Here is a 72,089-nt window from a genome sequence, read left to right on the forward strand (position 1 = left end):
GACCATGAACTCAGGTCCCAGATAGAAGAAAGGAAAATAAGAAGTGATGCGGCTTATGAAGGGGCCAAAAGAAAAGAGAAAGCTCTCCTGGAAGAAAAACTCCGCCAAGAAAAAGCCAAAGCAGAAGCTGAGGTTTGTTGACTTTGCCCAGATTATTCATTTCTTTTGGTAGATGTCTAAAGATGGTTGTCACAGTCCTCTATTATTCTCACATATTCTTCTGATATAATCTTAATGCGCTTTGGTATATTATCTTGGTTTTATGTTGTTGTTAGTAATAAAAGTATTTTCTGATGCAGGCAAAACTCAGAGCTGAAGAAGCAAATAGGGCTGCAATGGAAGCTCAGAGAAGAGAAGCAAAAGAGGCTGCTGAAAGGGAGGCCAATGAAGCGTCAAGCCAGGCTGTTGTTCAGAAGGAAGCTTTAGGATTGCAAGCTAAAGCCAAAACCAAGGAATCTGAATTTGAAAAACCAATAAATTCAGCATCAGCAGGTAATTTGGCTACCAGGCAAATATAGCAACCTTGTACTGATCTATAAATATAATCATTTGCCCTTTTATCTAAAAATCTAGTTTAGCACTAGTTTTCACAAAGATCAGCTAGGTTTTGGCAATAGTTCATTTTTGACACTCCACTGTATTCCCCTCTGTTTTTTTTCAGTTTATTCATGTTCTCTGTACTCCTTTAAGAATTTTTCTGTTATCTGATGCGTGAAAGGGGCTATTGGTGGTAGGTGACATTACTAAAGCTGCACTAAAGTTGGAGCGTGAAAGATTAAAAAAGTTAGAAGACTTGGATGAAGGAAACAAGGCATTAGGATTGAATGTAAATAAGGTTTGCTCTCTATATTGTAATTCATATTTATTTGAAAATTGTTAATCTGTATTTGGTAACTAGAAATAATTATTTTTGTTTGGGATTTTCTTGCAGCATTCTTATAGAGTTTAATTGTTTAAGTATATTAAGCTTTAGTTTATCTTGACAGGAGGTTTCTACTGGTGTGAAAAAGTTATTGAGGGAATCGTCTGGCCAGTACAGCGACTTCAGTATTCTTTCCTCTTTAAATTCTCAGGTAAATCATGTAACTTACTGTTTGTTTAGTAGGATATATGTTTTTATATATATCTATAATATTTTCGGTGAAAATTTATGATCTTTAAGAAAGTGTTAGATGGCACTAGATGCATTAGATCAATCCATATGTGTTGCTTTAGGTTCAGATCACTTCCAGGACTTGTCAACCAAACCCAAAGGGGTATCATAGAATGTAATGTCTGCTTTTATTAGCCTTTTCATTCTTCCTTTTTATACACATTACTGAATTGAAGTCATAGGTTGTCTATGATTTTTCATGCTTACGTTTGACACTTCTATCAGATAATAGTACATATTCTTTGATTGCTTGATTGATGCTTTTGAAAGTATAATACATATATATTTAATAAGAGCTAATAATTTCATTAATGCAACATGGATGACTATAGCTGCCACTTTAATAAGTTCTAATCTTCCAGTTTTATCAGATACTATATTGTGCAGTGACATAATATATCAAGTGACCGATTACACACATGCATAGGCACACACTGACACCCATACTTGGATTGACTGATAAAATCTTATAATTTCATTACTTCCAACATAGAAACCTAGAATTACAACTTTCATGCATTTTTAATTAATACAAGGCAATTTGGTTATGTTTTTTTTTATAAAAGCCCTAGAATTACCCCTTTAAGTAATTGATGGTGTGATTCCATTATTACACTCGAATATTACAGGTGTGTAGATGTGACTGGAGCTTACAGTGCTCTAAAGACAGAGCTTAACATAAGCTTGAGAGCAATAGGCCTTTTGTGGACTACAACTGGCTTTATTGCAAAGAGGATTACACATGGACCTGTGGAAGAAAGGGAAACAGGTATATGACAAGTGCACAACAAATGGACTCACAACAAAGACAAGTGCACAAAGGATGATGAATTGAAGGATGGAGCAAGTTTCATGCATGGTTTACTTTTGTGTATCTTGTAATTTTTTGTTTTTCATTTTTGAAGTAAAAAATGTTCAAGATTATAAAACTTTATTATGTTATGCTTTCAAACTTAAGTTAGATCTAAGATCTCATGAAATAGACACATTCAGAGTTTGAATTAGTTATTGTTTAATGTAATACTTATGGTTTATCAATCTATTGAGAATTATATTTTATGATTAATTTTGATTTTTTTTTTATCAAAATACAATAATGAAAATCTTTTAATTAAAAAAAAAACTTATAAGTACCATTATCACAATTAAAAACCTTAATATGTTATGATTTAGAAACATATTATAAGCGTAAAAAATTGTTATGGTTTATATAATATAACAAACTAAAAATGTTATCAAAATAATCAAATGTAACAGTTGAAAAGTGTTATGAAAAAAGTACAAGATTAAACTTCAAATTTATAACCAAAAACTCTATCTAAATGTTATTATTTCAATATTATAGCACCTAAAAATGTGTTATTGAATAGTTTAAGATAACACCGAACATAACATTCAAAAACTGTTATAGAAAAGACTGGACTTTTAATAACAGGGGCTATGTTAGCATTTTCAGAAGTGCAATCAATAGTCCCGGTTAGCAGTTTTTAAGTGTTATGAATACTTTTTTTTCTTGTAGTGTTTGGTTGGTAACCCTTTGGTGAGAATGTCTGGAATCTGATATGTAGTGGGAACATAAGGCATACAGATGTGTCCATCCTCCAATTTCTCTTTTATAAAATTTTTGTTGATTTCCACATGTTTGGTTCGATCATGGAGAACTAGATTGTGGGCTATTAATATAGTTGATCTGGCATCATAGTACACCTTCATTGGTAGTTCAATTTCCATATTTATTTCTTGAATAAGTTTTTTAATCCATAATATTTTATAAATGCGAAGTGCAACTGCTCTAAACTCAACTTCAGTGCTACTCCGTGCCACCATGCTCTGTTTCTTACTCCTCCAAGTTACTAAGTTTCCTCCTACAAAGGTGCAGTAGCCTGAGATTAATCTTCTATCAGTGACATTTCCTGCCCAATTAGCAACCGTATACACTTCTACTCCAAGAGTGTCATTCTTTCTAAACAACAACCCCTTTCCTGGAGTTCCTTTTATGTACCTTAGTACCCTTTGATTGCATCAAAGTTTTCTACTCCAAGTGAATGTATGAAGTGGCTAACAACACTTATTGTAAAGGCAATATCTAGCTGGGTGTGGGACATGTATACATTGGTTTCTGTGTTCGATTTTCTTCCCGAACAAACACAGCATTGATCGTGTTTTTCGTTACGGCTAGGTATAAGTACAACATTCCCCAGCAACTAGTTTTGATAACATGGGGGGTTCAGCCAAAAGAGTCTCCAGATCCTGAAATGTCTATTCACATTCTTTTGTCCATTCAAACCGTCCATTTCCCCTAAGCAAGTTGTAGAAGGGAAGGTATTTGTCCGTGGACTTCGATACGAATTGGTTTCAGGCCGCAACCTTTCCAGTTAGGCCCTGTACTTCTTATCAGAATCTTGGTGAACGCATTTCTAGTAGCGACCTAATCTTCTTTGGGTTGCTTTGATCCTCCACGCGTTGACAATGAAGCCTAAGAACTTCCCTGACAAAACCCCAAAGGTACATTTATGGGGGTTTAGCTTCATATCGTACTTTCTCACCATGCCAAAACATTATTCCAGATCAGATACATGGCTATTCACAGTCTTTGACTTGACGAGCATGTCGTCAACATACACCTCCATGTTCTTCTCAATTTTTTTGACAAACATTTTATTGACCAACCTTTGATATGTTGCACCAATGTTCTTTAACCCAAATGGCATGACCTTGTAGCATTATACGTTGTGTTCAGTCATGAACCTGGTGTGCTCTTGGTCTACAAGGTGCATCGTGATCTGGTTATATCCAGAATATACGTCCATGAAGGACATGAGCTCGTGGCCGGCTGTGGCCTCAACTAGATGATCTATTCTCGGTAGTGGGAAACAGTCTTTAGGGCATTCTTTGTTGAGGTCAGCGAAATTGATGCAGGTCCTCCACTTTGCGTTTGGCTTTGGGACCAAAACTGGGTTGGCAATCTAGGTCACCTATTTAGACTCCCTAATGAACTCGCATTTAATAAGCGAGCTACCTCTTTCTCCAGAGCTTCTCCTCGCTCTTATCCCAACAACCTACATTTCTGCACCTTCGTAGACACATTTTTGTCCAAGTTTAAGGTATGCATCATTACACTTTGACTGATGCCTTAAAGACTCTGGCTTCTTCCATGGAAGGCGAGTAGAATTAGCCAAATCTAATTTTTATGTGTATTTCAATTATAAAACACACAAATTACTAATCCAAATGAAAACATTATTTAGTTCTAATAATTTAGAAGGATACAACACAAATTCATCTAAATTAGAAGCATATATGTAATTGGATGATTATTGGATCGGTTCAGTTAGTTCTTATTGGATGTTGGACCCCCATCAAACAACCGATCGATCAAATTTGGATTTTTAAAAATTACATCTGATCCAATCCAATAGTAATTGGATATCCAATTTTTGGCGGTCGGTTGTAATTGGATTTGATATATTATGTACACCCCTAAATACGATAGACTTAACCTAATCTTAATTTTAGTCCGCAAATTCTAACTCTAAAACCAAAAGACCAATTTGCCCCTAATTTTAACCCTCTCATAATTAGGATCAAGTATTGTACGCCCTAAATATCCACGAGTTATTAGCAAGCTGGAAAAGGGCAAAATTCAATCCGCCGTGTGGAAACCGTCTACCCAGAGCTGCTGTTACGAGTCTCCACCTCTTTAGCCCAAGGTGATCAAAGAGCTAGCAAGTATACTCGAAGGCAACGGGTCAGCAGTATGGATAGCATAGCTGTTCCATCTTCCTGAAGCTCCTGGGTGAGGGTGGCTTGGTCCTCTCATAGCTGTTCATTCAGCTTGGACAACTCCTTGTTTTCCTCGAGCAGCTTTTTCTTCTCATCCTCGAGTACTTGCTTAGCCTGAGTAAGTTTGGAGTCAAAGTTCTGTCCGTGAGAAACCAATGCCCCGGTACGGCGCCAGCCAGCAGTCAAAGACAGCAGTCCCTGAAAACAAAAAACGAAAAAGTAAGGAATAGAAGTCAGAATAAATGATGAAACAACAGAAAGTGACTTACGCTGACTATCTCATTCAGCTCTCTGTTAATGATTTGGTTGGCCTCCATTGAGGCAATTTCGTTGATGGCGGCCTGGCTGCGTCTGTGCTTCGAGAGCTTATAGATTCTCTCCCTGGCCGACCCGACCATGAGGCTGGACAGGGAGCCTTCGGACAAGTTGTCCAGAGTCTCTCTACCAGCAGCCTTGGAAGAAAGCTGTGGATTCTCAGGCGCGGGCGTCGACTGTTTGGTGGGAGGCGGAGGTGTCATATTTTCCTTAGAGGGGCCGGCGCCGGGAATATCCTCCGTTCGAGCCTTCTTTGAAGGGGTCTTGCTGCTTTCCCCCCGAGCCCTTTTGCTGTCCTTCGGGACAGAAGTAGCAGCAACAGTTTGATAATGCTCGAAGAAGTCCTCAGAGTCCATACCTGCACAAAGCAAAACAATTCGAACAATTAGATTAAAGGATCACGAGGAGCAGAGACCAAAGTAAAAGGATTACAAGTAAAATACCCGAGCTACACCTACTGGTCGTAACATTATCTACTGAACTACCTAGTTCTTGGAAGAAATCTGAATTTAAAGAAGGAGCGTTCATAAAGTTGCCATCCCCATCAAATAGATGGGAAGGAATTGGCAGATTATTCAAAAACGAGAATGATGTACCGTTTACATCCGACGAGTCGTCAGATAGTTTGGTAGGCTCAGTAGCCTTTTGTTTCCCCTTGCCCTTGGGGACCGATGATTCCGCTGCTCGATGGGGAGCAGCAGGTTCCCTGATTGTAACCCCAGTTGGCCTCCTCCTCCGAGGGGGTGCCTGAGGTTGCTGCTCGGGTTGCTGCTCGAGTCCTGCATCAGCGCGGACACCACTTGCCGCGGGTTCGTTAGTCACAGGTTGGGAGCCCCGAAGGCCGGCCAGCCTGAGGTTAGCCTCGTTAATCAAGTTCTTCACACTCTTAGCAGCACTTGGCATGCTGGCTAAGAGTTCTGCCCTCGACTCCATTCCTGGAGTGGGGGTCGGGCGTAACCATGGGCCTGGAATACAATGGAACAGCGAAGTATTATGACAAGAAAGGATTAAAGTACATAAACTGCTGGTTCAAGGATTAAAGTACTCTTGGTGGTATTTCCCCACGTTGGAGATGTGAGTGGTGTTGGACAGAAAGGTGCGACCGGTCTCCTGGTGGCAGAAATGAAAGAACCCCGTACCATCTTGGTTGGGGTTGGACTTGAGGTCGAACAGAAAATTGACCTCATGAGGAGAAGGAGCTGGCCCTTTTCTTGAGCTTGTAGAGGATATAGAGCGCGACTAGCATCCTATACCCATTCGGGGTAATTTGATAAGGGGCTACCCCAAAGTAGTTTGCCACCCCTTGAAAGAACGAATGAAGAGGCAAAGTGGCACCTGCCTCGATATGGTATCTCGACCAGGCGCTATAAGCCCCCCCTGGCAGGTTGGCTCGCTGGTCGATGGAAAGTCTGACCAGGGTCACCCCCATCAGATTGTATTTGTTTAAATAGTTGGCGATCATACGAATGGTCACCGAACTTGGGGAAACGACGTGCCACTCGACAGCCGGCTGGTCAACATGACGAAGACGGGCACGCCTCTGAACTTCGGTTTCAGGAGGGAATTCACCTCGACCACTGGTCGAGGGGGCATCAGCAGAAGGCTGACCTGGAGAGTCAGGGTTGCATCTTTTTCTAGCTTTGGCTTTTGTTCTGGCCATTTTCTGAGTGGGAATTGTTGGAGGATTTGGGCTAGGACATGAAAAGGGGATTTCTGGGATCAACGTAGAGGGATTCTCTTCACCTTCGAGCAGTTGGGCCACGAGTTCGTCTTCGATGGGTCTTTCTCCTCCCCAAGGGTCTTGCATATGAACTGCAAACAGACAATGGAGGAGATGAAACACAGTCCGCGAAGTAGTGTAGGAGATTGGGATAACGTTACTCGTGCCTAAAAAACCAGCAACATCCTAATCCTACACTAAGTTCAACGTGGGTAGTTTGAAAGACGGATGAAAACAAAAAGGAAAGTAAACCGTTTTCTGAAAAGGGAACTTTTTCGACTCCTGAAGGGCGGGAAAAAATTTCAGTTTTTTCACCTAGCTTAAAGGTTGAATCTTTCGTCAACCTAACGTCCCAAACCAGAGATCCTCACTATCAAACTATAGTCTTGATCTATGCAAAGCATAAAAACACACTTTTACCTAGCAATAGATGGCTTATACCAAGAAACCCTTAAAGCCCTATTCAAGAACACAGAAGTCGCAGAGCACAAAAACGGCATGCATGGCATAATAGAAAGCTTAAAGAATGAAGTTCTTACCTGGGCGAAGATGGAGATTCGGAAGAAGATGGAAACTTGAACCGGAAGACTTGCGACTAGACGCGGACCAATTTTTGAAGCTCTGAACTCTGGTGCAAATTCTTGAAAATATTGGCAAAGGTGATGAGTAAAATTTTCTTAAAGAAGACAAAAAGCCTATTTATAGGGATCGATGGGATAGCCAAAGGGCAGTAATCATTACTTCCCATTTTCGAAATGTGGGGAAGTGCATAAGCCGTCCAAATTGCCTTTTTGGAAACCGAAAAGGCTTGATTAGACATAATTATATCACGGTTTTCGAAAATGCACGGGGATTCTGACAGACATCATGGGAATATGAACGGTTGTTCCCTTAAGTTTCTTTATTGTTGGTCGCACTAAACAAACTTGGGGGGCAAATGTTATCCCAAAAATCAGAAGTGAATGACTTGGCAGGCATTAATTACACATGGTTGACATCTGGCAGAATCTGTGCTCGACTATCGACCAAGAAGATATTCAGTATCATGCGATCGGTTTCTTTATACGACTAGCCTGGTCATATGCACATAATACGCGGAGGAAATCTTAGGCAGTTATGATGGAATTCGAAATTATCTCTCATGATTTCCTGAGTATCCAATTATTTAGGAAATAATATCTGTAACAAATCAATGTAAATCTTCCCTGAGCTTATAAATAGAAGAAGAGGGCTCAGGGAAGGGGGCCCTTTTTTCTTTTCCGACTTCTAGATCACTTGAGATTAGAGTTATCAAATTAGTCATATTGTATTGTTCTTCAGAGGTTGGTGAAACTCATTGAACCCTAGTTCTTTGATCACTCCTTTGGATTTTACATCAATAACAAGCTAAGTGGACGTAGGTTATTACCAGATCCTGGGGCCGAACAACTATAAAATCTTGTGTTCTTATTATTTTCGCCATCATGTTCTTTTCAACGCATTCATCCACGTCAAGCGTATTTAGACTCCGCGTCAGTTGCCCAAAATCAGGGTCAACAATTATAATTAAAATCTTAGATACACCGACTAGTTATAATATATATATATATATACACCATTATCTGTATATTATATTATATAATATTTTTTTGTTGATAATCATTTTATTAGTGTCTAATAAAAAATATATTTTAATATCAACATGCTCAAATATATAAAATATTTATATTGGAATATACTTAGTATATTTAGTGTTACATTATTTTAAATAATATAATGTTAGATTAAATAATGTGACATAATGTGATTTGTCACACAAATGTGATTTGTCACACCTTGTAACATATTATTGAGAGTCACAAAAGTGGACACATGTATGTGCCCAAATGTGACATATTTTGGAGTTACAAAAACAGTTACAAATTTGTAACTCCCAAATATTACTCAATAATGTGTAGATTTGATATTACACATTTTGATTTAAATTTCGCAAAGCCATAAGAGATATGGCTCTTAGATATGTGATTTTAACTCTCATAATGTGTATGAAAATTACAAAATCAAGTGAGAATGAATTTGGAACATTTTGGCAAATTTAGAAAATTGGTTGCTGAAAAAAAGTCATGGGCTACGCGGCCTGAGTTTTTTAGGTTGCAGCCCAAGAGGCAGAAAACATCGTGGGCTGCGGCCTAAGCGGCTGGCAGCATTTTCCAAACTTCAGTTTTATCCAATTTTGAACGTTTCCAACAGCCAAGTAACTCCCAAATCCCTATTTTAATTTCATAAACATCCAATTAATCATTGGTAACAGCCATGGGGTTTGGTGGAATTTGAAATTCAAAGGGTGTCTCAAAACTCTATAAATAGGAGCCTAATGCTCACTTGTAAGACACACTATTTTCCATCCACAAAGCACTTGACTGGAAAATACACCATAGAGGCTTGATAATTCCAGAGAGTTATTTTCTATAAAGACCCCTTAGTGCATAGAGAATAGAGGGAAATAAGATTTTGGATAAAGGTTTTGAACCTTGTTCAAGTTGGTGATCCCCACTACTTTACACTTTGGTTGTGTGAGAGTTTGCTCTTTTTATTGGTTTTATTTTCATTCTTTTGATATTGTTGATCTTATTTACTTGTATTATTATTGTTTTGAATTTTTAATCTTCTTCTTCTACATCTTTCTATTTACTTGTATTTTGAGCAATTGAGTTGTAATATTTTTTTAATCAATATTATCTTGTCTATTGTATTTTTGCATAGAGTTGTATTTTGTTTTTTCCATATTTCCATTGAGTGTAAAAAAATATATTCTCTAACATTTAGTATGTGTGAAATTGTTTTAATAAAATAAAATACTATAAATATGATATATATATTGGTCTTTTAATATTTAACAATATTTTAATCATATAGTTTACCAAACACTCTCATACAACTTTTCCAACTCACAACACTTTAAAATCTATAATTTACCAAACACTCACCAGTTTTTACCCACAGTACAGCTGTAACAACTTTTCCTCACATCATTGCTGCAACAACTTTTCCCCAGAACATAACTCTACCAAACTGGCCCTAAGTATTCTTATTGGGATATTCAAGTATTAATGTTACATATATCAACGAAAGAGAGAAAATTACCAGTTTGAATGTCATTTTTGCTTAACTACGAAAATATTTTATTAGTGTTATTTAATTTCTTTACCCTAATTTTGTTTTTTTTTTAATTTATATGTTTTTTATTAATTAATTTTTTATTTTAAAATTAATTGTAATGATTTTTAAAAATATTTATGAGATGGACTAACGAGGAGATGAGACATGTGTCATCCCAATCAACTACTTAACAAACCTCACGAATGAGTAGTTACAAAATTATAGTTTTCATGATATTGGGTATATAGCAACAAACTCTAAATATTAGGTATTTATGCTATAATTATCTTAAAATAATATGATTGAAAATTGAAGTTTTTTTTTTTTTTTTTTATAAAAATGAAATTAATCATTATCTTATCAATATTATAAGCAGCCAAATAATTGCTTTTGATAAACCTTAGAAAACAGAAAAATCCGAGCTACGAGATTGGTGGCACTTTATTCGTGCTTAGCTATCAATATTTACTTTTACCGGTTCAACCTTCCAGGTAATATTTTTAAATTCTAATACATTTAATATGTCATTATATATTTGTAAATAAAATTTCTTAAATTCTTTTTTTTAATTAAATATATTTATATATAGGCTAAAAGTTCAAAGAAGAACACAATTGTGTAGAAAAGCAAGCTGTGAGTTCTTATTATCTCGATAGAATGAGATAGTAGCAAAAACAATTAGCACTCTAATAAGGAATAAAAAATATTAATTAAAATGGGGATAACTTGAAAAGTACTCAGATTTAGGATTAGTTAACCAAAAATAGCTACTAATAACATTTAGTTGAATATTACCCATTTTTTTAATCACATTCCTCATATTACCCTTAAAACACTACTAGAAGTCTAATGTAAAAATCTCAATCTTTTACTCTGTCGTACTATTTACTTCCATCTTTAAATAATCTTCTACCAACTCTACTAGTTCAATATGAAATGAGAGGGATATAATAGGTATGTTAATGAAATATTGGGTATTAAAGTCAAAATCTAAAATAATGGGTGAAAATAAAAGATGTTCTTTTAAATTGGGTACCACATCTAATTTCTACAATTAAAATGTAGTCATTTTCTCTAAGTTTTAGCTAAATAATGGAAACAATTATGTATTTTTGAAATTTTTTATTTTAAATAATAATTAAAGGGAGTTTCTTTTGCATTAATCAAACTTTTGTACATTTTATTGCTATAAATACCCGCATCAATTTTACAAACCAATATTTGGTGGTTCGACTATCTCTATATTCATTTGACTATTTAGGTTGATTCCAATCATCAAGGATATTTTCTTGTATTTTTTTTTTTCGCTTTTTTTTTAGGATTTATACATTTTTGAATCTTGTGTTTTTTCTCATTACATATATATGAATTTTGTATTTTGATAAATTACTTTTTGGACTATAAATTTTGTAAAATACACTACACCCAAAATGTGAATTAGTGACATTTTAATTAATGTCATTTATATAAAAAAAATGTCACAAATTTTAGTGGCATTTGGCCAAAAGTGTTAGTTTAGTTAGAATAAATGACTTTTAATTAGTGACATTTTTGTAAAAATGTTATTATAGATATATTTTAGTGACATTTGATAAATTATACCACTAATTTGTAAATATTTAATTTTAGTGGCATTTATAAAAATGCCACTAGATCAATAGTGGCATTATTATAATGTCACAAATTATTAGATTTAGGGATATTTTTAAAATGCCACTTAAATATAAAAATTTTAGTGATGTCACCTGATTCGCGGATCGTTTAACAAAAAGGACAGAGACATTCTGAAAACTGGAGATGAAACTACAATAGTCAGAAATAATCAATCCAAGAGGAGAAGACATCTGAATCTAATGCTGAATAGCTTGCACTACCACTAAACAATCAGACTCAATTGTAACATTAGCCCAACCTTTCCTCTGGATCCAGCTAAGAGCTTCCTTGATACTAAGAGCCTCACCCAACATCGCCAAAACCTTACCTCTTCTGCGACCACACAGAGCTTCAATAAACAGGCCATTGCTATTCCTAGCCACACAACCAAAACCAAATCTATTCTCTGATTCAGGAACAGACACATCAACATTAATCTTCATCATTCCATCGTGAGGTTTAGTCCAATGCTCCTGGAAAGCAACACCCTTCTGCGACATCTGAACTGAAGTGTGATGCTTCTGAGCTACTAACCACTGATGAATACAGGACTGGCTCAATGACAACACTCGATCAACTGAAGGTTGCAGCTGCTTCCAAACCAAATCATTCCTAGCTTTCCAAATAGCCCAACAAGTCATAATAAGAATAGCCATATCTAAACTTGAGTTAAGGGAGAAAGATGAGCTCAGCCAACTAGCAAAACTAACCGAACAGTCTGCAGGATATTGCAAAAACACCTGAGCCCAACAAGATTTAACAAAACTACAATCAACTAAAGCATGAAGAATGGTTTCAGGGGCCACCATACAGACAGGGCACTCAACTCCCACAACAATATGCTTCAAACTAAGATCTACTCTCGTTGGGAGACACTTACTAACAGCCCGCCAAATGAAGTTTCGAACTTTAGGAGGGATCTTTAACTGCCATAACTTTCGCCAGAAACCAGAGCTAGGCTCTGTACACCAGTGACCATTCAGACTTCTAAGACAGTTATAAACACTCTTGACAGTAAACTGACCATTAGACTCGTTGGCCCAATGCCAACTATCCTGCTCAAAGTTCACACTCAAAGGAGTGTTGATAATAAGCTCCCGGTCCCTGTCATTAAACAGATCAGATGAGAAACTACAGGAGCCCCCCGCGCCATATGACACCCATGAAGCCAACCACAAGAGCCAAAATGATTAATAAGCTTCGAAAGGCCCTCAGCACAAATTAGAAAAAGATAAGGTGAAATGGGGTCTCCTTGCCGAAGACCCCGAGACGAAAAGATAGATACATGTAATTTATTAAATACAAATAATTAAATGATAATAAATAATAAATATTATTATTGCATGGTATACATGAATGATATATATATTATTTATAAAATATTAAATTATCAATTTTAATTTGGAATCAAATGCACATGATCCTAAAAAATTATTAAAAACTATTTGTAAATAATAATTTAAAAATCTCATTAATATTAATTTATATAATAAAAAATAACCTCAAGTATGCTCCTTCTTATCCCCTGATTTTCTCTCCTACATCTCACAACTACCCACCACTACTCACCACTATGATCACTCATCACTTATATTTCTCATCACACTCATTCAATTTCCCTCAAAATTTTCATTAAATTAAAACCTTTCCCATGCATCATTTTCTCGTTGTTTTTTGTTTTCTTCCCACGCAACAATATTTCTGTATAGAAATCAAATCTATTCATTTTTATATGTTTGCAGGCGGTGTAGTTTTTTATTAGATAATGTTATGATGAAAGAAAACAATGTATATATCTTAATTTGTCTTGTAATAAGTTTCATCCTATTTAATTGTTAATTATTCACAAATAGTTGACTAATTCATATTACCAAGTACAAGGGGAGTTGATGAGATTTTGATTTAGAGCTCACGAGTGCAAATGAAGAACCGAGACCAAGAAGTAATATTGACGACAAATTAATTAAAAAAACATTATAATTAATAATCATTCATTATAAAAAATATTTAAAATAAATGTGAAAAATCAATCCATAAAAATAATCACAAATAATTTAATACAAAACCTATAATTAGTAATCATTCATTATAAAAATAATATTTAAAAAATTTGTGAAAAAATTAATCCATAAAAATTATTTCACTATTGTAACTTTTTACTAGCATTTTTTAAATATCACTAAAATTATTCTTGAATCTAAAAATAAAAAAAATAATTTAGTGACATTTAAAAGTGTTACTAATTAGTGTTAAATGACATTTTAAAATGCCTCTAAAAATTAATTTAGTAATACTTGAATTTTTAGTGACACCAGAATAACTTACATTTGCCACAAATGTCACTAAATATTAATAATAACGACATTTAAAAATGTCACTAATTCATATTTTTGTTGTAGTGATGATTCAAATAGATTCTTAAACACGATTTTGATCAAAGTTTTTTTAACTAAAATTATAAATAATTTACCAAACTAACAACTTAGATTTCAGAACAAAACCACAACCATTATGCATAACTACTGTGTTATTATATTTAATTTTTTATTCATCAAAATTGTATTTAGGGCCTATTTGAACCATTTCACAGTATATAAGGTCTAAAAAATAAGATTCAAATAGATAATGGAACAAAAGATATGAAAAAAAATATAAACTCTTTTTTATAATGGATTTTGTTCTTGAGAGAGGTTTTAATACGGCCAAATTTTCTAAATAAAAAATTACAAATCAATCAAATCATTTTATTCCGAGTATTACTTTCTTTCTCCTTTATTTTCACCCTTATGATCACCTTAAGTGTATTAGGAAATCCTACACTCTCACAAGTTAAAAAAAAAACATTATCTAATATAACTAAAACCAGACACCACAGTAAACACAAATGCAATTGGAGACTATGTCAGTAAACACTAACAACAAAATTGTCTATCAATTAATGAGAGGAGCGAGATCAGAGATTAATTTGTTTCAAAATGTGTTATCTTTTTTAGGGTATTTGTATAAATCAATTGGAAGAGGACCAAATTTTTATTTAAATTAGAGCACTCACACTAGCTCCTTTAAATGAGCTACTTCTCTACAAATTTGAAGAAAGATGATTAACATCCCTACTAGCTCTTTTAAATCTATTATTCATTTTGGAGCTCCTTTATATATATATATATATATATATATTTTTTTTTTCTTTCTATATTTATAGATGTTTTAGAGCTCTTTTAAATATATATTTTTTATTTTCTATTCACTTTTTTTTTTATTTCTACAAATTTATAATTTTTTTGATTTTTTTATTATTTTAATTAAATAAAAATATTTAAAATTATAATATTTAAAAGATATAAAAAATTATAGAGAAGTTAATATATATTATAATGTAAAAAATGAAAGTAAAATAAAAAAAATTAAGTTTTAGTAATAATACATTTTTGGAGTATGAAATAGAGTAGCTGACGTAGTGCTCTTATATATTTAGATTAATGATTCCGTCCGTCATGTTATTGTGAAGTGTGAACCGCTGAAGAGTACAATAGGACACACACTTGTGATGCATCATATATTGTGATTCATGTGGCCTATTGTCGCGACAGCACATAAATTAAACGATACTTGTCAAAAGAGGTAGCTCAGCCTCTTTTTCAGTAGCCACGCCACGTCTTTTATTCTTTTGTTCTCGATTTTCCTTTTTAATAATTAAACTTCTTACGTTGAGTCATACATCACAACTAATAATGTAATCGTTAGTACAGTATATATGAGATCTGATCACCATAGTTAACTTCTATGTTATATATATGTCAAGGAAAAATTGATTTTTTGAAAGGTGTAAATTGACAAAAAATAATAAATACATAATGGAATTTGACAATGACAAAAAAAAAAGTACACATATCACTAAAAGTTAACAAAAATTTACATTTATTTGTATCAGTGTGTTTTTTTTCTTTTTTATGGATCAAAATTTTTTTATTTACGTTTATACGAGGTCTTCATCTTGCACAATAAAACTTCATCTTCTCTGATGAGGCAACGATAGAGAGCCCAAGGAGGCATTGAACTATGCTAACTAGGAAGGAACCTCCGACTTATATCAAGCCAATTAATTAAGCAGCTCCGATATAGATAAACTCTGGCAAAGGGTATCATCCAAAGAGATAATTCAATTCACATATCTCCAAAGTCAAAGCTCCATTTATCTTCTTTTGTTCTTACGCATGCTTACATGATCGATTGCATTCTCAAAGCTACAAAAGGAGATGAAAGTATAAAGAAAGTTATTAGCGTTCATAGCTGATTACCAGAATAGTTTGGCACCTCCGGTGTCAGAAACTTACTTCGAAAACTGCGTGGGAGGCAAGGCGAGTTACGACATGAGGGAGCAGTTGCTTGGTAGAGAAGAAGATTCGTTGACTATTTTAGCAGTGAAGATTAGTGGTCTGGTCCCAAGCCAATAATTAAAAGATATCTTAATACTTGTAAAGGAAGAAGAGGATAACATGACCAAAAAAAGAAAAGAAGATGATTACAGTGAGGAAAGGGCTTATATAAATATAAAACAAGTTATTATTCAATAAATATATATATATATATATAACAAGCTGGTGTCATATTTCAACATGTGGTAATACCTAGAGTGGTGATATGTTCAAGCATGTGGTTATGTGTCATATTTCTAATATATGTGGGCTTGATTTGATTAAAAATAGGTACCACATATATATTTATATATAATGGTTTATCTTTATTTATATTTATATAGCTCACATGCTGATTTGATTTTAGTTTTTAGTATATTTATAATGGTCTCTGTTTGTTTTTGTGTTTTTCAGATTTACATATAGTTGTTTTCATGTGTTGTTTTTAGTTGTTTAAGTTTATATATAGTTGTTATGTTGTTGTCTTGATGTCTAATTTTTGTTTAGTTGTTTTTAATGCTGTTTTTTTTTTTAAATATAATGGGTTGCACAGGGTTATTGTAGAAGGGAAATTTGACTTTTAATGCATTAAGTGACACTGTATTTAAAAAATACCCTATCACTATATGACTCTCATTTTGGTCCTACTAATTACCTTACTACCCAAAATACTCTTGACATTTTTTCCCACAGACTCTCCGTATTCTCTCGATCTCTCCCAAAATACCTTAGTCCCGAAGGAAAAAAACACTCAAACCCAATTGAATCTGTTAGAACCTAAGCATTGTCTTCCACGACCACGAACAAGGGCTCAAATATTGTTGGATTTTTTGATTGGAGAAGGCGAAGGAGAAAACGACGAGCAAATAGACCAAACTTTGAGGAAACAACCCCAAAGAAAGCCAAGGTGAGGGATTTCGTTTTTAATCTGCAATATGTGTATGTGTTTGGTTTTTTTGTTGATTTTTGTTTATAGGATAGATCAGGGCTGGGGAATAAAGAAATCTGGGTTTTTTTCGAGATTTTTTATGCACCTCGATAGAAATTGATAGGACTCGATAGTGTATGTTAGGGTCTGGATTTGACTGTACCTCGATAGGCCTCGTTAGGACTCGATGATATTTTAGGCATATACCTCGATAGGACTCGATGCTATTGGCCAAATGGCTGATTTAGTCTTTGCCTCGATAGGACTCGATGATATGGGTACATGGATGACTGGAGCACCTGCCTCAATAGGACTCGATGCTTTTGGCCATATGGCTTATGTAGCCTTTGCCTCGATAGGAATCGATAGGCCTTGATAGGACTCGATGATATGGGTTACATGGCTGATTTAGCACCTAACTCGATAGGTCTCGATAGGACTCGATAGTAACTAGATGATATCATGCTTTGGGATTGTTTAGCACCTACCTCGATAGGCCTCGATGGGACTCGATAGGCCTCGATAATAACTGCCTCGATGAGAACATCCAGCATTTCAGGACCAAGTGGTGTGTGGACTTATTCTGTTAGAATTGGTCCCCACTACACCAAATACCCCTTTCCATAACACATGAATATAATACTAATAAAAAAATATTATGAAAAAGTATTATATGTGGAAAATTAATGAAAAAAAGGGCGGTAAATTTTTAGTGAGCCCGCCATTTAGCATTTTTTTTCAGACTTCCTTACATACAGTGACCCATTTTCTTGTTCGACTATGTACGGTCTTCGAACTCAATCCCTGCTTCGGTCTCCTCCATCCCTCAAATCTCCTCTCTCTCTCTCTCTCTCTCTCTCGTCTTTCTCTATCTCTCTGTCAATCCGTTTCCAGTCGTTGGGCTTCTTAGATTCGCTCTTCTCTTTGGTCTTGGTAAGCCATGTAAGTATATTTAGTTGTAGATGTTAAATTCATCAACTTGAATCTCATAGAATCTATAAAATCGGTGGTTTTCAAAATTAGTTTTTGATTTTGTAGATTGCTGGGGTTTTTTCAATCCGAGGCCTCAATCCCTCCACCTTGGTCTCGATCTCGACTCAGTCTCACCCACCTAATGTGATTTGTAGGAGTCGAGCCTAAGAGCTGCCCCAGTTCTGAATCTGGCTTTCTTGGTCTATGTACTTGTTGTTTTTGTGATACTCATGGTGACTTATGCTCTGGTTTCAAACATCGTTGGGGTTAAGAGATTGGGTTTGTATGACGCCTTGGCCACTGTTACTCACTTGACCATAATCACATTTAGATGAAGTCCATGGCTGGCACCCAAGCTTATCCTTGGCCCCAGAAGTTGAAGAAGAAAGCTTAGAACTTTTTGTTCATTTCAAGTAAGTAAATAAGCTTCTTTTCCAAACTCTTTTCCTTTAGAACTCAAATTTTGTATATAATATAGATTTAGCATTTGCCTATGTTTTTGTCTTAGTTGTGAGTTTTCTGTTTTTGGACGATGATAGAAAATTGGCTGAGATTTCTGAACTTTCCATTTGCTATAGAACTCAATTTTTGTATATATATTTATATATTGGATGAGATTTCTGAACATTCCATTTACTTTTGGTTCGATCCATAGATCTATGATAAATAAAGTTATAAAGGGCAATCGATTGTAAGAAAAAATCTGAGTTTATAACCATTTCTCAATGCTATGAACTAATGAACAATTTATACATTATATATAGATTACTATAACGCCCTACTTCCTTAGAGTCGTTACTAAGTGAGTTTAAAACGTGCATTTAACTCGCTAATCGAGGTTTTAAGGTAAACGTGTAATTAAATCATAATCAGAGACATAAACTTTGAAAATAATTCCATTTACTGAAAATCATAAAACGTTTAACATTTGGGATCCCAAAATACTGTTTATAAGTATTTACAACTCAGAATATACTTATAGTTGACTAGACGACAAAATAGGGTTCTTTATAAACAATTCCCCAAAATACCCCTGGCCGTGGCAGCCAGGTAGACCAGGCATGTACGCGCTGCCTCACGCTCTCCATACTCATGGTCAGTTGACTTTCTCCTTGCCCTTACCTGCACCATAAAGCACCCGTGAGCCAAAGCCTAGCAAGAAAACCCTCACAAGCAGACAACATATGCACATCAAACACTTAGCATATAAATAGGCCATCATTAAGCTAAACACATACGGCCAAGCCGTCCCAGGCGCTTTACCAGGCCCTGGGTTAGAGGTCCACACCGTGAGGATATCCAAGGTATCCTTTAGGGTCTCGCCCTGGCAACTCGCACTCCACGTGCTCAACGCTGCTCCCGGCCCCTTGCCGCACTCGGCCTTGCACTCCACGTGCCTAACGCCGTTCCCGGTCCCTTGCCGACCTCAGCCTGCACCGTTCTCGGCTCTTGCCGAACATTTACACACATGCAACCATAGCATAATAAAGCAAATGCAAAACTTGAACAAATTCAATCAAAGGGCTATGCCCTGCAACACATTTACATAGGGCTCAGCCCTGCACACAAGCTCTATGGGAACAGTGGTTTTCTTACCTGTAACCCGAGCTTCCCAAGCACCGCGATCACGAGCACAGTCCTCTATCCTGAGCCTAGAAGAAAACCTAGTCACAACGCATGATAAAGGATTCCATTAATATTCGAGTAACAGTTTCCAGATATAATTCTAGCGTCCGGGACATCGATTTCCACCAAACACGGTGGTGGAGTTGATCCCGAGCACCCTAGGTTAGGTTCCCGTGCTTAAAACCTCCATTCAGCCAAAATTTCCCTTTTGAGCCGCAGCCCTAAGAGCTGGCGCCACGGCCCACCCCCAAAACAAAGGCTAAAACCTCTCTGACACCCATTTGAGCCACGACCCTACCCTATGGCGCCGTGGCACTCCCCAGAGGCAGAGCCTCCCTGGCTCATCAACTTCGTAGGGCCGCAGCACTCAAGATCAGAGCCGCGACCCAGCCCTTCAAGCCCAGAAAATAACACCATTTTCACCCCAAAAATCAGTCCAATTATCCCCAAAATCAAACCAACAATCCCAACTAATTATCACAATGGTTATACCATAGATTCAACAACAAAACCCAACAAAAAAGTCAAGCCAAAACCTTATAAAAATCAAAGTTGAATCCTCATCCCTCCAACATGCAAAAATCTAATATTCAACCTTAAAACCAGCTGCAAATTAACACAGATCCACATATTAGGAGCTTACCTTGATGAGTTCCAAGCTTTAATTCCTCAAGACCATTAGCCCAATTCCTTAGCTTTGGCTAGTTTTTCTCCAAGATGTTCTAAGTCTCCAAGAGTGTATGAAAACCAGTGAAGGGAGAGGGAGTGAGTCGGTTAGAATAAGTCTGGGGGTTTCCTATTTGTTTGTTTTATTTAACTTAAGTCCATATGGTTACCTCAAGGCTCGGGGTACCAAAACGTCCCCGAGGACAAAACGATAAATTTCACCAATATTCATTCCTAGACATTCTAACCTCAAATATATCTCCAAATATTTATTTCTATAACCCAATAACCCCATAAGACATCTAGTACCCAAAATACCCCTCGACTCACCCTGAGTCGGATTCTCAACCCCGTCGTGACTTTCCGGCTAACTGCTCCCCATAACTGTCTCGGATCGTGCTACACAGATATATCACATACATATCATGTTTATTACATTTATACCCTCAACGGGCTAAAATCACAAACATACCCCTAATATCCAAACGGGGCCCACATGCATACTTAATTCAACTAAACATGCATCCTAACCACATATTCATTAAATTCACATATATTAATACAGTATAACAATTATTTCCCTCCAGGCACACTAATCAATGCCCCAAGCCTTATTAGCAAATTTGGGTTGCTACAATTACAGTTTATGCAATCAGGGTGTTTGAATGAATGCCTCAATAGAGAATGACTTAGTAGATTTGTGTTGTTTATTATGTGTATGATATATTGTTTTTTTCTTCATTATTTATATATTTGCATAAATTTATTTGTAAGACATGATGTTTATTAATGAAATCAAAGCAGTTAAGTCTTGGGTGGAGGCTATATGCAATTAAATTCAAGTTAAATTTATGTCTCATGTCATATATAGGCTATTCCATATACTCTATAGTTTCATTGAGTGAGGTATTTGCTCTTCAAGTTTGTTGATTTTGTTTACTTTTGAAACCTGCATCTTGCTTTCCATCTCCAAAATCAAGATATTCATCACATTCAATTAATGCCAATGTTTCTATAACTTTCATGGTTTTCATCACTTTGTTTTAATAGGCTTTATGTGTATTGAGCTCCACTAAATACAATTCCAGATAATGATGTAGCAGAGTTGCAAAGAAAACCCCTGTTTTTGGTGGGAAAACTGGAGTTTATTCACAAGTTGATTGCCCAATTTGCACAAGCTTGATGTACCCCAATTCACTAGGTGTGTTGACAATTTATAGTTTTGGCTCACAATGCTTAAATCTTGTTTATTTTTCTTTTACTAGTGATTTGAATAGAGATAGTTATTTTATCAGTTTATTGGAATTTAATAAAGCACTAATACAAATTAGGAAGCTTTTCTTGGTTGCAAAATACTTAAGCACAACCACCATGAGAGCTTGGACAGATGAGAGTCGTATAAGTTTAGAATGGGAACCCAGGTTAGCAGGAATATATAAGAAAATTCAGATTGTATTTTACTGTTCAGAACATATATATTTCACATGGAAAAAGTAAACTATTTCTTACTTTTGAACTTGGGAGTGGTACAAAAATACACACATATGTTTAGACTAAGATGTCTGAGTATCAATGAGAGCATTTTCGTTTTTTTCAAATGTCAAAATTCCTTTATACCTTACTGGTAGAGAAGTTATTCTTGGTCATTGAAATTTACAAAACATTCTATATATATATATTTTCCTATTTACTCAAGGATGAAACATGTGTATATAAATTTAGTTACTTGAATCTCTGAGACAAAGCTCAGAAATTCGATCATTGTGATAATTTTGTTGAAAGTTTTTATACAAATAGTATGGATTGGGCATAACTAGTCCATTTATACCTGAAGCTCTTCTGCATAGGATAGATAATTGAAAGGTAAGACATGTATTTCTGTCTTGCCTTTATTAATATATATTATATACATTACTTATGTCTTGCCTTCATAAAAAAATGAATGATGTTTTCATCCTCAGATTGGAGTTGTTCAGGCCGTATCTCGAGTAGCTTATTTTATTGCTTTTGAAGGTACTCTTCTTCTTCTTCTTCTTCTTCTTCTTCTTCTTCTTCTTCTTCTTCTTCTTCTTCTTATATATATATATATATATATATAGATGATTATATTTAGGTAGGTCATGTGTTAATTGGTTTTCCAGTAAATAAATGCAGGACTTGATTCTTCTTCTAGTAGTGTGGGTAGTATTACCTCAGATGTCTCATCAGCTGCTAAGAAGAGTCAATTCCCAGACCTCAGAGGTTTTTGGCAGCTGCTAAGAAGAGTCGATTCCCAGACCTCAGAGGTTTTTGCCACTCTTTTTTTCTTCCTACTTTCACTATTATACCTTTTGTTTCAAGATTTAGAGTCTTGAGATGCCTAAACTTATTATGAATCCCAATACCAAGAGTCTATGTATATATACATATCAGCATATTGATAGACATAACAATAAAAATAAGCTACTAATATTACCAACTATTCTTGATGGTGATACTCTGTGCTTTTCAGGTGAAACCAACAAAAATTCTCTTGAAGCCATGGTGAGTCCTTTGTATATTTGTACTCATACATATTCCATTAATTTTCTTATTAATATAAACTAATATGTGTTAATAATTCTGCACTTTGTCAGGTGAAGAGCACAGGAAAAGAATCATTACAATGGGGTGAGTGTGAGATCAGCTTCATTAGCTCAATGTTCTTAATTACTTGAAAACCATTTAAAACTCACTCTGTTTGTGTTCTTGCTTATACATACATATATATATGGCAGGACTGGCTGGTGGAGTATATTCAGGTCTCACCTATGGACTGGCCGAAGCTCGAGGAGCTCATGATTGGGTAAGACAGACCACTCTGAATTATTATTTTCAACTATAAAAGTGTATGATTATGATCGCCATATCATATGTGGTAGTGATTGAATGAATACTTATTACTACTTAGAATTATAATGAATTTGAATATGTATTTAAGTTTGATAATATCTGAATTTAAGATAGAATGAGCGGAAATGATGATGATTATGAAAATGATGATTTTTTTGGACATTTGAGTTGGAATATATTTCTTTATGTTAAGTTTGAACCATTAATGAATATAGTTTATGATTTTAAGGCTCGTAACAAGTAATTTCATGAATTTTATGGTTTTATTGTATCATTTAATTTTAATTTTGTATTAATATTTTAGGTATTGATTATATTATTTAGGTTGTGGATCGAATTGGCAAGGAGCATTGCAAAGTTAATTAACTTTATTATTAATTGCAAGAGGTACGGGAGTATGTTTTTTTAACTCTTTTATTAATATCATACAAATGCTAGAGGAGTTTGAATATCTTAAATATTCATTCATAGAGAAGTAGGTTCTGAGATTAAAATTGTGTGCTGCGGTGATAACGGAAGGTTGAAAACTTGTGTGTCTTAGAGAAGTAGGTTCTGGAAAATTTGTTTGTGTGTTGCGGTGATATAAGGAAGAAAACTTATTGTGTGTTGTTTGAATTTTTTTACTCGGTATTGATAGATGGTTAGGTAAGCTTTTATATGGGAAATGATGTCACATTTTTTTACTTGGTATTGATATGATTTGGGCACAGAAAGCAATTATGTGTATAATTATTTTTAACAATGAAAATTATTATGGTGTGTTTGGCTTGGCTTGGCTTGGTACAACAGTACCCAAAAGCTTAGATGATTTAATGATCATCGAAGAGTTTACGGTATATGCAGATGATAAGACTTAAGAAAATAACCATCTGTGTCTAGCTGTGTATACTTTTAGTTTAGGTACAATACTTTTGGACTTACCGCATCATCATCTATGTATACTTTTAGTTTAGGTACAATACTCAAAATCCTACTTATTCAAAGTAGTTTATAGTATATAAACCAAGCACCTTCCATCTCCTTTATATGAAAGAACAGTCAGGGTAATTAATAATAGTGCTTTAATGGCAAGATATTAAAAAAAATACGCCTCTAAGGAAACCTCTCTGTGTCTAGTGTTTTTTGCATCCTCAACTTCGTTTTGTTCCTTGGCTAGTTTCATAATATCATCAAGGAATATCTGCTGAAGACCTTGGAATGTTTGTGACAAAGGAGGGTCTTCATATCCCACATCCATGTCTTCGTTGTGTGGTTGAGATTGCCTTATCTCACTATTGCTTTTGCTTTTTATAGAGTGGTGATGTTTTTCAAAACACCAAGTGTCTAAAATATTTAAACTCACAAAATGAAATGAAAAATGCATCATAATACGTGTCATATTAGGTGGCACCTAATATAATATGGTATGGCCATGCAAAATGAAGAGAATTTAGAGGTAAACTAGCTGCAAAATGGAAGACAGAGAAAGGAAAACCTTTATGTGGTCTCTTAAAATTAATTATTGGTGTTTCTGGTTTAAAAGGGTTATAGAAATGCTTTGTTTCCCTATGATTTTGTGTTTCTAACCCCTTATACTGACTCTGACTGAGAGGGTCTGTCTTAGTTCTTGTATAAATTTAAAACCAAAAGAAAAGAAGATACCTTCTGCTGGTCTGGGTTGGGTTGCACCCTTTCTTAATTTCCATGTTCTATTAAGTACACTTCCAGTGTTCTGAATTAATCTGGCTAATAGCTATACAATTTTATGCTAAATAGATTCTTGCATTGATGGTTTTTTTTGTTGGTAATCCTTGGTATTTTGTTTTTGGATACCACCCATGTACACACACACAAACAAAGGAAAAAGGTATTCAAATTGTGGAAACAAGAGACAAATTTCAAAAAACATTCAGTGACTATCACCTCTGTTACTGTAAAAATGTAAATGCATAATAATGCACTTATTTGAATGAATGGATCCAAGGCAAGATATCTGGCTATCGAGACAATAGACAGGAAGCCTAAAACATATTAAACTCAAGAAGTTATGCAACTATCTAATCTCTAATATCCTCCTAATTCCACTGCTACAAAAACCAAATCAGATACATAAGGGGATCATCTGAAAATATTCCAAATTACTTGTGTGAAGTTTGACTGCACTTGCTAATTTGGTGTATCCTAAGGAAGACCATACCATTACAAATAGGATTCTAGAAACCTCTAGGCACAAAAAAGACTGTAAAAATTTATCAAATCAAATCAGTTCAGAAATTCACAATGGAGCAACATTACAAGATGAAATGCACATAAACCTCTAAGATTTTTCTCTACTCAAAATATATATGGATACAAATCCATTAAATAAAGAAGTTGAACTTTTATAGACAAACTACCAAATGGAAACAACTTATGCCCATTGAAACCATCTTAAAAAAATGTTGTTCCCATCACCATAAAATATAGAAGCAACCTTGATCGATAAATAGAAAAAAAGAAAAAGAAATAAGGGTTGTGTCCTATTGACTCAAATTAGGGGGCAACAACTCTTCTAGATTTCTTAGTCCTACTAGAGAATTTCTTAAATAGCAAGAGGAATACTGTAAAAATAATAATAATAAAACCCTACTCACCAACTAATACCCGGACAAAAGGCAAACAAAATTTAAAATGAGTCCCAAAAAAATACAATTAATAAATACTAAGTTTAAGAATTTAAAAATGTTTTAACAATGAACCTTCACATGTTATCAAATATTATTTTTGACCACCAAGGCAAGAGAACAGCAGTACAATGAACCAAATGCACTTTATTACAACATAAAAACATAATTTAACTTACAAAAGGCTACTATATCTATCTCAAAAGATTCTAAGGGAAGAAACGTAATGAGACAAAATCAACACCAACTGTCAGAGAAAGAATAAGTTTCCAATACACACAACAAATAGTCCTATCCAAAAAAATTTGTCAAAAAAAAAATCCCAAATTAAATTTTAAATTATATAGACAAATCTGTCATGAATAACAGCAGAGATCCATCTATCAAATCAACCACAATTGTTTGAAATTTTATAGCAATCATATCCTGATCTCTCAAATCCATAATTTTGATAGATATCTCACCTGGGGTGTGAATAAGGGTAGTTTTCATGTCCCCAACGTTAGGGTTAGAATAATAAAATATTATGCATATGAGTTGTGATTAGCTTTTTTATATCTATGCTTATGATATGTAGATGGATAAAACTTGGATCCATCTTAACAGGTTAGCAAATAAAATGGCTGCATAGAGGGAACCTGAGTTTGTGATACACGATTCCTAATTGTCCTGTTAACTTTGTTCTTGTTGTTTTGTATATTAAAGCCTTATTATCTCTCTTTAAAACTTACATGAATACATTTTTACATTCTGATACCATCTTTACCTCACACGTTTGCTTAAATTTCTGGGTGCTTCTTAGACTTAGATCTCAACATATTACACTAGTTCTTTGTCACTCACTAAATTAGCTTACATAACTAACTCTTGAACTCTATTTAAACATTCTTTACAGTTGCTACTTTATCATGCCATTATAGAAGATTTATTTAATTCTTCCTGCTGAAAATTACAATGTCCAAGTAATGCTTAGACTTTGAGAGAGTGGGAGATTTTTCAGCATAAATCTCTGCTGTATGAACTTACTTATGTCAATATGATCTTCTGCTAATGTATCACAATTAGATATAGTTGGCTTTAACAAGTTTTCTTGGCTCATGACAAAGGGGGATGTGTTTCTTAACCAAGTAGATCACACATATATGATTGTCTGAGAGGTTCATAATACACCTTTACCAAAGAGCCTCTTCCATAACTTTAGTGGCAGCTATGATTATGGCAGTGAAAACATTTGATAACTACTGGATTTAAATTGGATTTTTTTTGTCGATAATAGATACTTGTGACAGACTTTGAATTCTTTAGTTTGGACTATTAGGAACTGGTGTAGTGATATGAATTTATAGAAATATACTCAATCAAGAAGACGTGATTAAATGCATGCATCCCTTATATATATGTTTGTGTGTTTATGGAAAAGGACACAGGCTAGGACAAAATAAGATTCTCATAGTTATATTTTATGAATATTGTTTTTGTTTAGCCATTTTTTAAACAACAAACTGCAGATTCTCATAGTTATGTGTGTGTGTTGCTTTAACTGATAGGATGTAAACTCATGATGAATTGGTGCATTGTAAATACACATGCCTCAAATTTGCAATTCAATAGGTTGAAGTACCAAAAAAGAAAATTTATAAAATGCTAAAGCCATATGAGAATCTAATGATAACTATCCATAGTTTGGGATCATGATTGACACTATATTCTTCACTATTGAGCATTGGACATTAGTCACACACAAACTTTTTAGATTGCCAATTTCCTTAGGAGACACCATTTAATGAACAAGTTTTTCACTAGATTCTCAAATATTCATTTCATTATGATACACAGAACTTTAGCATTGTTAAAAATAAAAACCTGATTTAGATCAGACTCTCACAATAGTAGCTAAATTTTGCAAAATAAAATGATTGAAACTTTATTTTTAGCTACCAAAAAATTAGTAGGTAAATGTTTTTTCTTTGCTGCCAAAATAAAATGGTAATGCCCAAAATAAAACATAAAGTTTTCAATTATATATTTAGGCACAAATAGATTTAGCTACCAAAAGAAAATTGAGATGTGAGATGTGCTTCAGAACTAAAAAGTCAGTTTTTATTTTTTATAATACAGTATCAGAATTTCATATTTTTGTCTAGGCAAGTTATTGTATTATATGTACTTCATTGTTTTGATTTCTTTTTTTATTAGAGTAGTTGGATATATTTGGAAATGTGGTCAGATGCATATCAATGTCTGCTTTGCTTGGGAGAGGGCATACTTTTACTTTTCCTTGCATGCAGTAGTTATTTATTTATTTTTTGATATGTTTTATCTGGATTATATGAGGTATTAGGTGTCAAAATTTTAGACATGAGTAAAATAGTTTAATCTTGTTATCTGCATGAATGTTCTTTCTGGTAAAGAAATGTTGGTTGTTTGGTAAACTGCATCTAGTAATGGATTCCTGACCGTACAGATCACACTTTCAGTTCATTTAGCACTGGGAAGAGTGGGCTTATGTTTTAGACCTCCCAATTGGTAAGAATCATGCTGAAGTCACACTACAAAAAAAGAGTGTTTTATTTCTTCTTTTTTTCTTTTTTTCTTTTTTATTTCTTTCCGTGGTATCATGATCCAAGCTAAAATTTCTGTAATTTTGCACCCATAACCTCAATTTGAGATATTACTTTGTTGTGATATGACTTATGTGCATTAAAATACATCTCACTTATCAATAGAAATAAACCACTCAAAAATTTCCTTTTGGAACATTTTATGCGGTGTCCTCTCTTGGAAATAATTTCCATAGCATTTTTCTTGAAGTAATTTGTGATACTAGATAATAACAATAAAATATTTCTTTGTTTATTTTGCAGATGTGACAAGCGAAATAGAAAAGGGTACTTAATTTTGAAGGCTTTGTGTTAGGCAGCTGTAAAATATTTTGTGCTGAAAGTAGTAACTTTTCAATATGTTGAATATTTAAGACTACTTGAATACTTAAAGAACATTTTGTTGTTGATGACAGTGTTGAATGTTTTAAACTAATTTGTGGATTGTTAATACAATGTTGAATGTTTTTACTTTTTGTTATTTGAAAATCAAGTTCATTTGATGATGCTAGTATATATTAGAAAGCTAATTTTAATTATATAAATAAAAATAAAAATATAATAGAATAAATTAGTGTTATATAAATGAATATATAATAAGAATTTAAACTTATCTAAATATTAAAATAATACGAAAAATGTGTTCTAATATCTATTACAATAACATTTTTTATAAGTAAAGAATTTTGTTATGCAAACTTCATTATATAATACAAAAAATGTGTTATACTAAAGTGTAGTATAATACAAATTTATAAGTATTGAAATGTGTTATATAATCGACTATAAATAATATAATTAAACACTTATATATTTATTAAAATAACACAGAAAGTGTGTTATCGTTGATAGTATAATAACACATCTGTATAACAATGATAAAGTGTTATGTAAAGTACCCTGACCTACGATAACGTAGTCGGTCTTAACACCTCAAAAAGTGTTATGGTATGTTTTGATAACACATTTTTGGTCTTATTAAAAGCATTTTTTCTTGTAGTGCCCCGTGATGCTCCTTACATTTTCTTGATACACATCTTGTATAGTATAACATATAGTTAGTTTTGTATATTAATTTTATGAAACAATATTTTTTGAAAAAGTTATTAAATAAAAAACTACTAAATTCACATAATGTGTCTGCCTCGAAAAAACGCAATGGGTCAAACCAAATCTGCCTCGATAGCTAAATAATAATAAATGCATATATTTAGATCAAAACCAACAAAGTATTAGAAGAAGTACTCCATATAATAAATGCAGCAAAATCAATTGAATAATTACATAACACAAATATTTAAATCCTAGCCTTACATGACTTCCTATTGTGCCCACTACCACCACATCTGCTACACTTATGTGGCTTGACGATCTTTTCCCCGCGTGAAGCATAGTGATTTGTCTTTCGCCTACCCACTTTCTGCTTCCTGGGCCTTCCTACTGGGGTTTTCTCAATGGGGACGCCGACAATCGTATCTCTGATGTGATCAGGGATTACCCAATCATCCTCCTTCCCAACAGGGTAAATAATATCTTTATAAGTTTCCCTCAATGCCTCAATTCTATAGTAAGGGAACACAATGAGTAAATGTTTATGCTTCTTTTTCTGGCTGCTGCAAAAGCATGTACACAGGCTATCCCAATGGTTTGGAACATGCCACGAGAGCATGATTTTGTGGCCAAGTTCACCTCACCATCACCATTACCATCGACCACAAGAAATTCGTGATGACCAAGGACTTGGACATCTAGGAAAATTGCTTTATCACCTATTTGCTTCAAATCCTTTTCCATCTCAGGTGATAACACAGTTGTTGCTTTTGCAGCTCTTTCACGTCTATCTGCAAACCAAGACTGAAGAGTGAATCTTATGAATTCAAGAAAAGTGGCGACTGTAAATCTCCTTGCCTCCTTGGTTTTATTGTTAAAGCTTTCTGCGTAGTTACTCCTCATGATATTGTATCGGTCACAAGGAAAATAAGCGCTACTCCACCGTTCAAAGCCAATTCCCTCTAGATATTGAGCAATGGGCGGATCAATTACCTTAATCTTGTCAAAGAACTTGTGAAATTCCGTTCTTCGAAATGTGTACGCTGCACACCCCATGATGTCTTGCACGTGGTCAGTTTTGAATTTTGCCACCACATTCATACAGATGTGATCGCAACATGCACCGTGACAGGCATCTGGGAACACAAGCTCCAAAGCATGATTAATGCTTTTATGCCTGTCTGATACAAAAGCAAGGTTCTCAACGTCCCCTATGGCTTCCTTCAATTTTCTCATGAAATAAGTCCAAGAGTTATGGTTCTCATTGTCCACCAATGCAAACGCAATTGGAAACAACTGGTTGTTTGCATCCAACACAATAGCACAGAGCATGTGGTCACCATACTTATTCTTCAAGAATGTGCCATCCACACAATTTACAAGACGACAGTACTGGAAACCACGCCTAGAAACACCGGGGGAAAAGAAGCAATACAAGAAATGACCATCTTCTGCTACAAAATCAGTAATTGTACCTGGGTTCTTATGCTCCAACTGACACAGGTATCCAGGTAACTTAGAGTATGATTCCTCAGGTGTCCCTCTGACATACATAAGAGCCTTTTCTCTGCATCTCCACGCCTTCTCATAGCTCATTTTGACCCCAAAATGGTGCTTCATGTCCTCCCTTATGTTGTTTGCCATGTACCGAGTACCATCGGCAGCAAATTTTCTCTTGATTAGGTGCCCAACAACCCACGGTGATGCTTGACGGTGGTCCTTATCTTGAATTTCTTGTGAGCAAGTGTGTACTTCATTGTATACAGTAATCTCGAACATTTTAGATCGCATTTTTTTCTTACCCCTCAATCTCTAACCACAATTAAGATCCTTGTAGGTAATGCACCACACATCAGTCCCAGATTTCTTCACCATAAACTCAAAATTATTCTTCATCGCAAATATGGATGCTTTTATTTTCAATTCAATCTTGTACTGAAAGAACTTCCCAAGGTGCAATTCTCCTGAAGCTTTGCTGGTTGAGGAATGATGTTGATGTGAGGCCTCTATATCCTCTTTGGTGAACATGGGAGCACTCCATGTTCTCCAATCTTCACCTAAGTCCAATGGAGAACTCCATCTAAAACTATCATCAGTTCTACTTGGACTTGGATGACTACTGTTGGTCCCAGGTGTTTGCCGATCTTCTATTCTGCGCTCCTCATCTACCATAACATCTGAACTCTGTGTTGGCAGATCTTCCCTAACATCTGGCCCACCAAGATCTGTTGCATCAACAACAGGATCGTCGTTGACATAAGGATTGTAGCCATAGGGATCGTACTCCGCCGTGTCATGCAAATATGGCAGATCTCTAACTGGGATATCATCATGGACTATGACGTCTAGATTTGTCTTGGGAACACATGTTCCAATGTCACCTTGAGTTCCTTTGAAACCATGACATGGAGGAGAAATGTTCTCTCAAATTGAACTTCTTTATTAACACTAGCAGAAGCCGATGCTTTTCTTATACCTCCCTTCTTAATCAATGTCACACATAAAGGAATCAACTTCTCTACAGATTTAGATGCTAACCCAATGAATGCACGCACATGCCTATCATTTTTTATAATGGTAGGTTTGACGGATTTTGATAGGCATGTGTACGGGACCTCAACCTAGCACGATCCATCTTAGCGCGCCTGGGTGGAACGCTCTGTGCTCCATGGGTACTATCAACTTGGCGATGTCCTCGGGGACCTTGCCCTTTATCCCTGTTTGCTTGCCTCAGGGCCTTGTTGTGTTTGGGGGCTCAACGAGCCTTCTTTTGCCTCGGAGCAGAGTTGTCATCGATTTTTCCCTTGCCATGATCATGTGGCATAGGTGGGGCTCCATCTCCAACTAGGTGTGTAGGAGGCATGCCAGTTGGCAGATCTTGAGCCACATTAGCGAGGTGCTCAGCAGGCACACCTATTGTGTTAACATGTGGCACACGAGCTGGGTGCACAAGTGGCACACTTGCTGGATGCCTAGATGGTACTTTGCCATGCGGCAATGTTTCCCTCCTTGACAATGATTTTTTGCTGCTGGGTAACCACTTGGTCGCGCAACAGCACCACTTCTGGCGGGTCCTCCACGTTCATAGGCTAAGGATAATCCTCTTCATAGTATTCTTCATTGCCACCAACTTCTACACTGCCGTAATCGGCGTTTTCATCATTATCCTCCTAGACCATCTCTAGGAGGTCTTGTAGAGGTGGACAACTTATTTCTCCTCCATCAGCTTTGGCGGGAGGAGCTACATCATCCGGTGCATTTCGTCTAGTGGTCACCATGGTCGTCTTCTTTAAGCTTTCTTCAAGTTCTCAATGAAAGAACCAATATGTTGATTGCCTTTTTCTCTGTCAACCTAATCTAAGAACTTGATAGAAAATAAAACAGAGCTTTTACGTGGTTTAGGCTATAAAAGAACAATATTCCATGAGTCTTTGGTATTAGTGAGTTTGAAGCTTGTTTGAGCAAGCTTCAATTGAGTCTCAGGTAGCGTATATATTGCTCTGAGTTTACAATGCTTAACTAGCCGAAGTTCTGAATCCTTGAGAAGGAGATATCCCAACCTTATTTATAGGGGCATGAGTCATTAATGTCCTTAATTGACAATTAATACAACATTCCTCGATTATTTGGGGAGTAAAATGCAAATTAATTACATTGGGATGCACTAACAAAGGCTAGGAGCCCAGGAAGATTGCACGGAGCCCATTTGCATAAAGTTGCCCACAAACCTTGCGGGGAATAAGTATCTGACACTGTCAGGATACGGCTGCACGTTCGCCCATGTCAAGCGGCGTTGTGGGAAATATCGATTGTCGAGTGTACAAACTCGACACCACAACTCGAGGCTTACCAAAAGTTGTTAGACGATCTTCTGGTGGGCCACAACTGTTGTGATTGACACCTGACAGTTACTCCAGGTTCCGAGGAGAAAATCCTAGACCTAGAGGATTAGTGAATGAAGAAAGCGAGAGGACACCCTAAATGGTCCTCAAGGCGTGGCCTTACTTGGAGACATCCATGCCTTGGATACAGACCGTAGGAAGTGGCCTCACTTGAAGATATCCACATCTTTCCAGATCATAGTACTTGGGGGAGTTTTACACTCTGAAGAGCTCTATGAATCCTTATTAACGCTTGGTGGTAGGAGGTGGTGGTCAATAATGGTGGGATAAGGAGGTGTCATTGGCGGTGGGAGGGTGTGGGGATGGTTTACTCTGCCGCAGAGGAGAGGTGGTGGTGATGGTATCGTGGTTGTAGAGAAAGTGAGAGGAATTGAGAGAGTTTGAGAGAGAGAATGAGAAATGGGTTAATGTGAGGGGTATTTTTGACCAAAAAATGGTTGGTGGCATACATATGTAAGTATTATTAAAGTTGGCATGTTAAAAAAATGCACTATATGAGGGGGCATAATTTGTCGAGTTTTCCTATTTAAATGACCACCGATGTAAAGTGGGCTTAGACCTTGGACCATGTTATTGTTTTCTTTTTCTTAGCTTAATTTTTAACACAAGACATTTATTCCTTCCTCTTACTTTTTTATATTTACAAAATTTATAAGGGGTTTTTTCAAAAATATATTTTTTTTACTTTTTTACGGTCTCTAATTTTTTTCTTCAAAAATACTAACTTAAGTTTTAAAAAATAAGTCTTTTAAAGTTTTATATTTAAAAAAATACGGTGTCAATGAAACAACTAAGAAACAACAATAAGACAACAACTAAACATTAACCCACTGCATACTAACATGTTTTTTTTAAATCAAAATATATATGCAAACAACTAAACGACAAATAGACATCAACACAACAACAAAACAACTATAAATAAACCTAAACAACTAAAAACCAATATTAAAAAACTATACATAAAATCTAAACAACACAAAAACAACAACCTCACAACAATATAGTGTGACCCATTACATTTTAAAAAACAACTAGAAAATAATAATTAGACAACAACTAGACATCATCCCACTGCATTAAAAAATAACTAAAATATAATAATTGAACAATTAGAAGTCAACCCATTGCATACTAATATGTCTTTTAAAAAAAGATTCAAAATATATCAGAAAATAATTAAACATCAATTAGACATGACACAACAATTAACTAATTTTCTATAAATATATAAGTAAAATTTTGGATATTTATACAACAAATATTACTTTATTTTTATTTTGTCGCGATCATTTTAGTATTATTCTCCTTATTATTCAACAAATGCTGTCTCTAAAATTTAGGTGTAGCCTTTGTTGACCTTTCAAAATTTAGGTGCAACCTATGTTGACCTTTCAAGGTTAATATTTTTTTTTCTTTTTCGAAATTTACTGAGTGATAAAGTTAGCAGAGTTTTGGCTGAGTTGCTTTATTTTTATTGGTCAACGTACTATGAACAACAGATAACATAATCGTGTCTATTGAAAACAAATACAACAGTCTTCCTTTAACATAACTTGAGGCTGCAAGGATGAGTACGTAAAAGTGTAATAAATAAATGATGAACAATAAAAGAGTTTAAAATGTCGTGTGTAAGTAAAAATTAAAAAAAAATGATTTTTTGTCACTTTATGTAAAATATTTTTTCAAAAATATATTTGTTTTGTTGTTTTTTAACTTTTTTACGATCCCTGATTTTTTTTCTTCAAAAATATTGCTTTAAGTTTTTGAAAAGTACGTTTTTAAAAATTTTATATTTACAAAAATATGGTGTCAATGAAACAACAATAAGACAACAAACAAATATTAACCCACTCCATGCTAGCATGTTTTTTAAAAAAAAATCAAAATATATCTGAAAACAACTAAACAACAATTAGACATCAATATAACAATAGAACAACTATATATAAACTTAAACAACTAATAGCCAACATGAAAACAACTACACATAAATCTAAAAACAAAAACAACAATTCTACAAGGGAAATTTGACTTTTAATGCATTAAGTGACACTGTATAATAAAATAATACCACCGAAAAAAACCTCACATTTTTATTCTAGTATTATTTGGATTCCCAAAAATGCCCCTATCATAAATTTCCCTCTCTTTTTCTCCCATTGTCTTCTCCCTCTCTATCTCTCACGTTTTCCCTCTCTATCTCTCAAGCTCTTGTACACAAAAAAATAATAATAAGGCAACTTAATCTATACAAATTTTCGAGCTTATTTCAGGGCAAGTTGTGAATCCTTTGAAGGCAATGACTTCATTTTGGATTTCGGATCAAAAATCGTATGGGTAAGTATATATTTGTTATATGTAGTGAGGAAACTTGTTTATCAACATTGTTTTTGCTATTTCGAACAGATCTGTGTATGCCTTCATGTTTTATTGTAATTTTTCACTGTCGGAATGAATTTTCGTTCCTTTCTTGGTTTTTTTTTTCTGGGTTTTGTGTCTGCCTCGATAGGACTCGATCGTCCTCGATGGACCTCGATAACCCTCACATATTTATATTATTTGTATACCTCGATATGCCTCGATGGTCCTCGATGGACCTCGATAAAACCATCACATAAGGGGGGAAATGGCTACCTCGATGGTCCTCAATAAAATCCTTCGACTTTAGGAACAATGGGTACCTCGATGAGACTCGTTGGTCCTCGATGGACCTTGATAAAGGCATAAAACTTAATTTATGTAGTGTATGAATCGATGGGACTCGATTGGACTTGATGGGCCTCGATGGGTCGACCTCGATATTAATCGATATTTTGCTGTTTTATGTTGTAGTTTAACTTTTTGACCTTTTTTTTTGTTTTTTTGTTGTAGATTCGACTGTTCCCATATTTTTTTTGCATTCAATGGTGTTTGGGAGCTCAAAAATAGGGATTGGATTTTCAGGGATACTGAAAATCAAGTTCTGCCCGTGGAGAAGGGTGTGACGTATGCGCAACTGCTTGAAATTCTATACGTGAGCTTAAAGTGGATAAATGTGTGCATGACTTGAGGCCTGTAGGTGGTGTCCCATAAGCACCTCGCCAACCTGCAGAAACCCCGCCCAAGGGTCCAATCAGAGGAATGTATCAATTAACCGAGAATAAATCCTCAACATCTCAGTTAATAACAAAAACATCGAGTCCAATGGGGAGACAGAAGTAGGATATCCTGGGGACAGTGTTTTCCACCTAGGTTAACCAAACCTACGAATGACTTAAATGCTTGTAGGGGTATAGTAGCTCTGGAATAATCTTAATGCCCAGAAGAGAGAACACCCGGAATAGAGTGCCAATCAAAACAACAATCTTCTCTGTCCAGAATTGGAGAGCCTAAAAAGGATTATGGTTAGGATGGCCTAAAGGCAAGGCCATGGCTCCGACTCGGAGGATGAGGATGGGGAGTTGTGTGCTCCCTACATTGTGGAAGCCCCATTACCACGAGACTTCAAGATGTCAGCCATCACGTCTTATGATGGCAACACGGATCCCATCGACCCTCTACCGAAGCTCAACTGATTGATGTCGGTGCATCGTGTCTCCAAGGATGCAAAGTGCCACGTGTTCTCATTGACCTTGATGAGATCAACAGATGAGTGGTTCAAGAAGCATAAACCATGGTCCATTCATTCCTGGCACCAGCTCTTGTCCTCATTCTAAAGAAAATTTATTACTGCTTGGAAGTTGAGCTTTGAGGTCAATGCCTTGGCCAAAATAAAGCAAGTACCCCTCAAGACCCTCAAGGCCTACATCAAGGAGGAAGCCGCTAGGACCAAGAGGGTTGGCGGCGACCAGTAGCTGATGGCCTTTCAGGCAGGCATTCACAGGGTCCCCTCTATGGGATGACTTCCAGCGGAGGAGATGCCACAGGCTCGATGACTTCATTCGTTGAGCACAAGAATACATAAACTGGGAGGATGCTCAGATTGGAGTGTTTGGCGGACCCATCGCTTTCCCCACTCTGTTGACTCTGGGGACCCAGTACTCACCTTACACTTCTGTCTAAAAGAGTGTGGTGAGTGCCCCATAGTTCAGCCCAGCTGTTGTGGAACTACAATTCCAACCCAATCAGTAGAACCAAGTAGGACCCCCAACGAAAACAGGCACGAAGGCAAAGGCAAGGACAGGAAGCCCAAGGGAACTGGGACAGCTCTGAGAAGATAAGGAACGACCCTCGACGACAAGTATTTCTCACATTACTCCGAGTACACGGACCTAGTGGACTGTCGGGAGAACATCTTCTTGGCCACGGAGCAGCACGTCCACAACCGAAAACCACAACCCATCTGGAGGGATGGGGAGTGGAGAGATTCCAAAAAATTTTGTTGGTTCCATAATGGTGTGGGGCATCACACCAACGAGTGCCGTCAACTCGATGATGAGATTGAGAATATCATAAAGTTAGGGACTTTACACCAGTATGATCGAGGTGGAGCACACCCGGCTCAAGCACTTAGCAAAGGAGTGCCTCCACAATAGGTAGCTCCTCAAGATCCGAGCGTAGTGCCTGCATCCCCACAGTAGTAGGTAGTCCACGTGCCTCCCCCAATCAATGGGAGAGTGGGGACTATCTCCAGAGGACCACAATTGGGGGCACCTCCCAGGGTTTGTAGAGTAGATACGCGCGAGCCTTGAATCACGACGATGAAGTACTAACACTAACTCAGATGCTAGTGCAAATGCCCAAGATGACTGGCCACGTAATCACATTCTCCAAGGACGATGCTTGGAGAGTGCATTTTCCCCACCTCGATCCTTTTTTGGTCGCAAGCCACATTTCAAACAAGATGGTGCCTCAGATCATGGTGGACAACGGGAGTTCTATGAAGATCCTGTTTAAGTCAGCCTACGAGAAGATTAGGCTAACAATGAGTGACCTATCCTCATGCACTTCAAAACTATAAGGGTTCTTGGGGGAAGGTCTCATTCCGACGGGGGCAAATCAAGATGTGTAGGGTCCTAGAATATTTACTAAACTAGCTAGATAGTAGCAGCAGCAGTAGTAGTTAGTATTAGTTTGTAGTATGTTAGATTCTATGGATTTTGGTTCAAGTCGAGACTTAGTTGGAAACTCATAGCAATAGTTGTGAATTTTATAAGTTTAACATATAGTTTAAGAATATTAATTATAACATAAGGTTTTATTAATATTGCTGGTCCTATGTGTATTATTTATTATAACCTAAGGTTTAGATAGAGCCAATAAGAATATGACACTTGTCATAAGCATGATTATTAGGGAATTAGAGTATGTTATTTTATGGTTAGTTAAGAAATTTGTGGATTAGGTTGTTATTTAGATAATTAAATAGATTTTCCCGTAACTTTAGGGTACTGTAACTTCTGACCTATTTTTGACCCAGTTATATTATGAATTTTGAAAAATAGTATTCTAGAAAGTTGTAGATAATTGAATTAGCTTTCTAACGGTATACATATGGTCTAAATCAGAGTCCTACAACTCAAGTTATATTGATTTTACTACATGTGAGTTTAGAGTTACGAGATTTAGGAAGTTAGAAGTTAGGATTCTATTTTTTTTTTTAATTTTTAATTTTTAAAACAAGATTTGACTCCTTAGACTTCTCTCTGAACGATTTGACCGAGTCCTAAGCCTTTGACTGACGAATATTCAAATATTTTCAATTAAATTCATTATTTTTATTCAAAGCTAAAAAGAAATTTTTTATTCCTAGAACTCTATAAATAGGACTTAGAACAACCCCAAGGGGTGGCTCAGTGGTAAGGGAGAACTTGAGGGCCTTATCCGCCACAGGTTCGATTCCCCATAGAGTCATTTAACCTTAGGGGGCCACTGGGGCAATCTCCGGCTAAAGCGATGTGCTGGCGGTCCAATTGAGTGAGTCATCGACCAATCGATGAGGCTTAGGGCTTGCTGGCGTCGCTCAAGTGGTGGTAATACCACTTGGCACCAGGGCCTCGAGGGATTAGTGGGGGTGGGGCCCCTGATACCCTCGGTGACCAAAAAAAAAATAATAAATAAATAAATAGGACTTAGAACCAAGCCCTTCTCCTCACTCTTCAGCTGTGATCAAACTTTAACGTGCTAGTACTACTATAGAGTGATAAACACTTGGGTTGGGAAAAAGCTTTGCCATTCTTAAGCTTTATAAAATACTTGGGAAGTGAGGTTTAGAGTATTTCAGTATTGGAGTTAGACCAATCCATAAGGTGAACTAAGGTACTCCAATTCTTTAAAACTCTTTAGTTTTCTTTAGTTCCTTTTATTCAGATCCTAACTTTCGTTATTGGTTCTTGATTAGATTCTTGAAACTTAAGTTCTTTCTTGGTAAGTTTCTTCTTGATGGTTTAGTTCCACATTCATTCTTTATTCTTTTGAAATACTCACCATTTGTATTGTTGGTTTTAGGAGTGTTCCAAATCCTGTCCTTGTTGTCATATCCCGGTGTTGGTAAGGAAAATATGATAGATTTTATGTGCTTATATGTTATGTTATGTTTATGTTATGTTATGTTAAGATATGTTATGTTATATGTTTATGCTATGATATGTATATGTATGATATGTTTTAGTTCTTGGGTATATGTTTTGTTTAGATATCAAGCATATAATTTGTTTAGATAACAAGTCCCAATAGTATATTCCTTGGGCATATGATTTGTTTAGATAACAAGCCCCATAAATTTATATGACTTGTTTACATAACTAGCACTGTAGAATTATGGGCATATGATTGCCTAGCTAGCAAGCCCCAAGCTGTATGATGGCCATTGTAATAGATGTTTTTGTAGCCATATGTTTTATAGTGTATGCTTATGATATATGATATATGTTTTAGATAGTCTTATGTTCTTTTATAGTATTTGATGTAGTCTTATGCTTATGTTTATGATGTATGTTTTGTTTTTAGTAGATTTTCCTTGCTAGGCATTAGGCTCATTCCTTTATGTTAGTGTGATGTAGGAAAATGATTATGGAGGCGGAAGGATTCTTGGTAGCATGGCATGTGTGTTGAGGATGAATGAAATGAATGGGCTGCGTGTCGATCGAGGATGACGTTTATTTTAGTCTTTTGTAATTCTGCATTCAACATTTTTTGAACTTGTTTTTAAAGCTATGTTTTATGTTTTGTAAATAATGGGACCACATACCATATCACATTTTATTTTACATTTTTAATAGAGACATACTATTTCTTATATTTCGGGTTTTCAATAAAGGCATGTTATTTCTTATGTTTGTATCGAAATAGTAGCTATGTCTAGTAGTTTTAATGGTCCGAGGTCTTAGAAATAGTTGGGTCATTACAAGATGCCCGTGACTCTTGGAGAAGTGCTTCATCAGGTCTTCAAGTACTGCACCTTTGTGGTGGTGGACTACTCCTCGGCATAAAATGCCATCTTGGGGCGTCCAGCCTTGGTAGAATTTGGGGCGGTCACTTCAATTCGCCACCTGTGCAAGAAGTTCCCCACGGAGGTGGAAATTGGCATAGACTGTGGAGACCAGAAAGAGGCCATGCAGTGCTACAATGTGTCCCTCAAGCAACCATTAATGGTGATTGGGGAAGTATCCTCTGAATAGCCTCATCTTGAGGAAATTGAGGTACAAGTTGTTCAAACAGAGGAGTCTAATGAGTTTGACCCCAGAGTTCTAAAGAGAGGGTTGTCGATCCCATGGAGGAGGCCAATCAAGTGATCCTTGACACATCCCTCTCCAACAGGAAAACCAAGTTTGGGAAGAACCTCAAGGCAGAGGTTCGAGAAGTTTTGGTGAGCTTTCACCGAGATAACCAAGATGTCTTTGCCTGGTATCACTCCCACATGACTGGTAATGACCCAAATATAATATGCTATGCCTTAAACATTGACCCCAACATTGCTCAAACTCAACAGAAGCAGAGGACTATCAACCTAACCCTGACACTGGCTTTGAAGGCTGAGGTTGACAAGGTTCTCGCGAATGGTTTCATCCAAGAAGCTCAGTACCCAAAATGTTTATCTAATCTTGTCCTGGTGCCCAAGCCAAATGGCACCTGGAGGACCTGTATAGATTTCTCAGACTCAATAAGGCCTGCCCAAAGGTTTTTTTTCCTTTGCTGAAGATAAATCAAATGGTCGACGCCAACTCCTAGTATGAGCTCTTGTCCTTTATGGACGCGTACTCAAGGTATAACCAGATTTCCATGCATGTTGCAGACCAAGAGCACACCAACTTCCGATTTGATAAGGGAGTGTATTGCTACAATGTGATGCCCTTCAGGCTCAAGAATGTTAATGCCACCTATTAGAGATTGGCAAACCGTTTGATCATGAACCAGTTGGGTTGGAACATGGAGGTTTACGTGGATGACATGCTGGTCAAATCCATGATGGGCTTCGACCATGTGAAAGACCTAGCGGAAGTGTTTTCAGTATTTCGAATGTTCAGGATGAAATTGAATCCCCAAAAATGCACTTTTGGAGTTGCCTCCAGGAAGTTCCTGGGATTCATTGTCAACGCCCGAGGAATAGAGGCGAACTCCAAGAGGATCAAAGCTCTGGTCGAGATGCCATCCCCCTGCAAGCATAAAGATGTTCAGAGCCTAATCGGGAAGATAGCAGCCAAAAGTCACTTTGTCTCTAAGGAAACTGATAAGTGCATACCATTCTTCAACATACTATGAGGAGGTCAGAGGTTCGAATGGATGGAGGAGTGCGAACAGGCATTCCATTAGTTAAAGATGCACATGGATAACCCAACGATCCTCTCAAAGCTTATAGATGGAGAACCCCTCCTCATCTATATGACTGTCTCGGAAAGTGCCATTAGTGTCACCTTAGTGCGCGAGGAAGGCCGCATCCAACACCTTGTGTACTATACAAGAAAGAGACTCCTCAGGGTAGATCCCAAATACCCGCCTATGGAGAAGTTAACCTTTTGCCTAATGGTGGATTCTTGAAAGTTAAGGCCCTATTTCCAAACGCATCCCATCAAGGTCCTCACTAACAATCCCTTGCGGCAATTCCTACAGAAGTCGGAATCATCCGGGAGATTCCTTAAATGGGCGGACAAACTAAGTCAGTTCGACATAACGTATAACCTAAGGACTGCCATCAAGTGAGAAGCACTGACATATTTCATCATCGAGTGCACGGGAAACTATGAGACATTTGGGGATGCCCCAGTTGTCAGAACTACATGTAAGTTGCACGTAGACGGGTCTTCCAATGAAAATGGAGCCGGAGCGAGCCTGATCTTGGTATCTCTTGAAGCACACAGACTTGAAAATGCCATGAGGTTTAGATTCAATGCCTTCAACAACGAGGCTAAATACGAAGCACTTATTGCTGAGCTCAGAGTAGCTTTGGAGCTTAAGGCCAAGGGCCTCGAAATATTTAGCGACTCGCAGCTCGTAGTCGATTAGGTACTCGGAGAGTACTAGGCTCGGGGGACAAAGATGGCTGCTTATCTGGAAAAAACATATGAAATGCTACACAATTTCAAGAAATTTACCATATGACAAGTGCCACGGGAACATAATTCTAATGTTGACACCCTGGCCAAGCTTGCTACCACCAAGGACGTTGAGTTAATCAACGTAGTCCCCATTGACTACTTGGCCGCTATGAGCATCTCACCTTGTCTCTGGGGAGTTACCGCAGGACAAAAAAGCCGCTTGGAAGCTTATTTATCAGGCTCCTCGGTATGTGATCATGGACAATAAGCTATAGAAGAAAAGATATCCATTTCCTTACTCCAATGTGTGTCCAAGGAGGAAGCCATCTTATACTCCGGGAAGTGCATGAAGGCTTTTGTGGGGATCACGCTGGGGGGCAGAGCCTCGCCAAGAAAATCTTAAGACAAGGATACTTCTGGCCCACTATGAATAGTGATGCGATGGATTACCTGAAAATTGTGATAAGTGCCAACGCTTCGCCAATATAGCCCGAGCTCCTCCAAATGATCTCACTTAGATGACAAGTCCTTGGCTCTTCCCAGTCTAGGTCATTGACCTTATCGGGTCCTTACCCATGGGAAAATGGGGAGTGAAATATGCAATTTTTCCGGTTGACTAATTCACAAAGTGGGTTGAGGTCAAACCTCTGGCTACCATCACATCCAAGAAGGTGCTGGAGTTCATCATCAAGAAATTTTTTTTCGCTACAGGCTCCCGAGGAAGATGGTCTCTGACAATGGCGTACACTGAGTTGTTCACGGATTTTTGTCAAAGGCATGGAGTTGTAAAGAGCTTCTCCTCCATAGATTACCAACAGGAATTTGGGCAGGTGGAAGCAATCAACAAGATGCTTAAATCCACCTTGAAGAAAAGGATGGAACATGTGAAATGTGCATGGCATGAGGAGCTGCCTAGGCATTGTGGAGTTATCGAACCATTGCAAGGACCTCCACCGGTCACTCATCATTCTCCATGGCCTATGGGAACGAAGCCATGCTCCCAGTTGAAGGACCAATATCCACGCACCGACATGATATGTATGATCCACCACAAATCACACTTTACTTGAGAGTCTCTGGACCTCACGGAGGAGCACCGTGAAGTTTTTTAGCTTCGAGTGGCGTCCTACCATAAAAAATTTTCCAGATAATTTAACTCTAAAGTGAAGGAAAGAAAATTTTGAGTCGGAGATTTGGTGTTGCAAAGTGTCTTCTTAGCCACCTGAGATCCTGGTGCTAGAGTGCTAGGCCCTAACTAGGAAGGTCCATACCATGTTGAGAGCATTGTTTTTCCATGGACATACAAACTGGTCCGAATGAGTGGTGAATTAGTACCCCACGTCAGGAATGCTAAGCATCTTCGCTAGTATGACAAGTGATATGAGCGGGGTATTTTTGTTAAATTTTATAATCATTTTGTAGTCTCCGAGCAAAATTAATGGAAATTGTGTAGACAAGACATGGTTGAAAATATAAAATAATCTACTTATATTTGTTAGTTTTTTTTTTATTCTAATTTTACTATTTGTAGAGCACCCCCTCGCTGCCTTGGACCAGTGAACACAGACTAGTCTCCAATTACTTGGGGGGCATGGGGTTAGGGCACCCTCATAGAGTATAGTGTCTCACGGAGGATGACCTAGGAAACTAAGCTTGTCATGAGTGTAGTAGGCCTAGTGTTAATACCCAAAGAATAGAAAATCTAGGGAACTTAACAGTCTAGGGATGTCCATGACCTAGGAAACTAAGCTTGTCGAGAGTAGAATAGGCCTAGTGTCCCAGGACTTTGAAGACTAAGAATCCTAGTAGCGTGAGAGTGGACTAGGCTACCTCCCTAGGACATTGAGCCCGAGGAGCTATGACAAAGTTCCTAGATCTCAAGATGCGAACGAAAATCTGAGTCATCCATACTCGAGCTCAAAGCCTCAAGTTACCAAAACTTGAGCACCGTAAGGTTAGTCCTAACATTGGGAATCAATTACCTAGGATGCTAAGCTAAGACCCCAAAGTTGAGACCTTGGAAAAGTCCCAGCGTCGATAAACTCCAAGTAATGCAAGGATAGACCTAAGGTATTCTCTCGAGGACAGGGTGCGCCTGAGGAATGAAAACCAGATCCCAATCCTCGAGATGTGAATGGAATCCTAAGTCATTTGTACTCGGGCACAACCCCAAAACAATTACCCCATCGATGAGAAATCCAAGGAACACGAGTGCTAACTTAAGGTTACCTCTCGAGGACATCGATTCTGAGGAGTAATAACCACGTCCCTAAAGCTCGAGGTGTGAATAGAAATCTAAGGTGAGAAAACTAGAACATCACGAAGCCTAGACTAAGTGTGAAAAACTTGGTTTCATGCTCTGGAGACTTAGAGGCTGGGAACAATGAGTTCACAACTTCCACATGAGAAAGGCCTGAGTTAATGTACTCAGGGGCAAGACGAAAAGCCCAAAATAACATCCCTAGGACAGTGCACCTGGGAAGCAATTATCTTAGTGCATTTGACCTCCTAGAGCCTGATTCATTAGGACTTGAGGATACAAAATGGCATTAAAGTTACTCCCAAGAACAACAATCCTAAGAAGCAACACTAAATGCCCAAAGTGTCGGTACTAAGATAAAAACCTTAAAACCCTATAGTGCAATAGACCTCCTAAAGCCCGATTTGTTGGGACTCGAGAGCATAGGATTGTCAAGTGTTCCACTTGACACAACATTAAATTAAATCCCAAGAACTATGAGCCAGGGGGAAAGCACTAAATGCCCAAAGCATCTCAATAATAAGAGAACGATCTGATACCATTTGTAACACCCCACGTTACTATGGTTGCTTCCTGGAATGATGGACTGGCTCTGCAAACCAACACGAGTCTTTCTAGCGTGCTTTGTCCTCACTCGCAGGCTTCCTGGGAAAAATTCCTAGGAGGTCACCCATTATGATACTACTCCAGGTCAAGTACACTTAACTTTGGAGTTCTCAAGTGATGGGCTACCGAAAAGAAGATGCATCTTGTTGGCGAGTACCCATCAATCCATTTAAGCCATCTTAAAATATGTAGTTCCATACTTACACAGTCTTAGAATTATCACACTTGACCTTCCCAGGCGATGTGGGATAGCACAACTTTTACCCGATCTTTCCCCCTACAGATCACAAGATTCTGACTGTGACAATAGGACTGCATTAAGTGTTCTCACTTGACCCTGCACTTAAAGTTACTACCAAGGACTACGAGCTTGGGCGACAACACTAAGTACCAAAAATTGTCTAAATACAAACAGAACTTGATAAAGACTCGAGCTACCAAGACTCAAGCACAAGACCTAAGTCTCTAAGACTTAAGGCCCATAAGTTGTAGACGGGTTGATGTTTCGAACTCTCGTGGCATTATGTTACATTAAAACCCAACCAAATTAGTAGGTCCAAATTGCATAATTAATAAATATTAACATGTTAGTAAAGAAGCCATAATGGCAAGAAAAGTAGTGCAAGTTGCATAGAAGTTAAAGAGTATATACAATTGTGCTCGGGGGCTCAAGCATTAAATTGTTTATACCTCAATAAACAAAAGGCGTGCATGCCTACTTAATAAAAAAAATCGCTTCGAACCCTCACCCAGAGGAACTTCTGCTACCACCTCAATGATGGGGTTCCCTTTGGGTGCCCGACCAGCCGTCGAAGTTTCCTTTTCCTGAGCTGCCTAACCCTCCTCATCCAGAAGACGCTCCTTGAGCATCATCCACATGTTTGGCTCCTTTGTGAATGAGAAATCCATGTCCCTGTTGCTCTACCACGCCATAAATAGGTGTTATTTTCCATCACACCCAGATCCCTCTCCAACTCCTCTGCTCGGAGGTGGGGGTTTTAATTCTCCCGTACGAGTCTCTCAGGGCATGAAGAAACTTGCGCGACTTCCTCCTTGGTCTTGGTTGCCTCATCCTGGACTCTGGCTAGCTCTGCGCCACGAGCTAAAGACTCCTCATGGCTGAAGCGGAGCTCCTCGTGAACAGCAGTCACGTTCGCCGACAGCTTATCATTCGCATCCTCCACTGTCAGCGTTCGGCCAACAACATCCTCTAGTAGCATCGAGGAAGTGTCTTTGAGCGCTAATAGTATAGACTACTCCATGGCCAACTGGGTCTCTAGCTCTAAGGAGTGAGCCTTAACGTTCTCCATTTCCTTCTGGAGTCGAGAGTGCTCCACCAGCGAGACTGTAGTCTCCTTGAGTTGTGCCAGCTCTTCTCGAAGTTCCTTCTTCTAGAAGGACCTCATAGTTACGATGTCCTCGAGTCATTGGTTGAAGGTTGCAGTCTACACCAAAAAAATAGAATTGTTAGCTTGATGAAGAACTTAGATAAAAAATGGAAAAATGAGAGGAGTTAAAAAAAAGATTTGACTTACCCTCAGGGAGATGTCGAGACTAGCAACTATCAGCGAGATCTCGTTTTCGCTGCCACAGAGACCCCGCCAATCCTTGGAGCAACACTACGACAAGCCTTTCTCCAACTCTCCGCACCAGGGTGTCTATTTTAGAGGGTCCCGAGATCCTCTGGCGCTTCTGCCTGACCAAGTTGGGCAGCACCATGCTTTCTGTACAAAGATAAAAATCTGGTTAGTCCTCATAAGGAAAAGAAAGGAAATAGTATTTGAAAAAGCAAAAAACATGTATGCAAGACTTAAAAGAAGCCTCCTCAGGGAGCCCCACCACAATAAGCCTCCTTTGGTTGAAGAATGAAGTGGGCAAACTCACAGATGATTTGACCCATCTCTTGTGTCATGTTTGTGTCATATTGATAAAACCATATCGCGTGCATGGACGTCACCTCATCCAGAGGCACGAACCCTTGGGGGTGTTTCCTCCACTTCGGGTGGTGGAAAAATACGTTGATAAGGTCTTGATAGTCCTGGTACTCCTCATTAGTCCAAGGATGCCCCAAGATTTGCCTACCCTCAAGGAGTGATGGCAAGAATAAGGAGTGATCAGGACTAGTTCCCCCCCCCCCCCCCTACATGATAGGCGTAGTGAACTACTATTGGAGATTTACCTTGAGGCATGGAGGATGTCTCGATCCCACCCTTGAGCTTTGCCTCAAGCTCCTCATCTTCACTCGCCTCTGTGGTGGCTTTGATTGCAAGTACATTCTTCGTGTGCTCCTCGCGAATAACTTGAGTGTACTCGTAGTGGGCCTTCACCACCACGTACTTCGCGTGGACCCTCGCTATGTGAAGCGATATCTTTGATACACGAAAGCTGGTGAGGACCATGGGGCTTATCCTTTGCCTATACCAAAGTAGCCCATACTGCTATAGATGAGCCTCTGTGACGAGGAAGGTGAGACTCATCTCTTCGTCTAGGAGGGCGCTCATTTTCTTGAAACAAGTCAACAAAAGGTGTGCGGCGGAAGGGACCTTAAAATAAACAATTATGACCCTAAGGACCAACTATGAGTTGAGGACTAATAAATGAATTAACTTGAGGAGTAACACTTACCAACCCTGGCGAAATCCAGGAGAAGAGTCAGGTAGGTCTGTGTGGGAAGCCACTTGCCAAGAAGAAGTGTTCCTTTTAGTCCTTCACGTGGCTCTCATTACCACATAAAGCCTTGTACTTCATTCCCGGGTACATATGCTTCAGCAGAGTATAATACCTCTCCCAATCATTCCTTCTTTAGGCATTATCAAAAGCTGTAGATATATAATATCTCAACTGGAGAAATATCAGGACAGTTCTACCTCTTGTACAAAACAAATAGCCTGGCTAGCACTCGATATCCATTCAGGGATAGTTGGAATTGACCTATGTCGACAAACTTCAAAAAGTCGACAAAGTACTGGTGTAGTGGCAAGGTTGCACTAACTTGGAGATGAGATGCACTCCAGGCCCTGAGGTCGTGGACACTATCTCGTTCTCTTGAGATAAGCACACCCACATGTTACGAGCATCCACCCCATAGTGGAGTAAAATCCTCTCTTGAGCTCCTTGGTGTCTTAGATTTCTGGGGATCGTCTCTACCTCGAGTCCCTCAGCGGTGTAGGTTTTGTCTTTTGTCAAGGAACCCATGTTTGCTTCTTCCTCCGAGAGGCCAAGTCGGAGGGACTTCTCCACTGTCGGGGCATGGTCTTCCCTTACCACGAGAGCTTGACTACTCTCCACAACTTGCTTTACCTTCCCGAGAAGTCTTCCTGCTTCCCAACCGATCTCTATTATCTCGGAGTTGAATATGTAGAATTTGTGTTGGTGTAGTTGTCGAAGCTCCTTGGACATCTGAAACAAGAAACCAAGCATGTAGTGCCATGGCTCAAAAAATTATAGGCCAAAACGAGAACCCATAAGACTACTGCTCAGGGAGTGGAGAAGGAAGAAAATTTCTAAGGGAATGGAGTGTGCTTAGGGCCAAAGGATGGTCACCGGAGAACACTACAGAAAATTATGAACATCGAGGAATTTGGGAATTTTCCAAATTCCGGTCGAATGCCCATAAATGCGAAAAGTCGAATAAAGAGCACAATGGGCCATTTTGACATTTTTTAACTTCAAAATGTACCTAGAATGGTTTAAAAGAGGTCAAAATGACTTCTAAAGTGTCAGAAATTCAAAATCCTAGGCATACACCTAAAACCTCAACAGAATTCAATAATAAACTCAAATCCAAAAAAGAACGGAGAAGTGAAGACTTACTCAAGGTGAAGCGCTTGTATGTGCTGAAGTGAGCCTGAACTTTTAAAAATTGTATGTCGTCTGACCAGAAGTAGGATAATTCTTGCAAACCATCCAGAACGTCGAGAACTCGGAGAGTGGGTGAGATTGGGGAAGCTAGAAAGTGAAAAAGAAGACAGAGTTTGAAGGTTTTGAGATTTTTAATTTTGAATGCTAAAGTGATTTCTGAGAGGCAGTTCTCGAGTTTTATACTCAAAGAGCTTAGGGTGGAAGCAGCTCCACCACAACGGTTGATTACCTATGACATAAGCACTTGAGAGTAATCCAACGGTCAGGATCCAAAGGGCGTGGATCGTGATCATTATCATGCAAAAAGGGCACCTTGGGTACTGTAGGATTTAGTGAATAATACTTCTAATATGATTTTATTGATGAGTAGAAAGGCCTATATATAGGCTGAAAAGAAAGATCTAGACAAAAATACAACCTAAACTTGGTTGTCAATTACAACCTAAAGTTAGCTGTACACATTACTCTAGGTATTTACAATGATATTTCTACACTCCCCCTCAAGCTGAGTTGTATATGTTATACAAACCCAGCTTGCAATTAAATTCTTCAAAACTTGTTTTTGGTAGGGCCTTTGTTAGGATGTCAGCAATCTATTTTTTTGGAGGAATGTAGTTGAGCTCAATGATTTTGAATTCACCTTCTCAGAAATGAAGTGTCTGTCTATTTCAACATGTTTAGTTCTATCGTGGTGAATTGGATTTTTAGCAATGCTAATTGCAACTTGACTATCACTGTACATTTTAAAGGACTTGAGGTAGTCAAAACTCAATTCATTCATAAGCCTTTTAATCCACATCCCTTCACAAATACCTAAGGCCAAAGCATGGTATTCTGACTCTGAACTACTCCTTGAGACCCCAAACTACTTTTTACTGTGCCACATAACTAAATTACCCTATACATAGGTGCAATAACCATTGGTTGATTGCCTGTCGGTCACCTCTCCAGCCCAATTAGAGTCTGTGTAAACTTGCAAGTCTCAGTTGTTGTGTTTTCTGAAGTGCAAACCAAGACCTGGTGCCATTATTAGATACCTTAAATTATGATACACTGCTTCCAAGTGCTCATGACAAGGACTGTGCATATGTTGACTAACAACGCTGACAGGGAAGGCGATGCCAGGTCTAGAATCAGAGAGATAGATTAGTTTTTCTACTAATATTTGATAGCTCCCCCTCTCTACTGGAGTTGAATCATCTCTTCGATTAATTTTCAAGTTTGGATCCATGGGAATGTCAACTGGCTTGCTCCCAATCATTCTAGTTTCCTTTAGAAGATCTAGGATATACTTTAGATGAGATATAACAATTCCTCCTTTTGATCGGGCTACTTCCATACTAAGAAAGTATTTAAGGGTTCCTAGATCTTTGATTTCAAATTCTGAGGCAAGAAGTCTTTTGAGATCTGAAATTTCTCCTAAGTCATCTCCAGCTAAGATTATGTCATCCACATAGACAATGAGAATCGCTAGCTTCCCTGTTGAAGAGAACTTGAAAAATAGAGTATGATAAGCCTGACTTTGAGTATATCCATATTTGACAACTAACTTGGAAATTTGTCAAACCATGCCCAAGGTGACTGTTTCAAGCCATAAAGAGATTTGCGAAGTTTGCACACTACTCAACCACTAGAGTGTTTCTTCATCCCTGGTGGAATTTCCATATAGACTTCTTCTTCGAGATCCCCATTCAATTTTTTTTTTTTACATCCAACTGATATAAAGGCCAATCACAATTTACAGCAAGTGATAATAAGACTCTTGTTGTATTAAGTTTGGCGACGGGAGCAAAGGTCTCCTGATAGTCAACACCATATGATTGAGTGAACCCCTTGGCAACTAATCGTGCTTTGAATCTTTTGATACTGCCATCTGAATTATACTTAACAGTGAAGATCCACTTACAACCAACTGTCTACTTTCCTTGAGATAACTCAGTGAGAACCCCAGCACCATTTTTCTCAAGAGCATTCATTTCTTCATCGACTGCAATCTTCCATTCAGGATCTCTCAAGGCCTCATAAATGTCTGTGGGAATCTGAATAAGATCAAGAGAAGGGACAAAAGCTTGATACATCGGTGTTAGTTTCCCATAAGCAACATAATTTTAAATGGGGTGATTGGTACAAGTTCTAACACCCTTCTGATGAGAAATAGGTAGATCGAGATCATCAATAGTAGGAGAAACTAACTCATGAGTCACACAATCCTTACCTTCATGATTTTCAGGGTTGAGAGGGCTTTGATGAGTTTTTGAACATTTATTGTCTTGCATATTGACCTTTATATTCCCAACTTTTCTCCTACTATAAACACGAAGTTCTTTGTTACCTATATCAAATTATGCTTGAGTTTGAGGTGGTGGTAAGTTGGAATGAGTGTTTGGATTTTTTGAGGAAGAAGGTGAGATCAGATTGACTACAGAGAAGGATGAGTTGGATGTGTTTTCTGGACTGATATCTAGTTGGATAAGAAAAGAAGGCAAGGAAGGACCCGTTTATTGATCTGGTTGGATAGGCAAAGAAGGTAAAGACTGAGCACTTTGATGTTTGTGTGCCACATCATTGGGTTGAGGAAATGCAGCTTGATGATCCTGAAGAGTTTCCCAAAGCTGATATTCCTGTGAATGCTCCCCCTAAATACCAGATTTGGGAAAGAATGATTCATGTTCAAAAAAGGTGACATCCATAGTGTTATAGACCATTTTTGTAATTGGCGAGTAACATTTGTACCCTTTTTGAGTGTTGGAATACCTGATAAAGAGACACTTGTGAGACTTTGGATCAAGTTTTGTTCTTTTGTGATCATAAACATGGACAAAAGTTGTACATCCGAAGACTTTGAAAGGAAGATCTGAGGAGAAGGCTGAGATATGAGGGAATGTTGCAAGTAACAAATTTCTTGGGGCTTTGAATTGTAGGACATGGCTAGGAATACGATTGATGAGATAGGTGGCTGTAAGTAAGGCTTCTCCCCAAAACTGTTTAGGAACATGATTTGAAAACATGATAGATCTAGAAACTTCAAGAAGATGTCCACTTTTCCTCTCAGCCACTCCATTTTGTTGCGGAGTATCAACACATGAACTGATGTGAACAATTCCTTGATCTAACAAGTATGGACCAAGAATGGAGTTAAAGTATTCATTTCCATTATCAGTTTTTAGGATTTGGATCTTTCCGTTAAATTGAGTTTGAATCATGTAATGAAAATTTTGAAATATAGAAGCAGTTTCAAATTTTTCTTTCATGAGGAATGTCCATATTGTCCTAGTATGGTCATCAATAAAGGATACAAACCATCTAGATCCACTAATATTGGTTACTCGAGAGGGTCCCCAAATATGACTGTGTATTATCGAAAAAGGTTGTGAAGGTTTGTAAGGAAGACTGAGATAAGAGTGTCGAGTATGTTTAGCAAGTTGGCAGACTTCACAATGAAAGAATTTTGGTCTTTTGTTGACAAATAACTGAGGAAATAGTATTTCAAGATTACCAAAATTTGGATGTCCAAGTCGAAAATGCCGAAACATGCCGAGATTTTCATTCGAAACTGTTATCCCAAAAATTTGAAAAGAATGATGTGGCAATAAAATTAGCACATGGCATGAGTTAGTGGGGTGATCTGGCTTAGCAGTGGCCCAATGCACCAGTTAAGAAATTGGACAGATAGTCAAGTCAAATACACCCGACCGAAGAGAATATTTGGTCTAAGGGTTGCTTGGCTCAAACCACAGTTTGAAGACCCTAGTAATTGATTTGAAGCCAAGTCCAAGAAGATTGAAGGAGGGATTTGGATTTTGGTTCAAGGGATAAAAGCAACAGGTCCGATCGGACCTAAGCTTGAGGAGCCTCTTGATTTTTTGGCTCGAGTGTGTCCGAGGTAAACCTCTCAAGGTTTCCTAGGTATTGGCTTGGATGTGTCCAAAGAGAGTGACTAAGGGAAAGAGGTCCCGTGCAGGCCAAAGTTTGGGACTTAAGTTTCAGTCAAGGGGAAGGCCACATAATGGCCGATCGGATATGCCATGGAAGAGGTATGCTTGGGCTTGTCCGAGGTGAGAAGAAGGAGGAAGGTTGGCTCGGACCACCTTGGTCCGAGGAGAAGATTACTAGGTCCGATCGGACCTTGGTTAAAATAGATAGGCTCGGACCACTTTGGTCCGAGGAGAAGGGCATCATGTCTGATTGGACATGCCCATGGGAGAGGTGCCTTGGACCATTTTTGGTCCGAGGAGATGGTATGAAAAAGATGGCTCGGACCACCTTGGTCCGAGGAGAAAACTACAAGGTCCGATCAGACCTTGATTGAAGGAAATGGGCTCGGGCTTGACCGAGGTGAGATGCCAAAGAGGGTGGTTCGGACCACCTTAAGCCAAGGAGAAGACCATTGTGTTCGATCGGACAAGTCATGGAGGAGCTTACCTCGAACTTGCCCGAGGTAAGGAGCAAAGGAGGTGGGCTCGGACCACCTTGGTCCGAGGAGAGCCAGACTTACATGACCTTTGGTCCGAGGAGAGCCATGCATATACCACCTTTGACCCACGGAAAGCTTGAAGGAGTAATCAACATGCATGTGAGACTACGTCAAACTTCCCGAAACAACTTCAATGAGAATTGGTCTAAGCATCCGGGAATCTCTCACTCCTCACTCGAATTTAGGATCAGTTGTATTTTAAACATTTATTGTAATATAAATATAAGGTGAATAATAAAATATCCCTATCTAAAGGGGATATCAGTTGAGAATCCCAGGTCTATAAATAGAGGGTTGGGAGGATCGTAAAATGACTTTTGGCAAAATTGAGAGTTAAACCTGTGTTCTAGAGAGAGAAAGTGTTTTTCCCTGAGAGAACCCCTTTTTTGTATTCTGGAATATTTGCACTGAAGAAACTCAGTTGACACTGGTTCATCTGATCTTGAGTGTGAATATATAATAAAATCTCTAAGTGGATTAGGCTATTACCGACTATCGGGGCTGAACCACTATAAAAATCTCGTGTTATTTATTTGCATTGATAAAACTGTCTGTTGTCGTTTATAATTCTCTTGAAGGCTTGTCATATTTGACGTTCTTACGTCATTGGCTAAAATCACAGTCAACAGAAACTGACACATAATTTAAAATAGAATCTAAATTGGAATGGTTACCACAACTTGATTTGTGAACTTGTTTACTTTTAGGAGAATCCTTGAGAATATAGCCCATCATACATTTCAGCACTGTCAATCACCTTCTCTGAGCCCTCAACGTGAAATTCATAAAGATGTGGATAGAATTTAGTTACACAATTCAGATCTTGAGTAAGTTTGCTTATTGAAAAAAGATTGCAATTTAGTTTAGGGACAAATAGAACAGAGGAAAGGAGAAGGTCATCTAATTATTTTATAGAGCCAGTCTCTGTCACTTTTGAGAGAGATCCATCAACAATTCTGACTGTGTGGGAATGAGCACATGGTTTAAAGGTGGTGAAGACTTCGAAATCACTCGTCATGTGGTCAGAAGCCCCTGGATCAACTATCCAAGTAACTTTGTTGGAGGTTGTAGTAAATGTGTGAGACGTAGAACCTTGATGACACATTATACTGACATTTGCCTCGGTTGAGGGTGGATCTGGCTCATGCATAAATTGTCAAAGAGAATTCGAATGTGGTTTGGGAAGTGGCTGACTTTGGTCTTTTGAGAAGGGGATGAGGTTGTGACAAATGGTTGATAGAGAACTCCCATGATTTAGTGACTGAGATTGAGTAGTCATTGAATTTGGAAATTGAATATTTGAGGATGAGATTTATGAGAAAGAGGAGTTGGCTAGAGCAGCCATTGATTTTTTAACTAATTTTTTTTTATTTTTTTATATGAGATTATGCAGAGAGACATAATAAAAAAAAATTATGCACACTTAGATAGGAAAAACTTAGCGAAAGATGCAACTCTTTGATGAAATCGTGGGAGAACCCCAGAAAAATAGTCACAGCCGAAGCGAGGAGTGCCGAGGAAGAAGACATCAGAGAAAGGTGACCGAAGACACTAACACGTGCCTACACACGCGCTGCGCATGGGAGAAGCCGCCGGAGGTTGAGGCGACGCATGTGACTCACGCGCCATTATTTTGGATCCCAAATTTTGGGGTTTTGCAGATTAGGGCTGGGGCAAGCTTTTTGGGCAGGAGGTGAGATTAGAAGACAACTCCAAAACATATTTCTAAGATTAAGCCCCAAAAAACTAAACCTTAATTTTTTTTTTAAGAAAGGGCAGAAAAAAATTTGAAATATTTTCCAATTTCGAACTACAAATGCTCTGATACCATGTAGGATTTTGTGAATAATACTTCTAATATGATTTTATTAATGAGTAGAAATGCCTATATATAGGTTGAATACAAGGAGCTAGAAAAAAATACAACCTAAACTTAGTTGTCAATTACAACCTAAAGTTAGCTGTACACATTACACTAGGTATTTACAATGATATTTCTACAAGGATCGAGGCGAAATGACACCTAGGGTACGGATTGGACGTTTTGGGTTGTGGAGTGGACTCCACTTTAATGGCACTAATTGATGGGCCCAACAATAGGGAGTCGACACATGGCATTACCTTTTCAAGAGTGTGATGTCATTAGCCCAATCGTCTCCCCCCGAAGATCTTTCTAATTACTCCTCTCTATCTTTGTGGGGGGGGGGGGGGAGACGATTGGTGTTTTCACCACAAGTGAAGACTTGGGGGGAAATGTTATCCGTGTTTTCACCAATAGACACGTTGCAGTAATTAGTGGAGAAATTAAGCTCCTCGAGCGCTGATGAGGTTTCGTAGAGCTCTTCAAAGTGTAAAAGTCCCCCGAGTACTATGATCTGCCCACACATGGATATCTCCAAGTGAGGACACGTCCCATGGTCTGTTTTCAATGCATGGATGTCTCCAAGTAAGGCCATGCTCTGAGGACCATTCAGGTGGTCCTCTCACTTTCTTCATTCACTAATCCTCCAGGTCTAGGATTTTGATTCGCGACTTGGAGTAACTGCCATGTGTCAATCATTGCAGCTGTGGCCCACCAGAAGATCGCATGAAAACTTTTGGTAAGCCTCGAGTAGTGGTTTCGAGTTTGTACACTAGACAATGGACATTTCCCACAATGCTGCCTAACATGGTTGAACACGTAGTCGCATCCTAACACTATCAGATACATGTTTCAAGCAAGGTTGGTGGGAAACTTTATGCAAATGGGCCCCATGAAATTCGGCTGGGTCCCTAGTCTTTATTAGTGCATCTAAATGTACTTAATTAGAATTTTACAACGCAAATAGTTGGGGAGTGTTGTATTAATTAGCCATTAAGGACATTAATGACCCAAGCCCTTACAAATAGGGCTGGGATATCTCCTTGTAAAGGGTTCAGAACTTCAACTAGTTAAGCATTGTAAACTTAGAACAATATATACGCTTCCTGAGACACCATTGAACCTTGTTCAAACAAGCTTCAAACTCACTAATACCAAAGACTTGTGGACTAGGGCTCTTTTCTTCTATTTTCTGTCAAGTTCTTAAAATAGATTGATAGCAAATCCAATACCTAAATCGAATACTTATGAAAAAGATTGAAATATTGACATAGGACACCAATTTATGGATTTTGAACACTTATGAAAAAGATTTTTTGGTTTTGTTTGCATTTTTTTTCAGATCTAAACCTTAAAAAAATGCACAAAAACGATGTCCAACGATGCGTTTGTGTTGGTGGCTTAAAACATGGTTTTGGGGCCAAAATGATGCCTAACTATGCATTCACGATGCAAAAATGATGCGTTTACGATGGTGGCTTAAAACGATGTGATTACGATGCATTTGCCATGGTGGCTTAGAAACATGGCTTTTAGGCCAAAACGATGCCTAATGATGCAGTAACGTGTTACGAAAAAACTTATACAGGATCTTTATTTGTTTTCATGTATATCTAATATTAAACAAATCAATACGAGATAGCCTAAAAAAAATTTCTAAAATTTAATTCAAAGAGAAACAATTAATAGAATACTTACAGTATACACAGTGGAATTAAAGAGTCATTCCTTCAGTTTCTCTAACTCTTGAATCCTTTCAGTCGCAGAGTATTATCAGGAAACTGAATTGCTCTTCTATTTCTTCATAGTCTTCCAATGTAACCTTAGAATCACCTAGACTAGTGTGGGCAATTCTCAACACATGAGATAGATACAGAGAGAAGAAGAGAAATTAATCAAGAGATTTAGAAAATGACTTGTGTTTAGAGAGAATCTAAAACTATCAGAAAACCAGTGATTAAACTTATCTGTCGTCTTAGAAATCGGAACTTATGACTTCTCTCTAATCACTCATTTTATAGACTCAATTAGGCCATTTAATTTTAATTAAAAATCAATAAAATAATAGCCAATTTGAAGCCCTAGGTCGAAATTATCATGGGCTTTAGGCCCGTGAAATTTCTCATTTAATTATAAGCCCATTGGACTTAAAATCAAGGCCTGTATTATTTTCTATTGATTTAATTAATTAAATAATTATTTAAATCCTTTATCAAATTAATTATTTATAATTTGAACCTTGATTTAAACTTATTTATTAATTTAGATACTAATTTATCTTAATTAATAAATTTACCATAATTTCTCTTTTCTTCTCAAAAAGACATAACTCTGTAAAACTATCCAAATTTGACCTGGTCAACTTTGATAATTCTAATTGATAATTAAATCAATTAATTGAGACTATCTAGATGATTTTATCCAAGGTACAATGGGAACCATGGGCCTATGAAATCAAGCTCCAATAAGTTATCATAAATCTAACAAATAAATTTATTAACTTATTAATTCATCGTGACTCCACTATAGACTCGGAATTGCACTCTTGAATTCATAGAACGCTCTATAACAAATATAGATACGCTATTAATTATCCATTGTTACAACCATAATTGTCACTCAATCCTCTATAGACGGTCTACAATGAGATAGGACTAATAAATGATATTTCAGTAAACTAATTTAATTACTAAATGACATCTCTATCATTTAACACCTTGAACCAAACTAAAAGAAAACCATCATTTCACTTCTTCATTAGAAGATATATATGTTCATATCTATGATTAACACTCCCACTCAATTATACTATCGAGTTCCCAAGATGTAAGTATGGGCTAGTCCGTATGGTAAGCTGGTAACGAACAAGTCAAAGAACTCAAATAATACAATCAGTTAGAATACTAACCACTCAGAATTGAGATTGAATTGACCTATGGTCAACTATATGATATGACTAGAATAGATAATAACGGTATGTTTACTTATCATATCAACTGTCAATATCGGTCCTGTCCGATGTAACAAATACATCCGATCTTATCTACTTTGCTAATGTTCTGGAAAGAACATAACACTATAATGTGTAAGTAGATCATATCGTAGATTAGCAAGTCAGTGTAAATCCTGTGCACTGACTAATCTTAGGACTAACTTATTTTGAACATATAATCATATTTATATTCCAATGTGATTACGTCACTATAAATAAGATTAGCTATTTGCTCAGGATTTAATAGAAGTTTATATTAAATAAATAATCATGAAAATAAAACATGTGAGCAAAGTGATTAACCAAGTCAAAAAATGATATCTATTCTTTTATTGATAATAAAATGAGATTACAAAGAGTTTGGGTTTTAATTAGGGCATAAAACCCCAACATAACGATGTGTTTGAGATGGTGGCTTAAATTGGTGTCTAACAATGTGGTAGCGATGCGATTGTGATGATGTCTTGAACCCATGTTTTTGGGCCAAAACGATGCCTAACGATGCAATAATGATGAGTTTGTGATGGTGGATTAAAAACATGGTTTTTGGGCCAAAATGATGCCTAGCAATGCATTAACAATGCGGTAATGATGGATTTGAGATTGTGGCTCAAAAACATGGTTTTTAGGCCATAACGATGCCTAACAATGTGTTTGTGATGGTGGCATAATAACATGGTATTTAAGCCAAAACGATTTCCAATGATGTGGTAACGATGCATTTGCGATTGTGACTTGAAAACATGTTTTTAGGCCATAACTATCTAATGATGCATTAATGATGCGCTAACGATGCATTTTCGATCGTTAGCACATCGTTAGGCCTCGATTTGGCATAAAAATCATGTTTTTGAGCCACCATCACAAATGCATCGATACCGCATCGTTAGATAGTTTTAGCCTAAAAACATGTTTTCAAGCCACCATCATAAACGCATTACTACTGCATCGTTAGGCATCGTTTTAAGCAACCATCACAAACTCATCATTACCGCAACCTTAATGCATTGTTAGACATTGTTTTTGACCAAAAAAAATATTTATGCCACCATCACAAACACATCATTACCGCATCGTTTTAGCCTAAAAATGCTACAACATTATTAATGCATCGTTAGATAGTATTGGCCTAAACATATGTTTTCAAGCCACCATCGCAAACACATTGCTACCGCATCGTTAGAAATCACTTTAAACCACCATCACAAACACATCGTTATTGCATCGTTAGACATCGTTTTGGCCCTGAAACATTGTTTTTAACCCACCATCCCAAATGCATCGTTAGGCAACGTTAGACATCATTTTTCTACATATCTTTATGTTTAAGATCTGAAAAAAAAAACACAATCAAAACAAAAAAATATTGTTCATAAATGTTAAAAATTCACAAATTAGTGTTCTATGTCAATATTAATTTTTTAAAAAAATGAAGAAAGAGCTTCATGGTGGTAGGAGGTGGCGACTTCAATGGTGGTGGGAGGTGGAGGCATCATTGGCGATGGCAGCGTGTTAGGGTGGTTTTCTCTGCTATTGTGGGGAGGTGGTAGCGGTGGTGTCATGGTGGTAGAGAAAGTTGTTAGAGATATTTGCATTGTCTTAATGGAAAATAAGAAATACTATTACAACTCTATGAAAAATAATACAAAGACAAAATGATTGATTAAATATAATTACAACTCAATACTCAAAATACAAATAGATATAGAAAAGAAATAGATGAAGAGAATGATAAGGACTACAACTCTAAAACAAAAGATACAAATAAATATGTAAAGATAAAATAGAAGAATAGAAGATAAAAGCAGTGGTAGAAGAAATAACAAGAATAAAATAGTAAAACACTCTCACTAACACAACCAAAGTGAAGAGCATTGGGGATCACCAACTTGAACAAGGTTTACAAGCTTTCTGCAAAAGCTTATTTCCCCCTATCTAAAGCACTAAAGGATTCTCTAAATATTGGAAATAGCTCCATGGAATAATCAAGTCTTTTGGTGTATGTTATCCCCATTTCCTGGAAGGGCTTTGGGCCTTCGCCTTGGCCCACGGTCAGAGGACCGGCTCGGCATATGGGCCTGGCCCAAGGTCCCTTGATTTGAATATCGCCCAAGGGGGCTGGTACGGACCGGGGACTCTAGACTGGGCCCATTTGGAGGGGTCCGGGACGTCCCTCCGGGTTCATCCTCAGCAAGAACGGTCCCGGCGATGTCCAGAGCGCCCGGACCGTCGCGGCCTACGCATCCCTATCCCGGAACCTGGTATGGTCCGGGCCTGAGGTAAATGGAGTGGGCCAAAGGTAAACGGACCTGGATCACCTCCTCCCCAGCTGAAGGGCCAGGCGTCCAAGATCCTGAAACCGCCTCATTTCGCGTGGGCATTGTCCCCCACTTTTTGCCGGCAGAAAAGGTCGCCCCGGGATTGCTCACTGGTGTGTCAGGACTGTGCAGCCAAGTACCCTGACCGGTCTTGTCTCCTGAGTCAGCCTCGTGACTCGAAGTGATCAGAGCCAAAGCGCCGTTTTGTCGGGCGAGGCTTGTGTCTCAGGTCAACCAATTGGGCCTTAGCTGGTTTGAAGTTCGTGTATTGTTTATCTCTTTGTATTGGGCCTCCACTAGAGATGCCCCTCGCACTCATTTCTCTGATGGGCCCGGGTCGGATCCGGCCTAGACCCGGTATTCCCCTCAGCTTATAAATATAAGCTGTAGAACAATGTAAAAGAGAGGGAGAAAAGGAGGAAGGCAGAAACTCTGTTCAGATACAACTAGAAAACTCCATTGTATGAGCTTCTTCTAGCTCTAATACATAGACTCGTGGACTAAGGCTAGTTAACGCCCCAACCACGTAAAAACCCTGTGACGATCTTCTACTCTCATTATTATTATTACCAGCAAATATTGTTCATTAATAAAGTTGCCGAAAATCTCGGTTAACAGTTTGGTGCTTTCATTGAGAGCTGAAGGAAGCTAGCGCCAACGTCAGGCCTTTACTACGATGGTGAACACACGACACACCACCTTCGACCCTACTGACCCAGAGCAAGGTAACGGAGACCCGCTGCCTTCTCAGCACATCCCTCAGGACCGTCCAGAGGACGTGCCTCCTCAGACGTCTCACCAAGATGAGTCACAAGATTACGAGGGTGGGGCAGAGTACGAAGTAGAAAACGAAGAAGATTACTACGAGGGGGAGTATCATGATGAAGCCGTGGATCCTGGAGTCCCCCGCGGCGATCAGCAGGACTCGGAGGTGACCAGACTCAGGCAGCAAATCCTGGATCAGGAAGCCAGGATGGCTGAGCAGGCGGAGGCGCACCACCGAGTGCAGGAATCTCTACGGGCCCTACAGGCGCTTATGGCCGCACAGGGCCCAGCAGCCAACCCCACAGCTGGCCCACTTCCAGAAACGCAACAACCCGCTCCCCAAGAGCAAGCCGGGGGCCCCAGGGGTACTAGTCCGATCCGTCCCCCAGAGCCTTTTCCCGACGCAGCTTCGAGAGTCCCGGACAAGGAGCGACGGAAGACCCGGGAGAAGACCACCCCCGTCGAGAAAGCCGGGGCACGTTCACGGCCGTTACCTAGGAAAGAGAAGGTACACCCCGTCCCAAGATGAGGCCACCCAATCGATCCGCAAGGAGCGCGGCCACAGAACGGGCAGCCCCGGCAACCCCCAGGGCCAAACGGGCGGGAGAGGTCTTTGCACCCGAGTGCTTCGGTCAACAAGATTCGCCGGGAACGATCTCGCCACGAGGATCGTCACACTCTCAGCTCTGGGGACGACACTTCCCAGGTAGATTTACGTGATGGACTGAATGCCGGGAAGGAGCGGGCCCGCAAGGAAAAAATCCTTCCTCGAGGCGGCGACCTCAGGAATGACATCAACGACAGGAGGAACGAGAGAATCCCCCTGGAGGATAGCACGGCCAAGATGCTCATGGAACAAATGGCCGCATTAAAAAAGTTCACTGATCGCCTGGTCCGCAAACAGGAAGGCGCGGACACTGACTCCGACGAAGAGGATAAAGAGCCGTGCGCGAGGCACATCCTGGACGTCGTACTGCCCAAGGGGTTCAAGATGCCGAGCCTCACTGCCTATACGGGAAATACTGATCCTAGGGATCATCTGTCCCAGTACAACCGACTCATGACCGTGGCTCACGTCAGCGACGACGGCAAATGCCTCTGCTTCTCCATCACGTTGGGTGGTCCCGCCGAAGAGTGGTGGAAAAGGCTTAAACCGGGATCCATCCAATCGTGGTCCGGGCTACAGTCAGCATTTCGGAAGCAGTTCGTGGACGCCATGAGGATGGACATGCAAATCAGCGCCCTCGCCAATATTAAGCAGCTACCCGCGGAGACATTGAGAGCCTACATCCAGCGCTTTACTGAAGAAGCCTCCAAGACAAAGGTCGATGACGGACAGCGCTTGGTGGCACTGCAGTCTGGAATCCGGGCCGGATCGCCACTTTGGGACGACATGCAGCGCAGTAAAGCCGCCACGTTGGAAGAATTCATCAGGAGGGCCCAAGGATTCATCAACTGGGAGGAGGCTCATATCCAGGCCTTCGGATGGCCCCCAGCTCCTCACCCCATCCCTCCGACGATCCCTCATACGATTCCGGGAGGTGCGGGGCAGTTCCCTGTGCAGTCCTACGCCACGCCCCCCATAGTCCCGGGGACGGCCGTCACACCCGTTGTCAGTTACACCCCTACGGTATATGGCCCTGCCGCTTCGGGGTATGCCCCGGCCCAATCCACGCACTTCTCCGGTTATGGCGTCGCTCCGACAGGCCACAGTATGACTCCCATCGTAGCCCAGCAATCGCAGACAGGAGTAACCGAGACAAGCGTGAATCCCTCCCGGGGGAAGCGATCGGGCAAAGGCCAGAATCGGCCTGAGCTGGCCAAAAAGGGGAAGAGGGGCTACGAGCCCCAATAATCGGAATACACCAACTTGGTGGACACCCGGGAAAACATCTACCTGGCGACAGATAGAGCGGTCCACTACCGGAAACCTAGCCCCATGTTTAAGGGGGGAAGGAATCCGAGAGACACCAGCAAACGGTGCGCCTATCACAAAGACGTGGGCCACACCACCGACGAGTGTCGACAGCTGAAAGACGAGATTGAAAACCTCATCAAGCTCGGGCACCTCCACCAGTGGGTAAGAATGCCCGTGTGTGTCCCGGGCATGTCCGCAAGCCCCGGGCAATCCACGGCTCCGGTAACGACTCGTGCATACCCGCCCCAGGGAGGGTATGCACAGGGACCTCCAGCGCAGGCCCCTCAGGGGATCATCGCCGCGCCGACTCCCGGCCCTGGAATGCCCTATTCTTCCAGGGCAACACCCCCCCGAGTGGACGGACATGTGGTGACCATATCGAGCGGACCCCACCTAGGAGGACCTTCGAAGAATGATCAAAAGCGCTATCTGAGCGAGCTGGACCACGACCAAGAAGTTTGCGCCCTTGTCCAGGCCCCGGCTCAGCGCCCTAAACTGATGAACCTCCCCATCACGTTCACAGAGGACGACGCCCGCAACGTCCATTCTAGTTATAGATGCTCAAATTGCCAACAAGTTGGTATCCCGCGTGTTGGTGGATGACGATAGCTCCATCAACTTGTTGTTCAAACCCGCCTTTGTCGCCATTGGCCTGACGGAGGCGGATCTGGCATCCTTCCCAACCCAAATCTACGGCTTCAACGCAGATGCGCTTCTCCCCATGGGAAAGGTCCAGCTGCCGGTGACGCTGGGAGATGAATTGCAGCACTCGTTCAAATTCTGCACCTTTGTTGTGGTGGATTGCCCGACCGCGTACAACGTCATCTTTGGCTGGCCCGCACTGATCGAGTTCGGGGCCATCATCTCCATCCGCCATCTTTGCATGAAGTTCCCATGCGGCAACGGAGGAATAGGAACTGTCCGGGGAGACCAAAAAAGCGCTCGGAAGTGTTACCATGTCTCTGCCCGCCCCATATATATGGTCCGGGAGGAGCCTGTCGAGCCGGCCCTCTTTCTGGCCGAGCAAGCAGTCCAGGAAGAGGATGATCTGGACCCGTGAATAGGAGACGAGCGCATCCTGAAGCCAATGGACGAAATAGAAGAGGTATGTATCAGCGAAACCGACCTGGCCAGGATCATCCAAGTGGGAAAGAGCCTGCCGGCGGACGTTCGGGCCGCCATTATCGCCCGAGTCCAGGAAAACCAGGACCTTCTGGCCTGGTCCCACTCTGATATGACCGGGATCGACCGCAATATAATCTGCCACGCATTAAGTATTGACCCTAACGCGACCCTGATCCGCCAGAAGCGCAGACCCTTGGGGACGGAAAGGGCCGAGGCCCTCAAGCTGGAGGTGAAGAAGTTGTCTTCCATCAACTTCATCCGCGAAGCGGTATATCCCGTGTGGCTGGCCAATCCGGTCTTGGTGCCGAAACCGAACGGGATTTGGAGGACTTGCATTGACTTCACAGATCTCAACAAAGCATGTTCGAAGGACTGTTTCCCACTCCCCCGAATCGACCAAATGGTGGATGCTACATCTGGTTACGAGATCTTGAGTTTCATGGACGCTTACTCCGGCTACAACCAGATCTCCATGCACGTGGTGGATTAGAAGCATACCAGCTTCCAAACCGACAAGGGCATCTATTGCTATGTAGTCATGCCTTTCGGACTCAAAAATGCCGGAGCAACTTACCAGAGGCTCGTCAATCGAATTTTTCGGGCCCAGCTAGGGCGAAACATGGAGGTATACATCGACGATATGTTGGTCAAGTCCAAGACGTCGAGGGACCACTCGGACGATTTGGCGGAGGCTTTCGCAGTTATCCGGAAGTACGGGATGAAGCTGAACCCTAAGAAGTGCACCTTCGATGTAGCTTCAGGGAAGTTCCTGGGCTTCATAGTAAGCTTCTGAGGAATCGAAGCCAACCCAGAGAAGATCAAGGAACTGATCGACATGGCCTCTCCCCGGAAGCACAGGGACATCCAAAAGGCTGACAAGGCGAGTGGCCGCCCTGAGCCGTTTCGTTTCTAAGGCCACGGAAAAGTGCGTCCCTTTCTTCAACGTCCTTCGAGGAAGCCAGCGGTTCGAGTGGTCACTCGAATGCGAAGAGGCCTTCCAGAAGCTGAAAGAACACCTGGCCAAAGCCCCCATCCTGGCGAAGCCGGTCGAAGGGGAGCCTTTGTATCTGTACCTGGCCGTGACCGAGCACGCCATCAGCGCCGCATTGGTACGAGAAGAGGAAAGGACACAACTCCTGGTATACTACGTGAGTAAGCGGTTACTAGACTCCGAGTCTCGATACCCGTTGATCGAAAAGCTGACCTTCTGCCTACTTATGGCTTCCCGGAAGCTTCGACCTTACTTCCAGGCTCATGCCATAAAGGTCTTAACCAACCATCCCTTGCGGCAGGTATTACAGAAACCTGAGTCGTCGAGGAGACTCCTGAAGTGGGCAATGGAGCTGAGCCAATTTGATATATCTTACGTGCCCCGGGTGTCCATCAAGGGACGGGCCCTGGCCGATTTCATCGTCGAATGTTCTAGGATCCCCCCAGAAGAGAGTATCCCCGCAGCCCTTGAGGCGCCCGTTTGGAAAATATTCGTTGACGGAGCCTCGAACGAGAATGGGCCGGCGCCGGGATCATCTTGGTGTCACTGCAGGGGCATCAGCTACAAAATGCCCTCCGTTTCCAGTTCAAAGCATCGAACAACGAGGCGAAGCATGAAGCTGTCCTGGCCTGCCTACGTCTGGCCCAGGAGGTAGGGGAAGCGAACCTCGAACTTTACAGCGATTCTCAGCTAGTAGTCAGGCAAATCTCGGGGGAGTATCAGACCAAGGGAGAAAGAATGGCGGCATACGTGACTCAAACGAGGGAGATGCTCTAGACGTTCGCGGCGCATTCCATCCGCCAGATCCCCCAGGAGAAGAATATTTTCGCGGATACATTAGCGAAGCTGGCAACCGACGCAGAGGTTGAACTAGCTGGACTAGGTCCCGTCAACCATCTCCCCGTCCCGAGCATCGGGGCTCCCACCATCCATACCGTTGACCACTCCACTTCCTGGATGGGGCCGCTAATCCGGTACCTGTCCACCGGCGAAGTTCCGAATGATCGAGCCGCGGCCAGGAAGCTCCTGTACCAGGCCCACCGGTACGTCATGATGGACGGAAAACTCTATCGCCGGGGACTGTCTATGCCTTATCTCAGGTGTGTGTCCGGGACTGAGCTGGGCGCCATCATGCATGAGGTCCACGACGGCTTTTGCGGAGATCACACGGCCGGGCCCAGTTTGTCCAAGAAGATTTTGCGCCAAGGATACTTCTGGCCCACCATGAAGAAAGACTGCATCGACTACGTTCGCAAGTGCGAGCAGTGCCAGAGGTACGCGAAGATTTCTCGGGCCCCCCCGACAGAGATAACCTTGATGAACAGTCCCTGGCCCTTCGCAGTGTGGGGGATCGATCTTATGGGATCTCTCCCGACTGGGAAGGGAGGGGTAAAGTATGCCATTGTGGCTATAGACTATTTCACCAAATGGGTCGAGGCGGAACCCATGAACGCGATCACGTCCAAGAAGGCCTTAGATTTCGTCGTCAACAGCATAGTGTGTCGATATGGCCTCCCCTACAAAATCGTGTTCGACAACGGGAAGCAGTTTGATAGCTTCCACTTCATGGAGTTTTGCGAAAGGCACGGTATAGTGAAGAGTTTCTCGGCAGTCGCCAGACCACAGGCGAACGGGCAGGCCGAAGCCATGAACAAAATCCTAAAAGGGATGCTGAAGAAAAAGCTCCAGGCCTGTAAAAGAAAATGGCCCGAGGAATTCCCCCGCGTATTGTGGGCCTACCGGACAACCGAAAGGACATCAACCGGGCGCACCCCCTACTCAATGGTTTACGGATGCGAAGCCGTCATCCCAATTGAAGCGACCGTCCCGTCCCATCGACGCGACACATATGATCCCACCCAGAACCATGCCTTACTCCAGGAATCGCTGGATCTTATCGAGGAGATCCGGGAAGAATCACAAGTGTAGTTGAAGATGTACCAGGGCAAGATCGCGCGACATTTCAACTCCAGAGTCAAAAGTCGTAAGTTTGAAACCGGCGATCTAGTCCTGCGGAGGGTCTTCCCTGCCACTCAGGATCCGGGAGTAGGGGTTCTGGGCCCTAATTGGGAAGGGCCATATGAGATCCAGCACGAGGTCTGCCCTGGAACGTACCGCTTGAAGCGGCTCGATGGTTCTGAGGTTCCGCGAGCCTGGAACGCGGAGCATCTCCGTAAATACTACCAGTTATCCTAGAACTCGTCCCAGTTTAGTGTTTACGTTGTAAGCAATGTACGCCTCAGGGCTAATTCCCTTTTCAACAATGAAAACGACGTGTGTAAAATGTCGTAAAGGGCTATTGTCACCAAGAAAATGTAAGCCTCAGGGAGAATTCCTTTCGAATTTCTTTCTCAAGTGACCCCAGACCAATCTCCGCTCACTTGCGGGGGGTGTCATCCCAGGCACATGCGAAAAAAAGGACCGAGCCCAAGGCCAGTCCCACCCCGGACGAACGATGTTCAGGAGTATATAAAAAAAAAAAAAAGGGACCAAGCCCAAGGCCGGTCCCGCCCGGACAAACGATGTCCAGGGGTATATTAAAAAAGGGACCAAGCCCAAGGCTTGTCCTGCCCCAGACGAAACGACGTCCGGGGATATTAAAAAAGGACCGAGCCCAAGGCCGGTCCCGCCCGGACGAACGATGTCGGGGGAATATTAAAAAAGGGACCAAGCCCAAGGCTCGTCCCGCCCCGAACGAAACGACGTCCGGGGATATTAAAAAAGGACCGAGCCCAAGGCCGGTCCCGCTCGGAAAAACGATGTGCGGGGGTATATTAAAAAAGGGACCAAGCTCAAGGCTCGTCCCACCCCGGACGAAACGACGTCCGGGGATATTAAAATATGACCGAGCCCAAGGCCGGTCCCGTCCGAACAAACGACGTCCGGGGATATTAAAAAAGGACCGAGCCCAAGGCCGGTCCTGCCAGGAACAAACGACGTCCCGGGATATTGAAAAAGGACCGAGCCCCAGGCCGGTCCCGCCCGAACGAACGATGTCCGGGGGTATATTAAAAAAGGGACCAAGCCAAAGGCTCGTCCCGCCCCGAACGAAACGATGTCCGAGGATATTCAAAAAGGACCGAGCCCAAGGCCGGTCCCGCCCGGACAAACGATGTCCGGGGGTATATTAAAAAAGGGACCAAGCCCAAGGCTCATCCCGCCCCGGACGAAACGATGTTCGGGGATATTAAAAAAGGACCGATCCCAAGGCTCGTCCCGCCCCGGACGAAACGACGTCCGGGGATATTAAAAAAGGACCGAGCCCAAGGCCGGTCCCACCCCGGACGAACGATGTCCGGGGGTATATAAAAAGGACCGAGCCCAAGGCCGGTCCCGCCCAGACGAACGATGTCCGGGGGTATATTAAAAAAGGGACCAAGCCCAAGGCTCGTCCCGCCCCGGACGAAACAACGTCCGGGGATATTAATAAAGGACCGAGCCCAAGGCCGGTCCCGCCTGGACGAACGATGTCCGGGGGTATATTAAAGAAGGGACCAAGCCCAAGGCTCGTCCCGCCCCGGACGAAACGACGTCCGGGGATATTAAAAAAGGACCGAGCCCAAGGTCGGTCCCGCCCAGACAAACGACGTCCGTGGATATTAAAAAAGGACCGAGCCCAAGGCCGGTCCCGCTCGGACAAACGACGTCCGGGGATATTAAAAAAGGACCGAGCCCAAGGCCGGTCCCGCCTGGAACAAACGACGCCCGGGGATATTGAAAAGGACCGAGCCCAAGGCCGGTCCCGCCCGGACGAACGATGTCCGGGTGTATATTAAAAAAGGGACCAAGCCCAAGGCTCGTCCCGCCCCGAACGAAACGATGTCTGGGGATATTAAAAAAGGACCGAGCCCAAGGCCGGTCCCGCCCGGACAAACGATGTCCGGGGGTATATTAAAAAAGGGACCAAGCCCAAGGCTCATCCCGCCCCGGACGAAACGACGTCCGGGGATATTAAAAAAGGACCGAGCCCAAGGCTCGTCCCGCCCCAGACGAAACGACGTCCGGGGATATTAAAAAAGGACCGAGCCCAAGGCCGGTCCCACCCCGGACGAACGATGTCCGGGGGTATATAAAAAGGACCGAGCCCAAGGCCGGTCCCGCCTGGACGAACGATGTCTGGGGGTATATTTAAAAAGGGACCAAGCCCAAGGCTCGTCCCGCCCCGGACGAAACGACGTCCGGGGATATTAAAAGAGGACCGAGCCCAAGGCCGGTCTCGCCCGGACGAACGATGTCCGGGGGTATATTAGAAAAGGGACCAAGCCCAAGGCTCGTCCCGCCCCGGACGAAACGACGTCCGGGGATATTAAAAAAGGACCGAGCCCAAGGCCGGTCCCACCCCGGACGAACGATGTCCGGGTGTATATTAAAAAAAAAAAAAGCGGGGGACCAAGCCCAAGGCTCGTCCCGCCCCGGACGAAACGACGTCCGAGGATATTAAAAAAGGGACCAAGCCCAGGGCTCGTCTCGCCCCGGACGAAACGACGTCCGTGGATATTAAAAAAAGGGACCAAGCCAAGGCCGGTCCCGCCCCGGACGAAACGAAGTCCAGGGATATTAAAAAAGAGGACCGAGCCCGAGGCCGGTCCCGCCCCGGACGAAACGACGTCCGGGGATATTAAATAAAAGGGACCGAGCCCAAGGTCGGTCCCGCCCGGACGAACGATGTCCAGGGGTATATGATAAAAGGGACCAAGCCAAGGCCGGTCCCGCCCCGGACGAAACGACGTCCGGGGATATTAAAAAAGAGGACCGAGCCCAAGGCCGGTCCCGTCCAGACGAACGATGTCCGGGGGTATATAATAAAAGGGACCGGGCCCAAGGCCGGTCCCGCCCCGGACGAAACGACGTTCGGGGATATTAAAAAAGAGGACCGAGCCCAAGGCCGGTCCCGCCCGGACGATCGATGTCCGGGGGTATATCAAGGGGCCGCGTCTAAGCTTGGTCCCGCCCGGACGTTGTCCGTGGAAATAAAGATATCCGGCCTGCCCCGGGGTAAGGCCGGGGCCTAAAACTGAAAAGGACGAAATGCCCAGTTGAGCCAAGCCCCGGGAGCCCTGGACCGAGCACCAGGGCTAGAGACTTGGAAAATTTAGTTGGGTCTAGTCCCGGACGTTGGAACCAGGACTAAACCCTGCAATCAGTTAGTCGCGGCAACAAATCAAAATCTCTACTGAACAATGGAAGGAAGCTTTCTTAAAAAACCAAAGAAAGTAGCAAGGTTTAAAGTTTAATTACAAGCCAAACAGTAACAAAAGTACAAGGCCAAGACACGGGCCTACAACGCATCCGCCCGGAGGTCCACATCCTCCCTCTCCTTGGCCTCATATTCGGCACGCTTCGATTGTGGATCAGGGAAGATGAGGAGGTTCATGTTCTTATCCTTGCACCAGGCCATATAGATGGCCTCATCGAAGGTAACATCCACTAAGTTATCGACCTCCTCGTTCTCCTGACGGGTCGTCTCATGCGCCACCTTCTCCTGAAGTAGGGAGTCGCCCAGTTCGCAGACTCGGGCTTTCAGGGCCAGGATCTCCTCCTTGTCCAGGGCGGACTGTGCCGCGGCCGTCTCCAAGAGCGTCGCCCTTTCATCGGTGACTTTTGTCTTCCGGGACAGCTCCTCTTCCAGCCCAACCTTGGCGTGGCCAATCTCCTCGCGCTCCGCCTTCAGGCGGGCCACTTCTTCCTGGAGATGGGCCGTTTCCCGGCTGAGGGTCTCCTTGACGGCCTCCCTCTGGTTCACGGCCGCCTCTAGCTCCAGCTTGGCCGTCTCCATCTTTATGGAAAGCTCGGCTACTAGATCAGCACTCCTCTGGGACAGTAAATCAACCTGGAGCAAAGAAAAGTTAGAAAATAAAACCACCGCCAACAAATGACAGAAGGAATGAGTGAGGCGAACATTACCGCGGTGGCCTGATGGCGGAGAGCCTGAGAGAAGAACAGCACGTCCGGGTTGGCTATCGTGGTGTACCTCTTCAGCTGAAGGTTGGACATAGTGCTCCAAACGTGATCCAGCAAATCAGCAGCCA

At 40.2% G+C, this 72,089-nt stretch overlaps 1 long non-coding RNA gene across 2 annotated transcripts in view; it reads left to right on the top strand.

The window, feature by feature from the left end:
* Positions 1-453, top strand: part of LOC133819137 (uncharacterized) — a 1,122-nt gene extending 669 nt beyond the window's left edge. For both annotated transcript variants that reach the window (XR_009886273.1, XR_009886272.1), the window contains 2 exons: positions 1-132; positions 300-453. The exon at positions 1-132 is cut by the window's left edge and continues 40 nt beyond it. This is a non-coding gene — a long non-coding RNA (uncharacterized LOC133819137). The remainder of the gene's footprint in view (positions 133-299) is intronic.
* The last annotated feature ends 71,636 nt before the right edge of the window (positions 454-72,089 follow it).

Source organism: Humulus lupulus, chromosome 1 (genome assembly GCF_963169125.1).
Source record: "Humulus lupulus chromosome 1, drHumLupu1.1, whole genome shotgun sequence".
Taxonomy (NCBI): domain Eukaryota; kingdom Viridiplantae; phylum Streptophyta; class Magnoliopsida; order Rosales; family Cannabaceae; genus Humulus; species Humulus lupulus.